At 45.0% G+C, this 70823-nt stretch overlaps 4 protein-coding genes and 1 long non-coding RNA gene across 7 annotated transcripts; 4 read left to right on the forward strand and 1 right to left on the reverse strand.

Moving 5' to 3' along the window:
* Positions 1 to 4446: 4446 nt before the first annotated feature.
* Positions 4447 to 5926, forward strand: LOC311323000. The gene is made up of 3 exons (XR_014630942.1): positions 4447 to 4579; positions 4997 to 5088; positions 5596 to 5926. It is a non-coding gene; the product is annotated as an uncharacterized lncRNA (long non-coding RNA).
* Positions 5927 to 5984: 58 nt separating this feature from the next.
* On the reverse strand, positions 5985 to 9785 carry pex11b (peroxisomal biogenesis factor 11 beta). The gene is made up of 4 exons (XM_084455691.1): positions 9520 to 9785; positions 8887 to 9002; positions 8580 to 8781; positions 5985 to 6768 (listed from the first exon to the last, which is right to left on the reverse strand). The coding sequence occupies exons 1-4, from the start codon at positions 9573 to 9575 to the stop codon at positions 6348 to 6350; spliced, it is 795 nt and encodes a 264-aa protein (XP_084311817.1). The 5' UTR covers positions 9576 to 9785; the 3' UTR covers positions 5985 to 6347.
* Positions 9786 to 14181: 4396 nt separating this feature from the next.
* Positions 14182 to 22501, forward strand: dus3l (dihydrouridine synthase 3-like). Of its 2 annotated transcripts, none has more exons than XM_084455145.1 (16): positions 14182 to 14254; positions 14852 to 14939; positions 15204 to 15456; positions 16682 to 17054; positions 17921 to 18003; positions 18810 to 18899; positions 19118 to 19159; positions 19239 to 19391; positions 19820 to 19936; positions 20362 to 20427; positions 20770 to 20880; positions 21104 to 21200; positions 21448 to 21523; positions 21620 to 21808; positions 21936 to 22064; positions 22230 to 22501. In XM_084455145.1, the coding sequence occupies exons 2-16, from the start codon at positions 14860 to 14862 to the stop codon at positions 22300 to 22302; spliced, it is 1932 nt and encodes a 643-aa protein (XP_084311271.1). In that variant the 5' UTR covers positions 14182 to 14254; positions 14852 to 14859; the 3' UTR covers positions 22303 to 22501. The 2 variants fall into 2 exon arrangements, with proteins under 2 accessions (XP_084311271.1, XP_084311272.1); XM_084455146.1 differs by lacking the exon at positions 14182 to 14254 and adding an exon at positions 14327 to 14533.
* Positions 22502 to 25047: 2546 nt separating this feature from the next.
* On the forward strand, positions 25048 to 29473 carry LOC311323386 (zona pellucida sperm-binding protein 4; the record flags this gene model as incomplete). The annotated part of the gene is made up of 7 exons (XM_084455589.1): positions 25048 to 25144; positions 25384 to 25556; positions 25891 to 25988; positions 26121 to 26272; positions 26508 to 26685; positions 29060 to 29195; positions 29393 to 29473. The coding sequence occupies 7 exons, from the start codon at positions 25048 to 25050 to the stop codon at positions 29471 to 29473; spliced, it is 915 nt and encodes a 304-aa protein (XP_084311715.1).
* A 3758-nt stretch (positions 29474 to 33231) lies between these two features.
* cndp2 (carnosine dipeptidase 2) lies at positions 33232 to 45237 on the forward strand. 2 transcript variants are annotated; one of them, XM_084454843.1, is made up of 11 exons: positions 33232 to 33275; positions 34783 to 34875; positions 35647 to 35953; positions 37210 to 37298; positions 40319 to 40519; positions 40998 to 41082; positions 41712 to 41872; positions 42095 to 42259; positions 42502 to 42643; positions 43057 to 43204; positions 44035 to 45237. In XM_084454843.1, the coding sequence occupies exons 2-11, from the start codon at positions 34816 to 34818 to the stop codon at positions 44099 to 44101; spliced, it is 1425 nt and encodes a 474-aa protein (XP_084310969.1). In that variant the 5' UTR covers positions 33232 to 33275; positions 34783 to 34815; the 3' UTR covers positions 44102 to 45237. The 2 variants fall into 2 exon arrangements, with proteins under 2 accessions (XP_084310969.1, XP_084310968.1); XM_084454842.1 differs by having other exon boundaries at positions 33233 to 33296.
* Positions 45238 to 70823: the final 25586 nt, after the last annotated feature.

Below are 70823 nucleotides of genomic sequence, written 5' to 3' on the forward strand. Positions count from 1 at the left end.
GTCACCCTCATCTGAATCGAGGGTCTGGGCAGAAGAGGTCATCCTCATCAGAATACTCCACTGTGGTCAGGGCTGGAGCTGCGGTCAGGGGCTGGGCTGGGGAGGTCAGCTGGGCTGGAGCAGATGCCTAAGGACCGAAATGGCTGTAAACGCAAGTCGCATACGTTCATTGGAAGCATGCCATGTCACTGGATACGAGAAAATTAACTGACTGACATCACATACCTTTTTGCATCGAGCAGGGGCATGTTTCAGCGTCTCCTGCAGCTGGGCAGACACCTCCGTCACAGTGGTACTTGGCTTACAGGCCATAACTGCACCTTTTAACCAAAAAGGGAATGGTTTCAATGCACATGGCATGAAGCAAAGACAATGTATTATTTTGCGAAAATATGAACAATCCCTTACGTATATGACATTGTAGAGGGTCATATTCTTTAGAGGCTTCTTCCCCCTCTTCCCATGGACGCTGTAGACACACCACACTCTGTGTATGGCAATGGCTGACAGCACCCGCCGGACCACATCTGGCAGATCTTTGCCGCCAATGGAACTCAGATATCGTGTCTGCAAAACATAAAGACAATCATTTACTTTTACACTTCCTTAACACTTCCCTGCACAAATAAGGAACATAGTTCTGCCCTGAAGTTACTCACCATCTTCCTTTGATGCTCCTTATCCTTCAGCTGCTCCTCCAAGACCTCCTCCGTTTTTGCAGGATCCAGAGCATCCAATACTGCTCCCCGTGCAACCCCATCAGACTCCCCGGATAGTCTCTGCGCTAGCTCCCTCAGACTCTGCATGACCTCACCGAGCATGCTGGTCAAGCTGGACAACTGCTGATACACCATCCTCTGGCAATCTGGATATTAACACAGATGTAGCTATAAGTAATTGTACTGTCACATAATGGAAATTTAACTCAAAGTATATCCCTGCATGCAACATGAAGTAGTTCACAAAATTCTGCATACCAGCACATGCAGAGCTTGATGGCAGAGGGGTAAGCGGGGGGCTCCGGAAAGACATGGAGGGCAATACTGCTGGAGCTGTTGGTCTCACGGGCGATGGCATCACAGACTAACTGAAAACCAAAAAGGATAAAGGGATTAGCAGGAAACTAGGTGCTGGCGGCGTACGGCTTCTGGCATAAGGGGAAGAATCAACTAGTCATGAAACAGGTAGACATGTCAGACCCTTACCTGGTCTGGCCGGGGTGCTAATCTCCGATGGATGCTGCTTGTGCCTGGAGGTCAGACAGGCTGAAGGGCCTGGCTCACTGCGCCTTAGCTCTAAGGGCCTGGGTGATGAACATCTACTGCTGAGTAAAGTGAGATGAGTAAATTAGTGAGATTAGTAAATTAGTCTTCAAAAAGTCCTGAGTTAACTGTCAGTTTGCAAATATGCATAGGCTACTTCATAATGCTCTGTGTGTTCCTCAGCAGAGACAGAGGTTGTCATGGCTCCTCTTGATGTGCTTGTGGAGGTAGATCTGGGAGGTGTAGGAGAATGGGCACTCAGAGCAGGAGAACACCCAAGTCTTGCACAACTCTAACATCACAGCTAGGAGAGCGAATGAGAGAGACCATTAAAAATGATTATCTCACCTGTAGTACAAGTTCAAATATAGAGTGATTATACGTCATTGTAAATGAGAGCTTACTCTCAATTGATTCACGAGGTTAAATAAAGATTGAATGAATATGTAGCTAGTGGGGGGTAACAACCACATAACTGTGGAGAGAGAATGAGACACTTGGTTCCCTCCTCTACTGGTGTTCATGGCCATGGCCACACACCTGGAATACTCTAACCCTGATTTAAAGGCATAAAAGTGGGGAACACATTCTTGAGACGGTTCCTAAAACTGGAGGAAAAAAAAATGGGAAAATGATCTTCCTCTTCCCTCTCCTCATCACTCACTTCTGCATGGGGCTGAGCTCTACCCTGTCAGCAGTGGCAATACATGGGATAGCGGCTCAGCACACAGGAGAACTGCACAGAGGAAGGAGGAGAGAGAAAACCAACAACAAAAAAGGCAAGAAGGGTTAATAACTGAGCGAATCTTGCAAGTTTGCACTACAGGGAAGCAATTGCTCAATTTCCCTGATATTGTGGCGTCAGTGAGGTGTCTTATGAATCTCACATGTCTACCGCTAACATTAACTCAATATCAATATTCCCATTTGTTTATCCCGTCTATGGAAACGTATGTGCATTTGTACTTACGTGTGCCTGCCTATATTGATGATCAGGTGTTTCTACACCTAAGGGTATATGGCCAATAGGCCATGATGTACAGAAAAAGGCTAATCACGTTAGCTGGCTAGCTAGTTAGCTAACATTGGAAAGAGAGCATCTGCATATAGATAATCATTACAAAAGGGTAGCTTGTACATAACGTTGGTATTTTATCTGGGACGATACCAAAATACATAGCTAGCTATGTATACATTGAAATTGAGATACTTACAGGATCTGTGATAAAGACTAGATCTGGGATAAAGACTGGCGTGTTGGTCTTTCTCAATCGTTTCTGTTTCAAACAGAACGGAAGTATACCCCGTCGTCGTCGTCTTCTTCTTCTTCGCTGGGTTTAGTGGCGGATCGCAAACAACTTTAATGTGCATACAGCCACCTACTGTACCAGAGTGTGTAACTTGTTTGTCTAGTTCTTCAATTGTGTCACCTAAGAAAGTAGTACAATGACTTGCATTCTTTGTTTTACGTTCACTGCTCAGCGTTCATTGCTCACATTTAGGTTGCAAAATTAGGACTTTATTCATAGGCATATTTTTTATCATTATTTTTATTAGGCCTAGACTGCAAATCTTTAGTGTTAATATTAACTGTAAATGAGAAATTACACACAAAACAGACATGCAGGATTTCTCCTCATTATTACAATTCTGTAACTGTATGACTTCAAAATTTATTTTAAAACCTAAGTAATTTACAAATGTTCTGACCCACTGTGACACATTTCCAATAAAGTCAGGGTGGGACTGTAATGTAACAGCATTGTCACGTCATTTAATTACATCGTAGTTACGGATTTAAGCAGCAGTGACGGCTACGTTCCCTTACAGTCTCCTTGAGGTCGGTTATTTTGGTATTAACACTTTGTATTCTGTGTATTAACGCATCGGGATGTGTGACCATAGGATTTTGTGACCGGTGGTCACACATTTCGGTGATCACAGATGTCGGTGTATTAACATGCGGAAATCAGTGACCACCGGATCTGGTCACTGATGGTCACAGAATTCCGCATAACACCTGGTTGAATCAGGGCGACGCGAAACCTCCGGTTGAAAATACGTCGGTTGCTCGGGGAATTGGTGCCAGCAGCTGATGACACAGTGGAAGTTTGAAGTGCTAACAGTAACTAGCCTATAGTAACAGTACTCCTATATGCTAACATGGATATCTTATCTTATCTTATCTTATCACTATAGCTTACAATTAGAATCAGAATCAGTTTTTATTATAAAAAAAAAATGTTTATTTAGTTTTTATAATTTGCCACCACCACCGCCTCCTCCTCCGAGCCAGGGAAGAGGAGAGAGAGAGAAGAGGACATCTCTCTCTCTCTCCCTGACTCTCTCTCAGTGGTCCAGAGAGAGAGAGAGAGGAGAAGGAGATACCATCTTGACATTGACCGAGTCTACAGACAAAACCGTTTCGTTAATCACCAAAGTAAACACATCGTTGGAAAGATGAAAGCCTTTTCTCCGAGGTCGCTACAGTTTGTAGTCCCCCACCTTTCAAATAAAAGGCAAATTTGTACACTTAAATGGCTTATATAGCCTACACAACGCATCGACTGTCTTCTTCTACCGGCGATTCTGCGCTCTCTGCTTTGTTTAGCCTACTCACTGCTGCCGCCTATGTTGGGGATGATGCATTGCATTACATTACATTACATTACATTACATTATTTACATGTTTTATTTACATGTTTTAAATTTTAACATTTGCCATAGTTAATAATTCAGCGTAAATGTTCTCCTGCTAATCAGATACCTCAACGCGAGTCTCTCAACACCATTTAAGATGTAATGCAGGTCTAGGCTCCCCAGAACTCCTGCCCTTTTCTTTTTTAAATAATATTCTCTATTCTCTATTCAATAATCTAATTCTGTCAAAATGTTCCAATATACATTTAGGTTGCAAAATTAGGACTTTATTCGTAGGCATATTTTTGTCATTATTTTTATTAGGCCTACACTGCAAATCTTGTCAATCACAATCAATTATATCAGTAATGTTTCAGCGCTCCAGCGGGTGCGTAGTGATATTGGCTGCTCTAAATTATTTTTGCCAGCAGGTGTCAGTAGTGTACAAAGCATTTAATGAGGCTTCGAGTAATTCATCTTTTTGTAATACAATGTGCCTAAAAGGCTGGTGTTTCAGAAAGCCTTGTTTCATCATCACTAATAATTTGTTTATCCCCATTGACTAATGGACTTTTTTTTTCCAAATTAAGGTCCCATGTACGGCACTCTATACATCAAATGGATAGGTCTGACCTCTACTGTCCATGTTGGGGACTGCATAAAGTAGATCCTTGGTGGTAATTGATATTTTATTCCTGTGTTCATTAGTGTGATTATCTTACTAAGAGTCCATGTGAAAATACCCATGGACTTTCTTTTTTGGGCAGGAGGTGCCATCTGGTTTTGTGATCTTGCGTCGGCCTCCCAAAAAGCGGCTATATTTTAGAGTACATTGCAATGTAATTATTGATAAATATTCTGTAAAAATGCATTATATTGGTTAAACCTGGTAACTTTTATAGATCCAATTGCAGTAAGTCTATCATGATTCAAAAAGAGCCTTTGACATTTCAAGGATCCACTTTCCAGAAGACAATACAGAGTCTGTGAAAGCTAGTCACCAGGGACAGCTCCACAAGATGGCTCTTAGCCCCTGGAACTACACCTCCCATGACGCCTCAGGACTGGGTGTTGAGATGTGCTTTGGGTCACAGGTGGACTATTAAAACCAGGCCAGAAGCACTCTGGGAGAAGACACAGCCAGGGGGGCTTCCATGTGCCTCATATCAATGATTCATTTAAAAAGGTGATTTCTGGATAAGATAGCTTTTTCAGTTGTAATTTTGAGAAGCAGTGTTATCTGATCAATGACCTTCCCCAACGCTGCCTCCTGGTTTCTGTCCACGCCTCTGCCCTTCAAAAGGTCGTAGCTGGCATCACCTTCCACTGGTGATGCTACATGGTCACAACGCCAGAATGTTCTGACGGGCCCGGATCAAATCAGCATACCATTACCATAGATGCATAACAATAGCAATGACTTATTTTTAGTGACACATTTTATTTTAAAACATTCTACCACTTGAACCAGATACTGGAACATACTTGCAGACTAACAAAATGAAAGTCAAGACATCCTGTATCTTCTGAAAGTTATATTTATACAGACAAGCCTGTTATCAATTAGCATCATATGTAACAATCCACTCCATGTTGCCAACAGTTAAAATATTATTTCAGAATTATTTACATAATTTCACATTACATCATGTATAATTCTCTGAGTCATTGATTATGAATCATTGTCTTTCAGGACAGGAAAAAGTACACGAAGCAACAAGTGAATCATCCATCTTGAACTGCACCAACCAACAAGAAAAAAAAACCCTCTTCACTTCAAAATTGATATTCACATACATTATGAAAATAAAAATACATTAAAAGTCAGGTTTTAATTCTTGATATTCCACATACCTGAATGAGCTTGGTAACATTGATATAACACAGAACATTGTGAAATATCTACATGTCCAGTATACACAAGCTTTATCCAAGTCTGATATGGTGCTGGTCACATTTGTCACAAGAATCAGAGCAGCTCAGGAAACAACAGTTGAACGTTAGTATAGGTGGATCAACTTGCCCTTTTATCTGGATTAAAATTAATCCAGATCCCGCCCCCCCCCCCCTCCCCGAGGTCCACACAGCTCACACAGTGAGTATCAACCACACTACATAACACTTCACACACACAAGCTATTGTAGCTTTGTGCTGCATGTGGCTTCAAGAACGTGTAAAGTCTGGCAACTCTCATATACCCAGAAATCAATCTCACCCTCTTAAATTGAAGGATTTGGGGCCTTGAGATTGATACAAGACACTACCTTCAAACTACTAGCATGAACGTTTCACCTCTGTAATAGAAATACTGTTTTGAGTACAATGAGTGAAACTTTGTAGGTCAAATGAGCCCCCCCCCCCCCCCATCATTCCCATCCCAGAGTTTCATCCTCTGATGCGTTGATCCCATCTGCACCAGGGGCTCTGGAGACGCCCTGCCTCTCTCAGGGTTTGAGCTTGAGCCAGGGATGGAAGACAGTGAGGATGGAGAGGACCGAAGAGGTCAGGCCGCAGGCCCCAACGAAGCCGGGTCCCGTGGGGTAGATCCCCAGACGGTCCAGGGGGATGAACACGTCGCAGGCGTTCTTCAGTAGGTCCAGCAGCAGCGGCGGGTTGCTGCGCAGCACGGCCACCAGCAGACGGAGCCGACGGCGCAGAAGTTTGGAAAGTACGGGGAACCGCGCAGTGGGGAGGCTAGCGATGGGGGCGGGGGAGACGGGGGACGGGGAGAGGACGCTGCAGTTCTCCGGGGCGAGGAGGGGAGAGGAGGATCCGGCGTTGAGAGAGCGTGCCTCACGCTCCATGAGGAGGTGAATCTCGTAGGCATCACGGGTAAGGTTCAGGATAAGGGCAAAGAGGTAGTACCTGCAGAGAGAGAAAGAAAAAGAGAGAGGGGGGGAGAGGAAGCACACAAGAGAGTGAAAACAAACTTTAGGCAATCAAACATAGTCGAGTAGACCAGGGCTAGGGCTGCCGTACGTAATGTTCTTGCGCTGGCGCCCCAGCCTGATCGGATCAGTCGCCTTATCAATGCCACACGAGCTGTTAACTTCTTGCGCAGTGACTCGAGGTGTCGGCGGAACGTGAGCGACCTGTCCAATGTCACGCCGAGATAGGTTGGTTTGCTTGGCTTTGCTTTTGGCTTCCTTATTGTTAAGGTGGAAGGCAGCCGACACCGTCTTTGCCTCGCCGAGCTTCAATCTCCACTTCCGGAGGTATGCCCCTAGTGTCTGCATGTCCTGGCTCAGGGTCTCACCTGGAGATTGGGCCTCATTCACCAATTTCTTAGGAAGCATTTCTTCTTAAACGTCACTTACACCCAGGGGTGAAAATTAACTTTTTGGCTCATGGTGAGTCACCTGCCAAGGGGACTGTAGATTAAAAAATCTACCGGCCAAGTATATATTTTCAGATAGCCTTCCGAAATCTAGTTGCCAATTGGAAATTTTACCTACATTTGGCCGGTGGCAGGTGTTCATTTTCAGCCCTGCTAACACCGTTTCAAAGAAGATTCTGGCATTCGCCAATGTTCTCACATGTGGGAACTAAGAACAGAATCTACGAATTCAGTCTTAAGTAGGCTACGGACTATTCGTGCGAAAGCCATGTTCGTTTAAAATGATTTGCGATTGCGTTTACTTCAAATCTACAGTAGTATAACATTATAGGATTGCAATACTATAATATTTGTATCATTTATCTTATGATAATGGTTTTCATTATTTTACAAAGCGAGAGTGCCGTCTGTCCAATAATATCGCTGATGCGCCAGGTCCAACTGTGTGCCCTTCTCCATTAACTGAATGAGTAGGCTAATATCATCCCATGCATTTTACTGAAACTGCTTTTGATCTGAACCATTGTATATGATCATAAGTAACCTTAAAACAGGGCTAAACATGCATTTTCCCTTTACTACTCCTACTAAGGGAAAATGCATGTTTAGCCCTGTTTTAAGGTTACTTATCATATACAATGGTTCAGATCAAAATGTTGACAAAACTAGCACTTTTGAGAAAGTCTGATAATTGCTCTACCACCGTTTTGGTCATACAATTGATGTGGGTGGGCACCTTGAAAAATCGTGTTAAACTCTCGATTTCAAAGACAAGACGCTCACCGAGGGGGTAATTGGTGTCCGTTGGTGTTCTGACATCAAATTCGCCGCAAAGTATGAATCCTGTAGGGTTTTATTGATCATTTTATGAAATCCATTGACTTGTTTTGAAGCGACCGTTGTAGATGTGTAGATCAATCCGCATAGGGGATTCAGGAAGCGGAACTACTTACGGTAGCTATTATTAATGTTTATGTTGCTAGGCTACCTAGTTTGCGTAAGTTTACACACGTATGTGCTGCGACTAAATAGTTATATGCTAAATATTTAAAAAAGCCTTTCCAGATTAACTAGAATCTTACTTTATGGCGAATTATATGTCAGTACGCCAACTAACACCTCAGTAATTTCTTGTCTTTGAAATTGAGAGTTTAACATGTTTTTTGAATGATTTTTCACGGCGCCCACCCACATCCATTGTATGACCAAAATGGTGGTAGAGCAATTATCAGACTTTCTCAAAAGTGCTAGTTTTTTCAATGTTTTGATCATAAGTAACCTTAAAACAGGGCTAAACATGCATTTTCCCTTTACTACTCCTTTAACACATTGGTCTCACCTGAAGGATCGCTGGCTCCACTTATTCTGGTCCAGTTCTGGTAGGAGGCTCATCTTACCAGCCCACAGAACGTTGTCACAGGCGAAGTACATTGCCCTGTTTAGGTGGGCTACAGTCAGGCACAGACGCAGCACACTATCGGAGAGGTGGACCGTTCGTTTCGCTGCCTCCAGGGCCTCTGCAGAGTTCCCCAAACGCATCACTGGAGGAAGCAGGGAAAGAGAGGTTAGCTGACCGGCACAGAGAGATTGGGAAGGACAATAGCTACATCAGTGTCAAAAGTTACATAAAACTCAGGTTCACTTACATTTTCTCGTTAGGCTCATGTGGGCCTCTAGCCGTTTGACGGTGGTAAGGAGCTCCACACCTGCCCCACCCTTCTGAAGAGTATAGCCTAGTAACGTGCAAGCATACTGTGCAGCCCTGTTTGACAGAATGCAGATCATGGCTTTACGTTCGCCTAATTTCACGTCACAACAACAAATCCATTTATTTTAAAATAAGCTAGCTAGATAGCACATGTCACAATTCCATTTTAAGGTAGACCCTATCATAGCAAGTATAGGGTTATCTAGGCTAGCTGTGGGCTACCAAAACAAGAGGAAACTGACCAAGTTAGCTAGTCCAGTAGCTAACGAGCCCAACAATTCTGGCATAACATAACCATGCAGACATAGCTGAAGTTATCTAGCCAAATGTAGTCTTAGCCCAAGTTTGAACGTGTCAGTCTAACGTTCGTTTAGTTAGCTGATGTTAACTTATTCAGCTTACACTAACCTAGTTGCATAGTTACACTATGTAACTTGCTACGCCAGCTAGACAATTTAAACTAGCTAACAGTGCTAATAACTTAGCTATATCATACGTTAGCCAACTGCTAACATTGGCAACACAGCGTGAAAATAGCAGACTAGGAAGAAGGAGGCTTGTTTTAGCTTACCTGAAAACTCGCTCCTTGGCTTGGCTCTGGGCGCTGAACCGAACCCAGGAATCCATGCTGCTCGCGAGTTGCGACAGCGTTTGATTTCACTTGCAAGTTACCGTCAGAAACAAAGGCCTTTGCACCAGCTAGCTAGCAGCTGCCAGCTATCTGGAACTTCCGTGTTGTGACTGCTTCCTACAATACGGTCCGATCTGTGGAGTTCAAACAGCCCGGAATGTCTCACGAAATCGGTCACTCTTCTAACACTAGGCCACTCTGCAAACTTGAATGGTTAAGGTCAGTTTCTTGCTTTGGTAACAGCGATCAGCTTCTACTTCTTCTTCTGTGGGGCTTAACGGCGGTTGGCATCCTAAAAGTTGCATTACCGCCATCTACTGGAGCTAACAGCGATCAGCTTCCTCCTCTTCTTCTTTTATTTTCCGGGATGGGCGCGGGTGGCGCATCCAATAGTATCTGGCGGCGGACTGGAGACACATGGGTCTGTCCCAATCATGGATGTATTAATAGAACTGGATACAGCCACTCCATTCACTGACCGCTATCAACAATGAAGCCCTATTGAACCGCGCCATCTTGGCAAATTTGTAGTCATTTGACTATTTCCGGTGACTTTTGTACTTGCGCAGTTGTGCTTTTCTGGCCTTCCGGTGACTTTTGTACTTGCGCAGTTGAGCTTTTCTGTCCGACGCGCGTCCACGAAAAAGTTCACCTTTATATGAAATGTAGACGCACGTTCCCGGCTCTCTCGGCTCTCCCCGCTTTGATTTAGCAATGAAAACCGGCTTGCATATTAACCTGTTTTTGTCTAATATATCCATTGGAGAAATTATTTTTTCATCCAGGCATTTTAGTTTTAACAGGTTAAATATAACTGAACATGTTTGTTTGCTAGTGGATGGTATTCATTCCATTCGCGATAACGTTATTGCAGCCAGGCTACATATAACATATCATTTTAACATGTTTTTTGAATGATTTTTCACGGTGCCCACCCACATCCATTGTATGACCAAAACGGTGGTAGAGCAATTATCAGACTTTCTCAAAAGTGCTAGTTTTGTCAACTTTTTGATCTGAACCATTGTATATGATCATAAGTAACCTTAAAACCTTTCCTGGAAAGTGACGTTTCTGCTGGCTGTTACCTCCACTAAGAGGGGCAGTGAGCTTACGAACATATAAGCCGACCTTTGCACCTGTCTGCCTTCACCCCTGCCATGAGTGAAAAGCAGGTCCGTGATTTTTGTGCGTGTCTGTAAGCCAGCGCACCTAGAATAACAAATGTCCAGTAGTCGTCAGTTCTATGTTGCTACCACAAGAGCATTTACCGTTTTCGGCCACAGGAGGGCAGCAACAGGCTTAGCTAGACAGTGGTTCCAGAACATGCAGTTCTATGTTGCTACCACATGAGCATTTACCGTTTTCGGCCACAGGAGGGCAGCAACAGGCTTAGATAGACTGTGTTCCTTGTTCAGTGGGCAGCAACAGGCTTAGACTGTTCCTTGTTCAGTTTCAGCAATTCAATGAGTATTTGAGTTAGGCTATTTAGTTTTTATGTAAGTATTTCTGTTAGTTAAACATTATATTTATTTATTATTTCAGAGACCACACACTGTTTATGTAAGTGAAGAGAATTGAAAGGTCAAATAATGTGTATAAAGGGCTTATAGAGGGGTCCACAGCCCCCGACCCAATCTAGGGACCCCTCGACTAAGTCCAAGTGAGAAATTGTGCCAACCCCAAATCGTGAACAGGACGGCAGGACTACATCAGTATTTTTCTAGTGCTCCTTTGTTTCTTAGATTTTGAAGATACTCACCCAATTTTATGTGTTTGTTTCATTTTAGATACGGTCCATGGCAACTATTGGGGGACATGACGTGAAACGTGTGACATGGAACATCCTGTCCCGCATGTTCCACGATGATGTTGTGAGGAAGATTAATTGGAAAGGACTGAATGGCAAATAAACATTTAGCCAGATGTCTGCCAAGTCATTCCTTCTGCGTAAGTGACTAATAACAATTTTGAAGTAGGGCTGTCGTGGTTACCGGTTGACCACAACCCCCGTCCTGTGAAGCAAACCGCACTTCACAAACGACCACATCTACCGTGGTCACTATGGATTTTCCTTTTATTAGGCCTCTGTTCCACAGGGCTTTTTCCAGGGCTGTCAAATAAATATTCAACGTAGACTGCGAAAAAAAGTCTAGCCTAATCACTGAAGGAACGCAGTGTGCAGAGCAGAATGAGAATGATGTTCGAAATAAGTTAAGCAATTTCAAAAGCATTTATTTCCATTAGCCTAGTAAAAATCACATTTGCAACTTTGCATTTAAATATTAACATTGGCATTCAGCTGTATAGACAGCCTATATGGTCCGTTTCATTTGGCAATGTCCAAAATCATATAGCCTATTGTCTGCCGCTTTTGTGTTTTGTTTTAAGACTAACGTTAGCCTACTTGCTTAGCTAATCTAATTCATGGATGTGGTATGCATATGCAACACATTTTACACTGACTGTTGAGTTTAGGAACACCTTATACACAATTGCAATTGAAATTCCTGCATGCTGCAGTGCACACAGCACGGCCCCGCGTTTGGAGAATAGGAGTATTCTGATCAAACGCTCCGAATACTTATCCTGCTGTAACTCCATCAAACAAAGCTGAAATTGTGTAGGCTAGTTGGGTTCTCTCGCTATTCCGTTCGCTACACATGCGGCGTGCCTAGTTCCCTGTTTCCGCATGAAGGTTCATTCATTCGTTCATTCATTAGTGGAAAATGCTCTAGCGAAGCGGGTCATTGTGACGTTGAGTAGCAGACCGCGGTTGAAAGCCACCCTTTTGAACCGCTCAGGAACAGCCCTAATTTGAAGTCACATACTGTAGCTGTGTAATGGGTCACATAGCTATTCAGTATCGCTTGAAACAAAAACTGGTGCATGCAAAGGGGGGTGTTATGTCATATGTTCATGTGTGATTACAGATCCGTGCGAAGTGCCACGTCTCCCGTTCCGCCTCCAATATGGAGATTCAGGGGCATGCAATCAGGTGGTTCAACCTTGCAGCTGACAGAGGGACTTCAAGGAAGCGTGCCACTGTCGGTACCACTATCTAACCTGGTTAAATAAAGGTTAAATAAAATCTTAAATTGTCCATTGTCTTTTTTATGCCATTATTATGGCTTTTAACTGTTCTCTGAGATGTTGTCTTATAGAAACATTTATTTTATAGAAAAAGAATGTTGTCTTTTATAGACAAACGTTTTATATCCACCTTCTGCTTCTACTCTACCACGATAAGTACCGTATCGTAATAAAGTTACAGTTAAAGTCTGGCATGGTAGGTTATGTATTTTACTTTAACAGTTTATTCATCAACCGTGATTCTATTGGACACATCAGACACCAGCAGCGCGCACACACACACACACTGAAACCCCATATTTGTCTAAGAATGTCAAGTAACAGTGGAGCTATAATTTTAGATGCTGTGTTTTAGACCTTTTCATTGAATATTATTCAAAGTGCATTTTTAAGGTTTTTCATATCACTTAGGCTATATGCTTAGCCTATATTTTGATAGTATGCAGGGTTGCATTATTTTTTCACTAACACCTGTAGGTTATAGTCTGTAATGATATCCCTTGTAAGGCGTTTACAGGAAACTGCATTTACAGTATATGTGTAGTTTAATCTCACATATTTTGCTGATAGCTGGCATATGGTTGTCTTAAAAGTATTGATTAAATGTAATCTTAATTGAGATAGGCAAGTTATACGAAGTAGTGAAGCTTTTACAGAAAAAAATGAGCCTGACAAGATATTTGAGACACTTAAAAACAGATTCTAATCTGATCTGGGTCAGATGAGCTACTTCATGAGCGGATCCAAAACGGATCGGTGCCGGATAATGAGCGGATCCAAAACGGATCTGTGCCGGATGCGCTATAAATCAGCGGATCCAAAACAGATCCGGGCCGGACGCAGTGTTAAATGAGCGGGTCCAGATAGGATCTGGACCAGAGCTGATCCGGATCCGCGATCCTTATCCATTCCGGATCCACCGCGGTGTGCAAGTGGACTCTGATCTGGACCCGTTTCCCGGATCCATTCCGGAGGTTGTGATACCTCCGCGGCGGATCCGGCGCGGACTCAGTTTGCTATCTGGGTCAAGACGTGACAGACGGACTGTGAAGTAATAAGGAAGACATAAAGGAAATAAATAAAGTAATAAAGAAGGAAATGTAGAAATTAAAGACTAAATTGTATTTCTGTTTTTATTTATTTCCATATATAGCCTATCTGTTTCTCTATTGCATTTCTCTGTTTCTGTATTTCCCTATGTATTTATTTGTTTGTTTATTTCTGTATTTCTTCCCTCATATGTAAATGAGGGGGCGTGTCTCGACTGTTCAGGCATTAGCAATCAAATTTGTCGCAGGAACTGTCCGAAATAGTCAATGGTGCGTCTACCTATATATGTCTATGGTGAAATCCGTGTGATCAAAAAAGCGACAAAAGGTTATACGTTAGGATATCGTTTTGTTTAATTTTTGTTTGAATTGTTTGTTTTTTCTATAACTGAAACGAAAGATAATCTGCGGTGCTGACTAGCGGAACTAAATTGTTCAGTAAAATAAGTTACACGAACATTCAGAACGGTGCAACGGTGCAACGGTGCACACTTCTCATGTGGCAACGTTAGCTCGCCTGAGCTAGTTTATAGGTACGTTGGGCCACTGTTTTGTGCCATTTAGTTTTTTTACGAGCCTAACACTGCCATATGGACAGACTATACAGTTATAACTAAGTTCTACCCATATGTGACAAATATAGCTACATAATGCGTTTGTTGCTAGATAGATAGCCAGATGTATGTGAAGTTGTAACCAGCTAACCTAGCCATAGCTAGCTAGGTAGTCAGCCATGTCTTGATTTGGTCAAAACTGAGTTGGGAGACAGCAAAGCTATATTTACTCTATCTGGTTGCTGGTCGCTAACTAACGTGAGTTGCCTGATCCCGTAAACACATCTGGCAATTTGTCTGCTTGCTAACGTGAACGAGATAAGCTAACGTTATTAAATGATAAGAGTAGGCAGTATTTTGTTGCTGCCATAGTGTATGCTCCATCACTGTTACACACCACCCTTGAAACCATTTACCATTACTTTAGCTATCTTGCTCGAGGGGACAGTTGCAGTGCTTCTGTATTTAGATAGGATAAATCTTATTTGGGGGACCCTTTCATATATGAATTGTTGTATGTTGTTTGGCAATGTGAATAAACTACTACTACAGGTCTAATACTAGCCTGTCTTTCAGACGGCGTAATGGAGACGACCTCGGATGAACCAAAGGACAGCCAAGAGGTTAACGGACCTGTAAAAGGAACAGCAGCAATTAAATCACAGTGAGTAAATGCTGGAGTGAGCAGTAGGCTAGTTTTGACCAGAGTGAGCAGTAGGCTAGTTTTGACCAGAGTGAGCAGTAGGCTAGTTTTGTCCAGAGTGAGCAGTAGGCTAGTTTTGTCCAGAGTGAGCAGTAGGCTAGTTTTGTCCAGAGTGAGCAGTAGGCTAGTTTTGTCCAGAGTGAGCAGTAGACTAGTTTTGTCCAGAGTGAGCAGTTGGCTAGTAGTAGGTGAGTTTCTGATGGAGTGGCCTCTCTGTCGCTGCAGATTCCTTGCAACCAAAGATCAATTCCACCAGTTCCTCGACTCGAAGGGTCCCAAACATGAAAAGGTCAGCGATGACGGAGCCGTTGAAGAAACGGCACAGGAGCCTCAAGAGAAGAAAATCAAACTGGACATGGTTGAGAAGGAAAAACCAGGAAAGCAAGACGGCAAGCGAATGCGAGGACAGAACAAGTCGAGACCACACATGAAACCCACCAGCTATGATGATAGAAGATTGTGCCCCTCCATCATTCAGGTGCAGTTATCTGGTTTTCCCACTAGTCTTCTGTTGCCATAATTCCATATCTCATTGTCACCTGACTTCTGGAACAAGGAGACCTAGTGAGACCTAGGAGCCCTAGAGGAGCAGGGAGCGACAAGTAGGGCTACCCTGATAACGGAGAGCAATCACTGATCGTCTATGAGCCATATGATCATCTATCAGACTTATCTGCCCATACGTTGACGATACAGATCTTTTGTTTTGTTATAGCAGCTGGTATAGCAGTATTATAATAGGTATAACAGTTTCCATTTACATACATTTCATTCATCAGATTTAGTCCAAAGTAGGCCTATCCACATTTTATCTTTTTCCACCTCAATATTTATTTGATCATTATGCAAACAATACCATATGCGTGCGTTCTAGGTTGCACAACATGATTTAGCGAGATAACTGGAGTAGTGACCACATTCTACACTAGTTGAGTCAGAGAAGTGAGTTAAATTCTACTGATTCTCCTCCAGAGGTGCCAGTCAACGAACGTAGGCTACATAGCGTGCTGCAGCCTGACTTAACGTTAGTTGTAAGTGATTTGAAATCCCCATCTGGGAACAGATTTCCCCCAGTCCAGCATCTGCTCTTGATCACCACAAACTCAAACTCATCACAAACCTTTTCAGACTGTTTGCATATGTTTGCAAAAGTTTGCAAATGTTATGTGTCCTGCCCCAGCAATTGCATGTGAAAGAACGGAGCTACGCGCACGCACGCGCTGCTACAAGAGAGAGGGAGTGTGGAAGAGACTGTGCGTTGTGTTGAAACTGTTTGACCTTGTTTCCCCCAGAGCGAGGCAGTTTTGCCCTGGCAGACATTGCAGAGGGCATGTGTTCTATCTGTCTCTCTCACACTGTAGTAGTTCCACAGCGCTAACATGTTTTAGGTGAATTGGCTCTCGTTGTTTAGGTTAATACGCATTTCACAATGAGTTGGTTGTCATTGATGGGTTGTCGTGATCGGTGACTAGAAAGCATTATCGATATTCACCGATCTCATTTTTACTGAATATCGGACGATTCCAATTGCTGGCCGATCTATCTGGGCACCCCTACCTACAAGCATAAGGAACCATGTTAGCCAGCAGGATTTGACTAGCTCTCAATTTGCTTGTTCATTAAATAAATATAATTATGACTCTGAGTGGATAAGGCCACATAAATGTCCTCGTCCGTTCAATTCAATCTCTCCTCCTCTCCAGGAGCGTGAGACGAAATGTGTGTACGGCGACAAGTGCAAATTCTTCCACGATGTGGCGGTGTATCTGGCTGGCAAGCCCGCGGACCTCGGGGAGCGCTGCCACCTCTACGACACGTTTGGGAAGTGCCATTACGGCCTGAGCTGCCGCTTCGCCACGGCCCACACAGGAGCGGACATGAAGAACCTGGTGGACCAGGATCGCCTCACAGCCATGGCGGGGAGGCTGTGGGTGAAGAACAGCTTGGACAAGGACCTGCAGTGGCGCCTGCGAAAGAGGACGGTGTCCTTCAAGATGTCCGCCGAGTACCTGAGAACCATTTCCAAGGGTGGAAACGGTGGGAAGAAGTCCCCCGCTGAGAAGGGAGGGGGAACCGGTAAGGTTGGGAGGCTGGGTGAAGGGAGGGGAACCGGTAAGGTTGGGAGGCTGGGTGAAGGGAGGGGAACCGGTAAGGTTGGGAGGCTGGGTGAAGGGAGGGGAACCGGTAAGGTTGGGAGGCTGGGTGAAGGGAGGGGAACCGGTAAGGTTGGGAGGCTGGGTGAAGGGAGGGGAACCGGTAAGGTTGGGAGGCTGGGTGAAGGGAGGGGAACCGGTAAGGTTGGGAGGCTGGGTGAAGGGAGGGGAACCGGTAAGGTTGGGTGGCTGAATGAAGACCGCTGCTATCTGGAGTTTGGAACTCAAGCTCAGTAGTTTGGGGGTAATAGTTTGATTGGGATAGTTGTACTACTAGTGATTGAGTGATTGATGTTTATAACACACTGAAGGGCTCTTCTATGTCGATAATAACCGACTGGCCATACGTTGTCCTGCTTATTACACGGCTACTCACCAACCACATTACCTAGCCTACTAATAAGACTACGCTTTTTATTTTTCCAGCAAAAGGTTTCTGTGTGCGTGGGCAATGAGTGTTTTCAGAGATTGAACATACTGTAGGCTACAGCAGCCACACCGTTATTGTTTAGAATGTTCACTTTCAGACAACTTTCAACTGTTGGCTATTGACATAATGTGTTGCCCTTAGCAGCGATGAATATTGCTCTTTGCCGGTGAATTATCGAGAAACAATTCAATGGTAGAATGCACGATTGTCCAATCAGAATGGAGTATTTCAGAGAGCCGTGTAATAATATGTTTTAGATTGAATTACATTACTTCCATGCTGATAACCTAGTTTATATGTACTGTGTATGTGACTACATGTACTGTGTATGGGACTGCACCCTTCTTGTCAACATGTAGGGAATCGTTGCTGTGCAGCTGAGGCCTCAACTCAGTGTCCTGCAGGAGAGGAACCACCAACCACCGCCACCCAGGAAGCACAGGTAACTGCTTTATCCCTAACATCACATGGCAACATTTTAGTGCTCTGAACTAAGGTTACAAAATCCCAGGAATATTAACAAACTTCCCCAAATTCCCGTTGGGAATGCAGGGTTTTCCTGCATAGAGAATTACGAGGCGGCTGCCTCCATCAAATTTTGTGCCGCCTCCAGCTCTCGACAAGATTTGTTTTGATGCCCAAAATGGCCTGGGGAGGACCTGAAGGTGTCACCTCCACCTCATTTTGAGCCAGGAAAAATCTTGGAATGTATGGGAATTAATGGGAGTTAATGGGAATTAACTAGACATTTATGGGAATTAACTGGAATAAATTCTGTTTTCCAGTTTATTCCCATTAATTACCCATAAATTCCTGTTAAGTCCCATGGGAAGTTTGTGAATATTCACAGAATTTTGCAGCCCTACTCTGAACAACAGTGAAAGAAGAGTCAGTGGTCTCTCTCTCTGTCCCCCGGGTCTGTGTCCCCCCGGGTCTGTGTCCCCCCGGGTCTGTGTCCCCCCGGGTCTGTGTCCCCCCGGGTCCGTGTCCCCCCGGGTCCGTGTCCCCCCGGGTCCGTGTCCCCCCGGGTCCGTGTCCCCCCGGGTCCGTGTCCCCCCGGGTCTTTGTCCCCCCCGTCCGTGTCCCCCCGGGTCTGTGTCCCCCGGGTCTGTGTCCCCCGGTCTGTGTCCCCCGGGTCTCGAGCTGGTGAGGGCTGAAATTAAAATTCTCTGGCCTGCAATAACACTTGTGCAGAATCATATTTTCACAGAGTAATGTACTTTTTAGTCTGGTTGTTTTTGTCTTTAGGCTAGCTCCGAGACACTGTCTCCGGTGAAGACTATTGGGCCACTGACTGATGCTGATGTCATAAAGCTGCGACCTTCTGAAAAGAAGCAGGTATGTTTGCTTCTCAATTCTGGGGTTTAAGAGTCTTTTTTGTATGTTGTTGTTTGTATGTTATCAGCCTATTTCACATTTATATTTATGTATTTTCTTAGAAAATGATTTTATACTAAATATTAATTCATCAAATCTCTGCTTGATCAATGCTTCAGTAATATGTAGTAAGTGAAGATGTTGATAATAGTTTTATTTTTTTCATCTGTCCTTTTAAGGTGGATTTCAGAGATAAACTGTATCTTGCTCCCTTAACAACGGTAAGTCATGTCTGAATTTGATTCAGGATATGTTCAGAACATAGAGTACTCTTAACAATATTCCCATTACTCCTAACAGTGTGGAAACCTACCTTTCCGTCGCATATGCAAGCGATTGGGTGCTGACATCACGTGTGGAGAGATGGCCATGTGCACCAACCTGCTCCAGGGCCAGTCGTCAGAGTGGGCCCTCCTGAAGAGGCACGAGAGTGAAGACCTCTTTGGAGTTCAGGTTTGACTTCTTAAAGCCACTATTTCACCATCACACAAAGGTAGTGTAGGTATTGTGACATGATATACTACTTTTTGCTTATGATTTAAACAGCATCCAATGCTATGAAAATGAAAACTATGTAGCTCATATTACCTGGCCTTAGAATAAAGCTTGTGATCAAGTGAAGAGACCCGTTCAGATTTTATTTGGCCAAGTAGGCTTGTACCTGTGAGAACATGCAAAATACATAAATACATTGATCAATGGATGATTGGGGAGATGGTGAGTTTCCATTCTCCATATAACATTATTTTACATCAGTTAGAGGCAACAACTTGCGCAGGAGGCAGGCTGTGGAAATCTCTAGACCGTTATGCAGTACTGAATACTGATATGATCTGACAGTTCAAGCCTTCTGTCTGGGATAAAACACATTCTGTTTCCAGCTGGAGGGCTGTTTTCCAGACACCATGACCAGATGCGCAGAGCTACTCAACAACAACATCGACGTGGACTTTGTGGACATCAACTCGGGGTGTCCCATTGACCTTGTGTACAAAAAGGTTATATTCTTCATCCATATGTCCATTTGCTTAGTCCAAGAAGAATAGGTTATATTCTTAATCCATTTGACCATTTGCTTAGTCCAAGAAGAAAAGGTTATATTCTTAATCCATTTGTCCATTTGCTTCGTCCAAGAAGGGAAGAACTTGTAGTGCCTTGCCCTTGTTTGCATATTTAAAGGAATTTAATAGAAATAAACAAGATGGTTGATGTCTTGATAAGCCAGAGGAACGATCACCATTTTGCTCAAACCTATCCACTATTGGAACTGCAAACATGACACTGGTATGGTCTTTGGCAAAGGGCTGTTCTCAGGATGAGACCTCAGTGTTGTTGTAAACGGGTGCTTTTCTTTGATGATTCATTGTGTCTCTCTCCCTCCTCTCCCTCTCTCCCTCCTCTCTCCTCTCCCTTCTGTCTCTAGGGAGGAGGCTGTGGACTGATGACACGCACAAACAAGTTTGAGCAAATCATTAGAGGGATGAACTATGTAAGTCTTTTCTTTGCTATAATATTATTGATATTGTGTAATTTATTTAGTAGCCATTTTGAAAACCCAATCTAGATTCATTCTGCCGCAAATGTAGTGACCAGTGAGACAGACATATACTTGTAACTCTTCGGTGCTTTTTCACAGAACATTGTAAATGTTGTTCTCTCCTTGGTTACAATGCTTTGAAGCTTAACACACCTTGAAACACAAGTAACACAGAATTTAAGGGAGCTACTACTGTTCAAGGTTTGCATGTGATGCACTGCAATTAGCTTAGCATTTAGCTGACCACAACAGCTAAAAGTTTGCTGATGGGGCCGTTGGGTGGTGTGTGGTCAGGTTCTAGATGTACCTCTGACAGTGAAGATCCGCACCGGCGTCCATGAGAAGGCCAGCATCGCGCACAAACTCATCCCTGAGATGAAGACTTGGGGCGTGTCTATGATCACAGTAAGCCAGCAAATGTGGGAGGAGCCACGGAAAAGGACAATGAATGATGTTTGATTGAAAGTAATTTGGAAAAGAAACTGCCAAATTAGGTAGAATGATGAGATATGATTGGTTTGCTTATTTCTTCACTAAAGTTTCTTTTTCTAGTCAGTCATGATGATAATCATAATACTGTACACTTTGAACCAGAGGCATGTATGAGAATAAGTTTGTGTTTTGACAGTTGCATGGCAGATCAAGGGAACAGCGCTATACCAAGATAGCGGACTGGGACTACATCGATACCTGCGCCAAACTCGCCAGCCCTATCCCTCTCTTTGGTTTGCGCTTTATTGTATTCTACTATATTTTACTCTGTTAAATGCACATGGACAAGTATGTGATGTATGTGTTCTCAAGTCTCTGAATGCATCATTGAAGTACATCATTGTTTACAGGGATCTGAGACTCGTGTCTTTGAGTCTGTCGTTGGTTTCAAGAAGTCGATCCTGTAGTAAAGTAAACAAGGATTAAGGAGTAGGTTCTGAGGTCTTTTAATAACTTATCCTTATCCCTTCCTCTGAGCAGGCAATGGAGACATTTTATCTTATGATGATGCCATGAGAGCCAGAGAGACTGGGGTGTCTGGTGTTATGTTGGCCAGGTTAGTACCACATCTCTGCTTCATCCTCCCCTAGAAGGTGCTGATGCTTTTTGAAGTGGTTGATGCTTCATGAATAAGTTCCCTCCTGCTCCACAGGGGTGCCCTCATCAAGCCCTGGATCTTCACAGAGGTCAAGGAGCAGCGGGACTGGGACATCTCGTCCAGCGAGAGGCTGGACCTGCTCAGGGACTTCTCCCACTACGGGCTGGAACACTGGGGTTCGGACACCCAGGGCTTGGAGAAGACCAGGAACTTCATGCTCGAGTGGCTGTCCTTCTTGTGCAGGTGGGACTTCTGGGAATATTCGGTTTATTTCTGGTCTAAAGTGCTTGTCTGATATGTCTGAAGCAGAGTAACCACCATTAATGATGAGAAACATCAATGCCCCCCCCCCTCCCTCTCTCTAATGTAGATACATACCCGTAGGACTGCTGGAGCGGGTGCCACAGAAGATTAACGAGCGGCCTCCGTACTACATGGGCCGGGATTACCTGGAGTCTCTGATGGCCAGCCAACACGTCGGGGACTGGATTAAGATCAGGTGAGGATCACCCAAGACCCACACTAGTAGTACTGTGGACATTTCACAGTGATAAAAAGTGATCTGCACAGATGCGTCTGCAACAAAGACAGGAACTGATCTGACTGTCATGATGATGTCAATCCTTTCATCTTAATCACCATATCTCCTTTTTTCTCTTTACAGTGAACTGCTGCTTGGACCAGTACCCAAAAACTTCAACTTCTTGCCCAAACACAAGGCCAATGCTTACAAATGAATTTGTGCATGATTGGCCAAAAAGTCATGTTGGCTTAGACTAAGTTCCATTTCCAGTCAGCAGTCCTGAATGTGTCAGGTGTAAAAGCACACATTTCCAGATTACATAACTGTTCAATTATAGTTTAGTTATGTCTTATTTAGTGAGACGTGTACTTGGAGGTGTATTTTTGCACTAATGTACACAAAATAAAATAATTTGTCACCATGATATTTGTCCTTTTGTGAGTGATATCTGAACAGTTATTGAATACAAAATAAGTAACAAGTAACTTGTAAATATGAGCGCCTCTCATAACTAGGCCGACACCGATTTATTTTGACGGCAAAGTGAATGGACCAGCAAAGGACTGTTGTCTGGCAGGAGTGAGCGGAATGCGACAACGCGACTGAGAAGGGCTACATTTCAACCAGACATTCCAGTGAAACCAGGTAGTCAAAATAACTTACCTGATATAAAATGGGCACCGCAAACGCGGGCATTTCTGATGATGTCCTCAGTCCAGTCCGTACACGTAATAATGGCGATTTCATCTGTCTTCCTCTGCTACTGTTTCAAGAATGCGCGCGCATACTTGTGTATGACCAACACTCGTTACATAACTTCTATAACATCCAGTGACAAAATATGTCATGGTACCTTGGTATGTCCACACCAGGGATTAAACTCACAACCTTCACGATGATAGGCAGCGCACTACCACTGCACAGACCAGCACAGCACAGACCACTGCCTCTTGTGGTAGCAACATAGAACTGCAGGTCAACAACGACAACAGGGAGGGAGCGACAAATAGGATTCCCTCTTCATGGTGTGTCGGCTACAGCCAACACACAATAATGTTAGTCATTCCTTGCAACACGATTTTACATGCTTTTTTTGGGGGGTAATGTTTTAATATCTGCTTTTTGAATGCTAATTATGAATTAGATAAGCAATGCCGTCACCAGACCCTCTGGTTATTGCTGGTTGCATTTCGTAAAACCCTCAGATTGACTAAAGGGTCTGTTAGTTCCAGATGTGGCATAGACCCTCCACTGTCATTCCATGTTTGAACACTTAGAAGTATTTCACTGTTTTTTTTCTCAAAACAAAAACAACATTGTAATTGCAAGAAAACCTGAATCAAAATTAGAATATAGGGAATGGGAATTTATCGACCGCTTGGCGTTTGGCATCGTTGGCTCACGGATGCACCTTTAAAGTTCAGACGAAGCAAATTAGACAGGTGATTTGCATTCCCCACGTGAGAATTTCTAATCGGTGTTTTTAATTGGCAGTCAACCAATCCCGACGAACCCCCGTTCCTTTATAGCCATACCCTGGAGAAATGAACGCTTAGCAGAGTCCCCGCGACAACTCATGGATTGGGAACAGACCGCGGTGCTTTTAGTCCTGTCTTTGACTCTTGCGGCAAGTGAAGGATGGGAACTCAGGTCCCGGGGAACGAATGAGTCTTCCCATCCAGATCCTGGGGACAACGACGATTACTCAGAAGGCCAGGCTGTGGTGCAGGTTGTAGACCGCGACACCGAAGACAAAGATGTTCTGCGGTTTCGAGAATCCCCATATTTCAGTCCTTACGAAGACAGTGGATTCAAGGTGCAGTTCGTGGACGTAACAAACAAGAACCGGGCAGCCGTTATAAAGCCAGCACGCTTTCAAAAGCCTGCACTCGTTACAAAGGCTGCACCCCTTACAGCACCTGTTACAACGCCATCACCAGACGGTTTAGCGTTTCTGTGTCTTGAAAATGGATTTAATGTTACGCTGCCACCTGGTCCATCGAGTGAAGTCAGGATTTTAGGTGAATAGGCCTACATTTTATTTTTACAGTCCCATTGTAGGTGGGGACATCCTTCCATGCGTTAATTACATTTTTGCCCCACAGGTTCCAAAAGTGTGTTGCCAGCTTTTGATGCTCCAAAGTCATGTGGTTACGTTTTAACTGAAGGACCCGACCAGAACACCCTGTCTGTCCCCTTTTCAGGTTGCCATGTCAGCCAGGAGGTAGGCTACATCCCAAGTACTATACTTTTGTATTCTAGGCTAGAAGTGAAGCTATTCCTTACAATCATAAATGGGTTACACATGTTGCAATTAACCACTCAAACTCTTTTCTTGGCAGGCCGGGCATCACATTTTGCAGGTGCTATATGTCAGTGAAGCTGGTAAAAGGGGCTTTGTCACGGTATCTTGTGAGGCTAGTCCTGAATCCTCAAAACGACCAACCATGAAACTGGCCCACTCCGATACTGCTGAAGTCCGTAGTGTCTCCCCGTGCGCCCAAATGCATGAAGCGGCCCCGCAGCACACTCAGCCTTCGCAGCGCACTCATCCCCCACAGCACACTCATCCCAGGCCGCGCACTCATCCCAGGCAGCACTCTCATCCCCCACGGCACTCTCATCCCCCGCAGCACACTCAGCACTCTCATCCCCCTCATCCCCCGCAGCACTCTCATCCCCCGCAGCACTCTCATCCCCCGCAGCACTCTCATCAACAGCTGACAAGTTTTGGGGCCTACATCCCATCAGGAGGTGACGTGAAAGCAGGTGATGTGAAATGTTGACTTGACCGGTGCCTAGTCTGGGGGTGTTTCTTGACCGGTGCCTAATCAGGGGGTGTTCCCTGCAGCCTACTGTCATTGCTGTCAGGAACTATTGCATATTTCTGTAGCTGCATGTTTTGATGGCAAAATTGCACCCTTCTTACCCAGGTTGCAGTATCCTTAGGGCCCATCAGATGGCGTGTGGCTTTGGGTTTGTGTCCTCCTCTCAGTGTGTGCTAATGGGCTGCTGTGTGGATTTCGCCACGTCTGCCTGCTACTACCCTATGGATGGTAATCACTCGCTCCACCTCTCCATCAGTAACCTTGCAGAGGAGTGCATGTGTGCCTGGGGACACTAGGGGATAGTGTGGGTTTGCTGCATAGACCTATATATCATATCTTATACCAGAATAACTTTCTGAATTGGTGAAAAGTTTTAGTCTGAGGCAGAAGGCTAGTTATTTGAAATTCAGGAAGTCCTTCAGTTTGTAGAATGCATGAGTATTGATCATATTGTTTTGTCTTCCCAGAGTGCACTGCGGACAAGCAGTTTGTCTTTGCGGTCCCCAGTGACATCGCTGCTGTCCCCGTGGACCCCACCAGACTTGTAATTCCAGGCAAACCTGACTGCAAACCTGTCCTAGCCGATGAGAAGGTCGCCATATTCAAGTTCAAAGTCGACGACTGTAGCACTCGTTTATATGTGAGTTTCTCTTCTCTTGTTTCAGAGTAACTGCATGTTGAGCTAACCAAGCACCTGGATAAAAAAACCAAGCACCTGGATAAAAAACCATGTCAACTGCTGTGCTGGGTATCAAGGCTCATTTGAATACTGCCATGACTTCATGGTTTTTGAATGCCACTGAACTAATTGACGAGTAATGGTACACTAACTACCTCTGTTAAATGCAGTTATTGTAAGTCGCTTTGGATAAGTGTCTGCTAAATGGCGAGTAATTAATAAACAACTTCATGCTATGCACTGAATGGCAATCACTCAGATCTTTGCTAACTTGACGAGTTATGAATGCCCATAGCAAGTTGGAGAGACGTTGATCTACATGGTGGAGGTTCAGAGTGCTATCCGAGCCCTCAACCTGAAGTATGGGATCATCACCAGAGATAACCCAATAAGGTGAGCTCAACTCCACATGGGAACAGGTTTGCGCTTGCATTCAGTGGGAGACCTACTCTTAAACACCAGTGCCTCATCAGCCTTCACTAAAGCCTGGTCTTTAAGTGTTGATTCAAGGTTTGACGTTTCTAGGCTCATGGTCGAGTGTCGCTATCTTAAAACGGATTCTGATGATTCACCCTCGGTGGCCACTGTGGGATTCCTGGTCATGAGCTCCACTCTCAGCCTGCCCTCAGTGTTGAAATATGACGGGCTGTTTGGAGTAGAGCTGAGGATTGCTAAAGGTATGAATCATTTGATTAACTGCGCTTAACTTGCTGTTTCAATGTGCCCTGTAGTTTGAAGAATGTTGTTGCTGTAGTGCTTAATATTTCTTTGATTTCCCTGTGGCCAAATTTGCCCCCAGCCTCTGACTTGATATGTAAACTTATTTCCCCCATCATAAATTAGATTTCAGTTCTTGACTGCGGAACACAACGTTGGCTTGCAGTAAAGCTCATCTCGTTCCCTTCCCACCAGATGAAAAGTACACGACGTACTTCGCTCATCACCACCAGCCCCTGAAAGTCCTCCTGGGCAAACCGGTCTATCTGGAAGTTCGTCTGAAGTCCCCCAAACCACAGGCTGTAGTCCTGGTCAACTACTGCCTGGCTTACCCCCGCTCTGCCACCAATGCCCTGGTGCTCGTTTATGAGGGGTAAGGACGCTCCAAGGCTGTGTCCACCAACGAGCTGTATGTAGCTGAACAGCGGCAAGCTTACAGCTGCGTAGAGTGCACTAGAGCTGGACTTTAGATGTTTTAGTTGGCAACGAGTGTCGTGTTTTTGCAGACTGCAGATTAAAGGAGTAGTAAAGGGAAAATGCATGTTTAGCCCCGGTTTAAGTTTACTTATGATCATATACAATGGTTCAGATCAAAACGGTGACAAAACTAGCACTTTTGAGAGTCTGATAATTGCTCTACCACCGTTTTGGTCATACAATGGATGTGGGTGGGCACCTTGAAAAATCATTCAAAAACATGTTAAACTCTCAATTTCAAAGACAAACTCACCGAGGTTAGTTGGCGTTCTGACATTCGCCATAAAGTAAGATTCTAGTTCATCTGAAAAGGCTTAAAATATTTGGCATGGAACTATTTAAGCCTAATTTATACTTTGAGCCGTGAGCCACATTTTTTGGCTTATGGCTCACGGCTCATAGCTCTGCATTTATACTCAATGAGCCATGCCCTACTGTGTCCATGTGATGCTATGTTACCAAACAAGAACAAGTTTGTCCTCTCCTAGCAACACGCAACGCTTCGTCTCTCCAGGCCAGTCAACCAATCAAATGTGTGACAAATAATGACGCGGTGTGAGCCGCTAGAAATTTGAGGTGGTACGAGCCAAGCGGCTCACAGCCTGCGAAACGTTCCAAATGCTGTCAATGAGCCAAAAATGTGGCTCACGGCTCACAAAGTATAAATTGGGCTTTAGTCGAAGCACATGCGTGTGTAAACGTCTGCAAACTAGGTAGGCTAGCAACATGAACAATAACAATAGCTACCATAAGTAGTTCCGCTTCCTGAATCCCCTCTGCGGATTGATCTACACATCTACAACGGTCGCTTCAATACAACAGTGGATTTCATAAAATGATGATAAACCCTACAGGATTCATACTTTGGGGCGAATTTGATGTCAGAACACCAACTAACACCAATTATCCCCTCGGTGAGCTTCTTGTCTTTGAAATCGAGAGTTTAACATGTTTTTAAAATTTAAGATGCCCACCCACATCCATTGTATGACCAAAACGGTGGTAGAGCAATTCAGACTTTCTCAAAAGTGCTAGCTTTGTATCATAAGTAACCAGGAGTAGTAAAGGGAAAATGCATGTTTAGCCCTGTTTTAAGGTTATTTATGATCATATACAATGGTTCAGATCAAAACGTTAACTCAGACTTTTGAGAGTCTGACTAATTGCTCTACCACGTTTAGGTCATACAATGGATGTGGGTGGGCACTTTGAAAAATCATTCAAAACTCTAGATTTCAAAGACAAGGTCACCGAGGGGGTAATTGGTGTGCGTTGGTGTTCTGACATCAAATTCTGAAATTCAATAATTTCAGAATTTGAAATTTAAAAAAATTATGAAAATTTTTTCATAATTTTATGAAATCCATTGACTTGTATTAAAGCGACCGTTATGTGTAGCTCAATCCGCAGAGGGGATAGAGGAAGCGGAACTACTTACGGTAGCTATTGTTTGTTGCTAGACTACTTAGTTTGCAGAAGTTTACACACATGTGCTGCGACTAAATAGTTCTATGCTAAATATTTTAAAAAGCCTTTTCAGAAACTAGAATCTTTATGGCGAATTATATCAGAACGCCAACTAACGCCTCATTGAGTTTCTTGTCTTTTTGAATTTGAGTTTAACATGTTTTTTGAAGGTGACCACCCACATCCATTGTATGACCAAAACGGTGGTAGAGCAATTATCAGACTCTCAAAAGTGCTAGTTTTGTCAACGATTTGATCAACCATTGTATATGATCATAAGTAACCTTAAAACAGGGCTAAACATGCATTTTCGCTTTACTACTCTTTTAACTAGCCAAGCTAAGATGGCTAGCTAATGTTGGCTAGTGCTAACGTTCGCTGTCTCTGCGGTTTTGCCAAAAATTGACCGTTGTCATTGTCAGAACAGCCGTTTACAGCCTGCGCTCTAGCCCAAAATAACTTTTTTCAACTGCAAAAAAAGCCTAGAGCTCATGGCGCTGTAGCGCTTGGAACACAGCTCTCGTCTCTATAGCGCCCTAGAGCTCATTACCCATTGTAAACAACGAGAAAACAGCGCCAGCTCTAAAATACAGCTCCCCGGTGGCCCCTAAGGCTTCAAAATGAGCTCATCCCCAGGCATTCTGTACCTCCAGGGTGCTAATGCCCCATCTCCAGGCATACTGTACCTCCAGGGTGCTAATGCCCCATCCCCAGGCATACTGTACCTTCAGGGTGCTAATGCCCCACGTCACCAGCTGGCTGCCCCCCACCAAGTCGCTTGTTATGTCTTCCTACTGCTTCAGGTGCGCCAACCCCCTGGATCCCAACGTGTCTATCCTGAAAGTGGACGAGCTGCCCCAGAACCGGCACCAGAGGCGCTTTGTGGTCACTGCCTTCCAGTTCATGGACCGTCTGACCAACACGTATCTGGATGAGGAGGTGGGTCGGCAGGACGGAGCGCCTTCACAAACACGCGTCCCATCTCATTCACATGCCTGTAGTCGCACCCTCCTCGGTCCCTACAGTGCATTCATTCCACTGCTTTTCAGTGTTGGAGCTCTGCTCTGTAAAAAGTCACTGTTGTCTTAAAACGATTAATGGATGTGTTTTAAAGATGACCGCCAATGTGTCTTTAGATCTACTTCATGTGCTCCACTGAAGTGTGCCTTCCGACGGAGAAGGCCTGTGAGGAGCGCTGCTTTGATGGGAGGAGGTGAAAGGTGTGTTCATGATTTCTCTGCAGCAAGCTTGTCTTGTACCATTATAATCTGTAACAGTTCAGTTTTCCTTGTCTTCCAGCCCTCCATGAGATCCCAGTGTCTGGAGGCTGTGGTTGGATCATCTGCTTGTTGTTGAAATAAAGATGGGTCATTTCATTTTATCTTGGCTGCCATTAATTTCTGGGGTGTCAGATTTCTCCTGTGCTATACAGAAGTGAGATTACTGAAGGTGAAACTGCTTGGGAATAGTTATTCAGAATCTGTTTATTGTCCATGTGTCTAGTTTACACACATTAGGGTAAAGGCATACCCTGATAAACGACATGGGACAGGGCGAAGGCATGACGGTGCAAATACAATATCTTATAAAGACGGGCATAATACAGACGTGTGCCGTTGAGGGATATGTGGAACAATCGGAAGTAGAGCACGTGCTGCAAAATGTAGTCGGGGGGGGGGGGGGGGGGGGGGGGGGGGGAGAGGTGGTGTCCTGGAAGGCGTTGTGGCCACGGGTGTCATTCAGAGTGATCGGGGTGGGGCGGGCGGGCTTCTCTCTAGTCTACAATAATCTCCACCGTTGAGTCTTGAGCTCCAGGTGATTTTGGCTGCATGCTAGATTGGTTTCTATGAATGGTGCAATGGGAATAAAATTACCTCTCCCACCTGTAGGTGGACTTGCCTTGGAGATGAGTCCAATGAGGGTGGTGTTGTCAGGAGCTTGACAGACTGGTGGCTGGAGGTGCAGCTGAAGTGTACTGGGAGAAGAGTAGAGGAGAAAGAACACAGCCTTGGGGGGCGCCTGTGCTGATGGTCCTGGAGTCAGACTTGCTTGCCCAGTTGAAGGGAGGGCTTGGATACAGCCACACTGCACAACTTTAGTCATGGTACCACCAGGGGTTAAATTGGGATTTATGTGGGGTGGCCCTGTGTTAGCGGAGTTGGCAAGGGTGCGCATGGGTGCGGGCAGTGGCAGAAGTGATGGTGGCGCTTAATACTGTTCATACTGTTGAGGAAATATCAAGCCTTTAAAGGAAAATGCTCGTTTTTGACAACCTGGACCTTATTTACGACATATTATAAGAAGTTTGACTCACCCAGATCACTTTTGTGTTGTTCGGAGGCCTGTAGAAGAAATTTAAAATCCAGCGCGAGCCAGTATATCCATGTAATGGCGGCGCACGGGGCAAAGGGAATGCAGCTTCTCAAAATCCATTTTCGGCCGCTAAACGGTTGTTTTCATCAATCACATTGCATGAATCGACAGTTGATATTCCTCTACGCGAGCCATTCTTTCGGTTTTCAAATACGTGGTCTGTAGCCACTGTAATATGATCTTTACACTGGCTATGCTCCCTCACATTCTCTGCGCTACGATCGGATTGTTGCTGACGAATGACGACGACAATATTCTCGGCACCAACTACGATCGTAGCGCAGAGAATGTGAGCCGGAGAATAGCAGGCTGCGCGCTGGCCTGTGCGCATGCGTGCTGGAGCAAGTGGGGGAGAGGCTTGTAAAGATCATATTACAGTGGCTACAGACCACGTATTTGAAAACCGAAAGAATGGCTCGCGTAGAGGAATATCAACTGTCGATTCATGCAATGTGATTGATGAAAACAACCGTTTAGCGGCCGAAAATGGATTTTTAGAAGCTGCATTCCCTATGCCCCGTGCGCCGCCATTACATGGATATACTGGCTCGCGCTGGATTTTAAATTTCTTCTACAGGCCTCCGAACAACACAAAAGTGATCTGGGTGAGTCAAACTTCTTATAATATGTCGTAAATAAGGTCCAGGTTGTCAAAAACAAGCATTTTCCTTTAATGGTCCATCTTTGAAATTAAAGTTCTTGATTAAATACAATACCCACACGTTTTGGCTTGTGAGCTATTTTTACAATGACCAGCTCAAGATCTACTGACTGCCTTCCCCCGGTGGAAAAAGTTGTCCTTCCTCCTCAGGATGACCTACCACCCATTATATTATGTTTAATTCATGGGTAGCGCATCCTGTCAGGTAGGGAATGTCTATCAGAATGTCCTATGACTCATATTTGGTTTGGATGATTGAACTCTCCATCAGTAACGAGGGACAAGACATATTGGGAATTTTTATTTTATATGATTTTATTTTATTCGTTAAACAAGTCAGGAGCCTCAGTAGCGGGTGGAAGAACCATACGCAGCAACAGCCAGGCAGGTCACCAGCCTGGTCACACGTGTGATAGCCCTGGCTCAGCGATAACCCTGGTTCTGATAACCCTGGCTCAGCGATAACCCTGGTTCTGATAACCCTGGCTCAGCGCTAACCCTGGTTCTGATAACCCTGGCTCAGCGATAACCCTGGTTCTGATAACCCTGGCTCTGTGATAACCCTGGCTCTGTGTGGTGAGCGAGGTCATCTTGGAGGATTGGGGTTAGGTCCCAGATTGCGGAGACGTGGGATCACCACTGGCTGCAGAATCTTGTACTGATGTCATACAATGTTGAGATAGCCATCAATGGTGACGAGCCTTGTTTTGCCAGTGACAGAGATGCTTCCTCACACCATGATACTGTCACCACCAAAAGCTGTTACTCCACCAATGCAACAATCTGCATTGCGTTCTCCACATCGTCTTTGACCCTGCCTTCCAACATCCTCAGACAAAAAACTCAAACCAATAGAGTCCATACCAACAAGAGAATAAACTGGCAGGGAAAATTGGCACATTTCACTTAGAAGAAGAATTCTTTATTTGTCATGCGGCATAAACAAGAGACTCAAAACACACGTGGTAATGGGTGACAAACACATGAATCAGGGTCATCGATGAAATGCTTCTCCTGCTCTTCACTCATCCCTTTCACCAAGTGCATGGGCCTCGCCCAGGGACCAACCAGGGCCTCGCCCAGGGACCAACCAGGGCCTCTTCCAGGGACCAACCAGGGCCTCGCCCAGGGACCAACCAGGCACTCCTGTCCGTCATCATGAGGGACCGACAGCGTTAGCAATCTGTTCTTCTGCATGTTTTTCGTATTGGGTTCTTTTTGCGAGGAAACCCTTGCGAACATGGAGAGAACATGCAAACTCTGCACAGAAAGGCCTGGATACCTTCTCGCTGTGGGCCGACAGTACTATAGGTACTAGGTACTGCACCACTGTGCCGTATGTGAGCGATTCTGGGGTTTAGTGTCTGGCTCAAGGACACTTCGGCAACCACACCCACATATCAGCTGCTGCTCATCTCACAAATGCCGACCCTTACAAATGGGACAACATTGTAAAGGTAAATGAACAGGCTTTCCAAAGATAAGATACAATGCTAATAATACAGTGGCAACAGAGATATATAAACCTGTCAAAAAAGTCAGGATATATATATATATATATTTACTTGCTATAGGCATAGTCCAATACCACAATAGATTGAATTAGGATAAACCTGCTTTACCAGCAGTATTACAGGGAAGTCCAGCAGTTACAAGGGAATGACAGTACAGACAAGACTGTTGCAAGCTGTTGGTGTGCCATGCAGTCCTTGTTTAGAATGAGCGTTGTATGCGTTATATTATGGTAACATTTATACCTGTGGCGTTTGATAGAAATGTCGGAACAAATAGCTAAAAGAGTTGTAGTTGAGTTCACTTAGTCACAAGTACCCCCCCCATTATGATAATTGTACACACCACAGAGAGAGAGAGAGAAAGAGAGAGAGAGCGCTCGTGGAAGTTAAAGGGCCGATGATTGGTCGAACACATTGCCGACCAGGAAGTACACTCTCCAGTCCGTGGAATGTGGATTCAAAGCGTCAACAGTGAGTTGACGAAACTTTGAGGTGAAAGCTATGTACTAAACTATTGCTACTTAGCCTACTCTGATTGTCCGGGCATTTCTCGGAATCCCTCTACTTAGTACTAGATTATTTTGTATATAGCTATATATATATATATATATATATATTGTTATCTGACTGATATTTTGAATGCTAACTAGGCTAGCTTTGCCACTGGCTGTTCATGATTATCGAGTCATTCATTGTGCTGCACTGACTAACGTGAACGCGAGCTAGTTAGCCTAGTTACTACCTAGCTACGTTATCCCACACTGGAGAACACCTAAACCCTAAAGACCTTTGGGCTTTGACCTAAAATGCTTTAAACTGTAAACGCTATGGCTATTGTAGTACTAATAAGCACGTACGTAGCTAGATTGAGTTTCTAGCTAGCTAGCGAACGCCCTGTTACCGTCAATGTAATGTACCTATGAATGCGCTTCCTCGGCCCGTTCGTCCGAGTCTACAGACTCTTCTCCCCGAGGAGAGACTGACTCTTCTCCCCGAGGAGAGACTGACTCTTCTCCCCGAGGAGAGACTGACCGAGACTGGTGACGCGAGGCTACTCGGACGAGCGGGCCGAGGAAGCGCATTCATAGGTAAATGGTAAATGGACCGCACTTATATAGCGCTTTTCCACCTTAGCGGCACTCAAAGCTTAAATTGCATTGACAGTAACAGGGCGGTAAGATATCGCCCTGGACCAGGTCTACATTAAGATATGATGCTGACGCTGATTTGAAGGAGTGAACAAAATAAATGTATTGTTGTTATTATTATTATTAAAATAAATACAGTGTTGCTCACGTAGACTATTGCAACAAGTGGTGTGTATAGTGGCTACTGTAGTATATTTTAATAATCGCTCTAATAGTTTAAGGCAGCTGTGCTTAGATTGGTTAGTCTACTTTGGGGTAAACATGTCTCGAAGTGTCTAATATCACTTTAATAGGAATGTGTTAGAAATATCCTTACTTTGGGGGAAACATTTGAGAGGCTCAAACTGTCTATTCTCAGGAAGTGGCTTAGGTTTCTCAAGTAAACTATTAAATGTGGAGACTAGTTATGCCCATATGAATGAGGAGAGACATATGAAGTGTGACCATATTGGACTAACCAATATGATTCGAGCTGGTATGGGGTATAAACCATTGTGTGATTGAATTGTAAGCCAGAGTCTTATCCTGATCTGGCCTGGCCTGGGAATGATCCATCTGTCTGCAGCAGAATAATATCGATGTGTTTTGATTAATAAAACAATATTAAGCTAACTCATCTGGCCCTCTGCAAACCTTTCTTTACTCCATCTAAGCTTGAATTAATTAACTACACTACATAGTTGCTCAACTTATTGCAGTTTGACATCAGATAGTGTCACACGTCGGTCGACTTGGGAGGAGCTTATGTAGGTCCTTTGACTCGTGACTGTGGAAAATCCACTGCTTCCTCTCTGTTCATCACCCTCTCTCTGCATTGTCTATCCCTTTAGCTCTCCAGCTGGATTTGGTAACTGCAGGAAAAGATGGCTCATCTTCCAGCGCTTTTTAAGCATGTTGATGAGCACCAGGAGCTCTACATCGAGGTGAGACTATCCGGCCAGAGTTATTCTTTGGCTACTTTTACTGACTTTGTAATGCACTTTGGTTAGGCTGATATTGGTCTACCGCACCTCATGTTAAGCTCGAACACTTTCTTATCTTTTTAACCTTGTCATCGTTCCTCCATTACTTTGTAAGGGCATTGCTAGCTACATAATCTCAACCTGTCTGCTTTCACCTGCCTCAAATTCAGCATTGGATTAGTAATCATATGATTATCTTAATACATTATTTTATAGACCTGTGTGGTTCAGAAACAACAACAATAACAACAATTCAATAACACGCCTCGTTTTGTGTGAGCGGTTTTGTTTTTTGCTGCTTGACTGGACAAGCATGGCCCAAGTGTTGCGTTAGTGTTGCGTAAGAAAGGACACCATGAAGCAGGCCTGGTCTCGTCCACTTGGCTGACTTCTCTGAACCCAATGTATAAATATGCTAATCTGTAGATGGAATAAGACGACACAGGATTTCAAATCAAACTTTGTGTATAGCGCATTTAATACACAGAGGCCCCACCCCTACATATTCCAGAGGGAAGAAAAATAAACAGTTCACCCAGGGGCCAGAAAGGTGAGCTGTAAAAATTCTTCCCTGATCTCTCTCAACGAGACGAAGACGAGAGAAAATAGAATAACCCTCAATAACAAAATTCAAAGAGTTTTATTCAGGTTTCCAAGTGCTAGTTTCACTAGTGTTGCAGTGGTGTCAGTCTGAGCGTGTGGTGCTTGATCTCCTCGTCTTTCTCCCACCAGCGTCTAGCTCAGTGGGTAGCGGTGCAGAGTGTGTCCGCTTGGCCAGAGAAGCGTGGCGAGATCAAGACGATGATGGAGATGGCGGCCAAGGACATCGAGAGGCTGGGGGGCACAGTAGAGATGGTGGACATCGGCAAACAGAAGCTTCCCTCCGGGGAGGAGATCCCTCTGCCCCCCATCGTCCTGGGCCGCCTGGGCTCCGACCCAGGGAAGAAGACGGTCTGCATCTATGGTCACCTGGACGTCCAGCCGGCCCACAAGGACGATGGCTGGGATACAGAGCCTTTCACTCTGGTGGAGAAGGATGGTGAGTGTGTTCTGCGTTCAGACTCCCTCTGAGAAGTTGCTGGGAAATGTTTCCTACTTAGGAGTTAAACCGACCAAGCCGTCTCTGGTACCCTGGGCACCCACAGCCCGATCGCTGTTCAAGTTCCATCCCAACGCGCCTGCTAGACGCATGTGAAACTACAGGTAGCCAAATCACAGGAGGTAGCATCCTGACATTGTCTTTCAAAGCCTCTAAATCTGTGTCCTATGGTCTATGATGGAAGGGTTCAATTACTAGGCGCCCTATTGCAGACCTTAATTATCTGCTGCATGGCCACGTAATCATGGATACAACAGTCACAGCATCTTCCAGCCACTGGTCCATTACAGAATTAGAGCATCTTTCATCATGTATAAATGCTATAAAGTTGTCTTGGTTTGCACATAATTGACTAGCCTACGTGTGGTGTGATGTGTGGTACCGTAGCCAAAAGTCAAACACAGGCATATCTCAGTTTATTGCATGCAAATGTCCAAAGTTCACCGCAATTGACCCAAAGACTTTACAGAGTATTTATGTGTTCAGAGTCAGCAAAATAGGTTTGTTCAAGTACTATACGTTTTCAATTTGTGTAAAATTCCCCTCACTGAATGGTCAAGTCGTAGGTAGTCCTAACCCTACCTCCTGATGGCATATTAATCCTGTTTCTCACATAGCCTACATGTCTGAAACATCCAGATCACTGAAAACCAAACAATGAGATTCTTAGTTGGTGGGAGTTGCATAAAATTCTCTTTTTTTGTGGACCTGCGACATGCTGGCATCACTCACTAAAAGGTTATTAAAGACTAATTATTATGTTCAAATGATAAGAAGATATACATTGATTAGAGTGAGACTTGCAGTCTCAAGCATTTTCAGTGTCAGTGTGTCAAAAGGGGACTTTAATTCAACTGTGTGTGAAGGGAAATAAGCACTTCCTGATATAAAGGTTGCCACATGTGTTGTCCCGTGACTGTCAGCTGACTGATGTCATGCTCACAACTGAGGAACAGAATCCTGTCCCTTTTTGATGACAGTATCCTGTCCCTTTTGATGACAGAATCCTGTCCCTTTTTTTGGCCGGAGTGGCACGACAGGAAAAGTAGTGGTTACAGAGAAAATACAATAGGCAATGCTCTAACTCACTCACACAGGCATACACCAATTCAAGTCTCTAATTACATTCCAAATATAAAACCTTGGCACCCAAGTCTTATTGTTATCACCATGATTCATCCTCTGTGTTCTTGTAGGGAAGCTGTATGGCCGAGGCTCCACAGATGACAAGGGACCAGTGTTGGGTTGGTTCAACATTATTGATGCCCATCAGAAGATTAAACAGGTACAGCACCTCAAACTGTTCTTTATTTGAGTCTGTCTGGAGTTTTGATACCATGATTTCTGACCTGGACGGACATCTGGGCGCCCCAAGTCATTCCTGACCTTGTAAGCTGCTGGTTGTCACCAGTCCTATAATGATAGTGTTAAGAGACTTAATCACACATAGGGCTGGGTATCGATTCGAATTTCAAGAATCGTTTCGATTCCGATTCACAAGGTTCAGAATCAATTATCACGATTCGATTCAATATCGATTTGGTTAGTGTTACTAAAACCTGTTTTTTTCTTTTAGCTGTGACCTTAATTACATGACTGCCAAGTTATGCAACACATCAATACTACGGCTGGGTATCGATGCTGATTTCCAAAAATGAATGAATGAATCATTGAATGAATTAATGAACTGTTCATTCCTTAATTTATTCATTCATTCATTAAATAAAATATTGATTTTGGGATTCATGAATCGATTAATCGATTTTTCTTTTTAACCCAGCCCTATATACAAGACGTACAATATTGATTATACTGTTAACCTAATCAGACTACACAAGACACATAACACAATATTGATTAACCATTGTATTGAGATTCTGGATAACTTCACACACTAAAGGTGTTCCCAAAAACTGGGTTGTATTTTCTGACGTTTGCCTTGGGTCACCTGACCTGCTAGTCGGGCTTTAGAAGGCTCCCTGACAAGGATGGATGTAAGGCCTTTGTATTCTGATAAGGATGTGAAGGTGGTGGGGGCAACAAATGTATTTCTAACAATTATATTGTTGCTGTATAGAATTGATAGAGGCCCATGGGGCTATTAAATATTAATTGTGTGCGTGCACGTGTGTGTGTGTGTCTACAGGTGCAAGCAGTGAAAGATCACACACAGTACAAAATAGGACTAAGCAATAGAATAGGATTAGGGAAGATGTCATTTGAGTACCCAGAAGAGGGAAGATGTAGCAGACAGGAGTCAATGTCCGAGTTGGGAGCGGAGTACCGCAGACACGTTTAACGAGCAGAAGGGCACAACTGGTAGAACGCCCAGAATTATATTGAGCCACTTATTCACCAAGATAAGACATGAGCTCACACCTTGTTTATTTGCTACTATAAAGGAAACTGTCTCTGAATGTATCTTTGTATTTTGATCCTCAACTCGCTGGGGGCTAGACTACCTGCAAGCTTGCAATAAATCTGATTACCTGCAAGCTTGCAATAAATCTGATCAAAGGTGCATTGGTCTCCAGGACGTTTTTGTCACAGACTAGACTCTCACCCATCAAACCTTGACGAACATTTTGAGGTCCAGAATGTACACTATGTAGACAAAAGTATTTGGACACACCTCTTAATCATTTAATTTAGGTGTTTCATTGCCACAGGTGTATACAATCAAGCACCTAGCCATGCACTCTGCTTCTACAAACATTTGTAAAAGAATGGTCGGTTCTAAAGAGCTCACTGAATTCCAGTATGGTACTGTAATAGGATGCCACTGTTGCAACAATCAGTCACGTCAGTTCGTGAAATCTCTTCCATCCTTTTTGCAAAGTTTGAAAATTGCAAAGTGGAAGCGTTTAGTAACCACAGCAGCTCAGCCACGAAGTGTCAGACCAGGTAAAGTTACAGAGCGGGGTGGCCGAGTGGTGAGGCGCATGGTGTGTAAAAATCACCAACGCTCTGACGCCAATGAACTGCAGAGCTCCAAACCTCCTCTGGCATTAACATCAGCATTAACATCAGCACAATAACTGCACCAGGAGCTTAATGACACAGTTTTCCATGGCCGAGCAACTGCATGCAAGCCTTACATCACCAAGCGCAATGCCAAGCGTTGGATGGAGTGGTGTAAAGCACACCGCCACTGGACTCTGGAGCAGTGGAAACGTGTTCTGTGCAGTGATGAATCACAATTCTCTATCTGGCAGTCTGATGGATGAGTCTGGGTTTGGCGAATGCCAGGAGAACATTACCTGCCTGACTGCATTGTGCCAACTGTAAAGTTTGATGGAGGAGGGATAATGGTCTGGGGTTGTTTTTCTGGGGATGGCCTATGCCCAGGGCTGAAAATAATAATACCCCAGAGCACAAAGCAAGGTCCATAAAGGCATGGTTGGGTGAGGTTGTTGAGGAAGAACCTGACTGGCCCACACAGAGCCCTGACCTCAACCCCATCGAACACCTTTGGGATGAACTAGAACGGAGATTGTCAGCTAAGCCTTCTCGTCCAACGTCTGACCTCAAATACTCTGGATAAATGGGCAAAAATTCCCACAGACACACTCAAATCTTGTAGAAAGTCTTCCCACAAACACACTCAAATCTTGTAGAAATCTTTCCCAGAAGAGTGGAAGCTGTTGTAGCTGAACAGGGGGGACCAGCTCCATATTAATGCCTATGAATTTAGAATGGGATGTCATGAAAGCTCCTGTAGGTGTAATGTGTAGGTGACCCAATACCTTTGTCCATATAGTGTATCATCTTGTCAGTGCCAAGGTAAAAACTCCGCCACCATGAAGTTTGGTTATGGTGATTGATTACTCTGTTCACATCGGTGTTGTCAGCAACATCGCTGGACAAAGGTCCTCAAGAAATCTGTCCATTTTAGCCAGTTCTTATCAATACTTTGTGTTTAATGATTAAACTGACCTCTGTCTAACTACTGCAGTAGCACTTTGACATGATGGAAATCATGGAGTGTAATTTTAATCGAAGCAAACTCAGTGGACAAACAACATTAGAGTTTATGAATAAGTAGACCAAAATGATTAGTGCATTACAAAAGGATTCACTCTTCTGCTCTCTTCAGATTTTAAAATTGTGATTTATTCAATGACACCTTATTGATTAGGAATCATCAAGTAGGACATCTACAGAAATTATGAGGACCAGAGAATATTGATTGGTTACTGGTTCTGTACCTGTACCATTGTCAATATTATATCGGAATGAAACTTCTCTATACTGTATCCCCAATACCCTCTGAACTCCCAAGCAATTTCATTTCCATTTGAACAGGAACTTCCCATCAACATCAAGTTCTGTTTTGAGGGCATGGAGGAGTCTGGGTCAGAGGGCTTGGATGAACTGGTCTTCTCCCGCAAAGACACCTTCCTGAAAGACGTAGACTACGTCTGCATCTCCGACAACTACTGGCTGGGCAAGACCAAACCCTGCATCACCTACGGCTTGAGAGGAATCTGCTACTTCTTCATTGAGGTGAGGGCTGGGACCCATATAGTAAAGGCATTTACAGTATATATCATTGGTATTGTTGCAGGGTAGAGTACAGAGTTGCACATATGTTGCGTATTTACGATTGTCGTTTGAACATTGTTCGTAACAGAAGGCGTCATTGTTCCTTCTCTGGTGTAAGTCTCTGAATTAGACTAGATGTTAAAATGGTCTTACCAGCTCAGTGGCCTTGTGGTTAGGGTGTCCGCCCTGAGATTGGGAGGTTGGGGGTTCGATACCCGGCTGAGTCTAAAAATGGTACCCAATGCCTCCCTGCTTGGCACTCAGCATCAAGGGTTGGACTGGGGGAAGTCCCTGCGTCATGTCCAGGGGGTGGACTTGATCATCAAGCTGCCTCATGCTAAGGATCAGGAGATAGTCTCCTGCCCTATGGGCCACCAGACTCGAGAGCCATTGGTTCTCAAGGCTACGTCTTCTTCTCTTAAAATGCTCTTGGTCACAGATGGAGTGCTGCGATAAGGACCTTCACTCTGGCGTGTTTGGCGGCTCCGTGCACGAAGCCATGACCGACCTCATCGCTCTTATGGGTGAGCTTAAGTTTCGTGGTGGAAGCTTAGTGGTTGTTGTTGTTGTTGTGTTGTTTGTTGTGTGTGTGTGCGTGCACATGATAGTCTGGAATCCTTTTCCTGAATTCACAATCCGTCTGGGATCTTGCTATCACAGCAGTTCATAGAACACTACTGTTACTGGGGATCAGGAGTTCATAGAACACTACTGTTACTGGGGATCAGGACTTCATAGAACACTACTGTTACTGGGGATCAGGAGTTCATAGCACACTACTGTTACTGGGGATCAGGAGTTCATAGAACACTACTGTTACTGGGGATCAGGAGTTCATAGAACACTACTGTTACTGGGGATCAGGACTTCATAGAACACTACTGTTACTGGGGATCAGGAGTTCATAGCACACTACTGTTACTGGGGATCAGGAGTTCATAGAACACTACTGTTACTGGGGATCAGGAGTTCATAGAACACTACTGTTACTGGGGATCAGGAGTTCATAGCACACTACTGTTACTGGGGATCAGGAGTTCATAGAACACTACTGTTACTGGGGATCAGGAGTTCATAGAACACTACTGTTGTAGCTTCCTAGAGAGGAATGACAGCAGGTTTACTGTGCTCTGCCACTGCCCCCCTCTCTTAGGCTCCCTGGTGGACAAGAAGGGGAAGATCCTGGTTCCGGGCATGTACCAGGACGTGGACCCCGTCACGGACGAGGAGAAGCAGCTCTACGAGAAGATTGAATTTGACTTGGAGGAGTACTGTAGAGACGTGGGTGCCTGCAAGCTGCTGCATGACACCAAGGTCAGTGCAGCACACTGGACGTTTGGACATCTGCTCTTCGTGTATTACACATAAAACGTACTGGACTGCCAACAGTGAGGCTGGTTAAAGAGCTTATCGTCTGAATATACCACATAGACTATGAAACAAGATGTTGGTGTGCAACAGTGATTATGGTCTTATAACAAACGGCTTTACATAACTTGATGTCAAGATGTGACCCGGTTACTTCCTGTTCCCTAGGAGGGAATCTTGATGCACCGCTGGAGGTACCCCTCCCTCTCCCTTCACGGCATCGAGGGGGCGTTCTCCGACGGGGGCGCCAAGACGGTCATCCCCCGCAAGGTCACTGGCAAGTTCTCCATCCGCCTGGTCCCCGACATGGACCCCAAAGTGGTGGAGAAACAGGTACCGTAGGAGCTGAAGGCTCAGGGAGAAAAGAATATGAAAAGGAAAAGGCGAGAGTACATATTACATCAAGAAATTCAGTCACTGTGTTATACCTTTTATTTGTAAGACACCGTGTCTCCAGCGTGTAAAAATATATTTACGGAGTGACCAAAATCTTCACTGTCGCTGTCTAGTGAACAATTTATATTTCACAACTTGCTCACTTGATTCACTAACTTCCTTAATCCAACCCCATCAAGGTCATCAGCCACCTAGAGAAGACGTTTGCCGGGCTGGAGAGCCCCAACAAGCTGAAGGTGTACATGGGCCATGGGGCCAAGGCCTGGGTGTCCGACTTCAACCACCCCCACTACATGGCTGGTCGAAAAGCTATGAAGACCGGTAGGACACAGTCCCACTCACACACAGAGAATCTGTTCAGAATGCAGCCTAGATTTCCACAATGGAAACCAACACAAACATTACACTGGAAATCACTCAGCTCAGTCAGTCTAGCTGAATCTTTGCGGTGTTATAATGAACTAGGTGTTGTTTTCTGGTGATCGCTTGAATATCTTATGGGCACAGTTAATAGTCTTACACGTCAGGGAATAACTGAGCAAGTGGGCTTTTGTGTAAGATTGCAGGTTTGAATCCATGGTGTTAACGCCACTTATCCCCTCTCTCTCTCTCTCTCTCTCTCTCTCTCTCTCTCTCTCTCTCTCTCTCTCTCTCTCTCTCTCTCTCGTATCTTTCTTCTTTTTACCCTCTTCTCTGGTTTTCCTCCCTTGCTCTTCGCCCCCGGCCCGTGGCAGTGTTCGGCGTGGAGCCCGACCTGACCCGTGAGGGAGGCAGCATCCCCGTCACCCTGACCTTCCAGGAGGCCACCGGCCGCAACGTCATGCTGCTCCCCATGGGCTCGTCTGACGATGGAGCGCACTCGCAGAACGAGAAGCTCAACCGGTAGGAGCCCCCCTGTCAGCGGACATGATGCTGGCAGGACCAAGGTTGCCAGATTGGTTTGATGTTTTTACGGCCCAATAAGTGCTCAAATTCCACCCTAATTGATAAAAAAAACGCCCAGTTATTACATCTACAGTCTGATCCGACTTCTCACTCAATATAGAACTTAGGGCAGGTGAATTGGCAACACGTTTGAACTATGTACATTCAGTGAACTTGCTCATACATGAAGGAGTCCCAACGTCCATCAGGGACAGTGGAACGTTGCAGACGTCTTGCAAACGCTGCCTAGACCTTGGTACAGCAAGCGGGCAATCTGCCAGTGCAGCCAGCCAGGCGCTAGGTGACATTTTGGTAGCGCGTGTGTGGGTGGCCGTGGTAATAATGGTAGCTCTCCTCCAGTTGTGTTGAAATAATAATATATAAATCCGCCCAACTCATGGGAACCAGCCCAAATTCTGTCCATCCGCCCAAGCCTGTTTTTCCCTGCACAATGTAACCCAACCAGTCCAACTATTGCGGGAAACCGCCCAGTCTGGCAACACTGGACAGGACAGACGGTATCATGATGAGGAATGATCCCTACTCTGATGAGCCGTCCCTGGAGGTGGAGATTAAAGAATGTTGTAGTGTGTCTTGATGAATCCATGGGAGCATATGTGTAGTATGTACAGTGTGAACACTGTCTTTTGGATGTCTAATTTGAGATTGGTAAATCTGAACTTTTTAGCCTGTGGCCTGTCAAGGCTGAGGAGTCATCTTCATCTCCAGAATAAGAGTTTGTGTGACTGTGCACTCTTTCACTTTCTATTGTGTTCATTCATTTCCAGATCCAACTACATCCAGGGTACCAAGATGCTAGGCGCATACTTCCATGAAGTGTCCCAGTTGGAGTAAACGGACTGATTCCACCAAGATATATACAGATATATACAGCACCTCCATCTCTGAATCTGTGGAGCCAGCTGGTTAATTTAGCTACAAATGATATTAGTAACTGTGACAATGTGTTTTGAACAGGGGGTGCCGAAGGCCAGGGACTTCACTGGGCGGCTGGGGGTGGGACTTAAGTTAGCAACTGAATGTGCATATAGACGCTTAACTAACAACATTGATTATGTTAACCGACAACATTGATCATGTGAAATGACAAGATTGATCATGTGAAATGACAAGATTGATGCTGTTAAATGACAAGATTGATACTGTTAAATGACAAGATTGATACTGTTAAATGACAACATTGATACTGTTAAATGACAACATTAATCATGTTAACTAGCAACATTGACAATGTTAACTAGCAACTTTGATAATGTTAAGGAACATTGATGATGTTAATTAGCAGCATTGATCATATTAAATTATATTGATAATGTTAACTAGCGACATTGACTATGCGATTGGTAGGTATCATCCTCTTCCTGCAGAGCCAGTGTAGCATGTCAGTATGGGGTATTTCAGTGCCTATACACAAATACAGACTAATTTGCTCCATTTGGAGAATATTCTTTATGCACCCAAATATCGGACCTAAGGGCTTTGAGGTTTTATATTTGATTCTTTTTGTATCTTAACTAAGTTATCTGCCCAGTTGGGACACTGCTAAAATGGCCAGTGTCTTAAAACCAGCATTTAAGTGTTAAAATGTTTTCAGCCATGCCATCACCTGCCAACAGTGGGTGCATGTTGAAGTATTCAAAGAGTATATGTAATTATTCACAGGTTCTGCCTTAAGTATAACCCAATTTATACTGTACCATCAGTTCATAGCTGAAATATGCAAGGTTTTATTTGATCTGGATAATTGAAAAGAAAAGAGCTTGAACATCCACTATGCAGACCAGGTGCAGGACAAACCAGAGGAGTGAATGAGAACAAAAATATTCTGATGAAGATCGCTATGATCGAAACGTTAAAATAAACAGTCCATCATCTCTATGCTCCAGTGTGACGGTACTCTTTATTTGAGCTGGAACGTCACTTAACGTTGACGTGCATCTTTGTCTCTGTTCACTGTGAAATGAATAACATCCAAGCCAGTATCCAATAAAACAAGTAAAATCAGTGTTGATGTTGGTGTTTTGAAACTTTCATACAGGAGGTGTGGGAGATGTCAGTCAAAGGATGCTTCCTTAACTTCAAGTGAGGTTTATATCTGTAATTGTCTAAATTTAAAACATTTTCTACATTTAAATTTGACCTTGATCTTAAGGGGAATCCAGCAGTGACTGGGGGGGAGTTGGGAGGGGTTTTGGATTAAGCTCAAAAGTGACTTAATTGGGTTGATATTCCAGCTTAGGTCATACTTCAGTTTTTTGCCCCAGCAGGGGTATCCTTGTGTGGACAGGTGGTCATAACAGCCCCATGCTGAAACCTTACTGCAAGACAAGTTGGTCAAATTAGAATGGGACATCCTGTTTCCTGATACTCTGAATAAACTGATGTGTCATTCCTGAGCAAGACCATTTCCAAAACCTACACGGTCCAATCATGACCGTCACTTGGTATGAGTATGAGTCACTTGGTGATCATTTTGCAGAGGACCTGTCTGTCTGCAGGCGTCCTCCAGTCATCCTCCCCCAACATCAGTACAGTAGACAGGAAGTCATCACACGGAGGCCACAGCCCAGCATCAGTAGACAGGAAGTCATCACACGGAGGCCACAGCCCAGCATCAGTAGACAGGAAGTCATCACACGGAGGTCACAGCCCAGCATCAGTAGACAAGAAAAGGTAGGTTGCTTGTCCAGTCTGGTTACTTTTCTTCGCCCGGTGAATGAAGTGGGAGTGGATGGTCAGGACAGGAAGTAAGTCACGTTTACATAAAGCACCTTTAACAGAGCAGGGTGATTGAAGTGTTTCATGTACTAAATGGTTTAAGAAGTTAGCCGCCTGAGGATGGGGTAAGACGGTAGGGTTAGGGTGTTAGTGTTAGGGTGTTTGTGGTAGGGTTAGGGTGTTTGTGGTAGGGTTAGGGTGTTTGTGGTAGGGGTAGGGTTAGGGTGTTAGTGTTAGGGTGTTTGGGGTAGGGTGTTTGTGGTAGGGTTAGGGGTAGGGTGTTTGTGGTAGGGTTAGGGTGTTAGTGTTAGGGTGTTTGTGGTAGGGTTAGGGGTAGGGTGTTTGTGGTAGGGTAAGGGTGTTAGGGTTAGGGTGTTTGTGGTAGGGTTAGGGTGTTTGTGGTAGGGTAAGGGTGTTAGGGTTAGGGTGTTTGTGGTAGGGTTAGGGTGTTAGTGTTAGGGTGTTTTTGGTAGGGTTAGGGTGTTAGTGGTAGGGTTAGGGTGTTAGTGTTAGGGTGTTTGTGGTAGGGTTAGGGTGTTAGGGTTAGGGTGTTTGTGGTAGGGTTAGGGTGTTTGTGGTAGGGTTAGGGTGTTAGGGTTAGGGTGTTTGTGGTAGGGTTAGGGTGTTTGTGGTAGGGTTAGGGTGTTAGGGGTAGGGTGTTTGTGGTAGGGTTAGGGTGTTAGGGTTAGGGTGTTTGTGGTAGGGTTAGGGGTAGGGTGTTTGTGGTAGGGTTAGGGTGTTAGGGTTAGGGGTAGGGTTAGGGTGTTAGGGTTAGGGTGTTTGTGGGGATCACTCCCATCTGAGGTCAGACATTGTAGGCCTACAGTAAGTTGGGGTTAGGGTGAAATCAGAAATGTGTTTCATGAGGAATGCTGTCTTTCTTGATAGGGAGCTACAGTAACATATTATGGACAGAAGAGGGCAGCAAGAAACCAGATAGCCAGAACCACCAAGCCCTCCAGGGCTCCCGAGCAGGGTCAGAACGAGAGAGAGAGAGAGAGCAGGGTCAGAACGAGAGAGAGAGAGAGCAGGGTCAGAACGAGAGAGAGAGAGAGAGAGAGAGAGACCAGGGTCAGAACGAGAGAGAGCGAGCAGGGTCAGAACGAGAGAGAGAGAGCAGGGTCAGAACGAGAGAGAGAGAGAGAGCGAGCAGGGTCAGAACGAGAGAGAGAGAGCGAGCAGGGTCAGAACGAGAGAGAGAGAGAGAGAGAGAGAGAGAGAGAGAGAGAGAGAGAGAGAGAGAGAGAGACAGAGCAGGGTCAGAACGTGTCACGGAGAGAGAGAGAAAGCATGAAAAAAAACACCACATAACTGAAGCTGTTAGTTTGAATCTGTTTCACTTGGTTTGTTCCGAAGGTGATGCAAGGGAACACGCTGAGGGAACACGCTGGTCAACATTTAAATCTCAGCTTTCAAACTAATGGTTGTGGGACTGAGAACCCCCCTAAGTAATGTCTAGTCAAGACATGCAACTTGTAATTGATGTGTCCATTACTTGAAGAATCCTTCTCTAATTACAGTCAATAAGTCATGTAAATGGCTTGAAGCTCACTAAAAGCACCAAATCCAAAGAAGAGAGCAGCTAATAATTCAAAATAATCAATGCAGATGGTGAAGCAATTAATAGTCTGTGTGTGCGCACATTTGTGTGCGTTGCGTGTGTGTGTGTGCGCACGTGTGTGTGTGTGTGCCCACGTGTGTGTGCGTGTGTGCAAGTGTGTGTGCGTGTGTGTGTGTGCGCGCACGTGTGTGTGTTTGTTTGAGATATGGGAGTATGAATGATTCTTCCCCTAGCATAGGAGTTGTGAGATCTAATACAAAATAGGTTTGCACCAATTAAAGATGCTACTCAAGACACCTGCACAGGCTAAATGTCCAAGAAACACACCATGATTCTTCCTCTGATAGTAAAATCTCACATCCTCATGCCTAGTTTGGACATGGGCCTGCAGATGCACTGAAGTCTGTTCATATTCATTCTCTGAGGGATGCATTACTCCTCCCTCCAGGACTATGGGATCTCCCAGCGTTACTCAATCATACACGCTAGAACAAGCCTGCTAGAACAAGCCTGCTGTATCAGTATGCTAGAACAAGCCTGCTAGAACAAGCCTGCTGTGTCAGTATGCTAGAACAAGCCTGCTAGAACAAGCCTGCTGTGTCAGTATGCTAGAACAACCCTGCTAGAACAAGCCTGCTGTGTCAGTATGCTAGAACAAGCCTGCTAGAACAAACCTGCTGTATCAGTATGCTAGAACAAGCCTGCTAGAACAAACCTGCTGTGTCAGTATGCTAGAACAAGCCTGCTAGAACAAGCCTGCTGTGTCAGTCCTGTTTTTGATTTCCAGGGTGCGTATGTTTCATGCATTCAATTGAGTTGTCTTCTTTTAAGGAGCTACAGAAACATTACAAAGGGCCGTCTTTGTTCAGCTTCTGGCGTGCTGATGTGGCCCTGGGGTTGAAGAACCATCAGGAAAACATAGACTCCGTTCTAAAGAGGAAAACATAGACTCCGTTCTAAAGAGGAAAACATAGACTCCGTTCTAAAGAGGAAAACATAGACTCCGTTCTAAAGAGGAAGTACTCTGTACGTCCCCGGTATCAGTCTGTGAGGGGTGAAGCACCGGCAGGGTTATATTTAATGGAGATGACATCAGGAGGGATTTGAGACGATGAATAAGTCATTCTTGGTCTCATTTCATACGTGAAAGATTCATACCACCAATTTAGATGACAGTATTAATTTAACATGACACTGCATTAATGGTCGATTTCAGTTCCAAGGAACTCATTTAAGTGGAATGGACTCCTTTAATCTGATGAGATGTGATGGCTGAAAGCCGTAATGTCTCTCTCCCTCTCTGGCTTATTTAATGCACGCAGACGCTGTTGAAAAGGACGTAATGCACTGTGTGCTGAAGACTAGGCCCTCTAGCTGTGTGTGTGTGTGTGTGTGTGCACGTGTGTGTGTGTGAGTGTGTCTGTGTGTGCAGTGAGTGAGACATTGGTATCCCAATGCTCAACTATAAAACACACACCCCTTATTCTTATTCTTCTTCGTGTGGGTTTCGATGTTCCTCTCCCCACAGGCTCGGGGCCGAGGCGCTTTCCTTTTACCCCCCAGGCTCGGGGCTATCCTTTTACCCCCCAGGGTCGGGGCCGAGGCGCTATCCTTTTACCCCCCAGGCTCGGGGCTATCCTTTTACCCCCCTGAGCCTGGGTGATGGGTCACCCGGGCTTATTCGAAACCATCTTGGCAACAGTTGTCTGTCACTCTGCCGTGGGGCCTGGGGCCCCGGCATGCCACCGTCCAGATGCACTGAGTGGATGAGATGTGTGAGATGTGTCGGTCATAGACAAGGTCCTTCCTTGGACAGAATCACTGAGCACATGAAACAGAAACACCATCGAGATGACAAAGGTCACAGGTGGAACAGACACGATCCTGCCAGGATGCCATGGATGGTGTAGCAGTACAGGTTTGGTATAAGCTTGTTCAGCACATGTCCTTAAAGCAACTATGAGGAGTTTTTGACTGGTTATGGTCTCATTTTAATAGAGATGCCTCTACATTACCTACATTAGCAAACATGGCCATCAGCGAGAAGACTGACTGTTTCTGTTATTCTATAGATCTCTGCTCTGCTGGTCGGATCGTCCAGAAAGGACTAAACTATTTATTTACCTAGTCGCTAGCTATCCTGACAAGTAGCGTGGTTTTGCTGGCTTCCAAAAGGAATGCTGGGCTAGGCAAGAGATCTTTAGGACGGGAAGCGGTGGTGCTCATGGGAAATGCAGTCGTCTTTCCCGGAAAACACTGCTGCTTTTGTCCACAGGTGCCGCTAAAATCAACACAAACTGAAAAACTCCTTGTAGCTGCTTTAAATAAAATGTAAAAAATATTCAATGTACTTTATCAAAAATATAATCAATCAATCAAAAAATATTCAGTATACTATCCCTTTTTTGTTTTATTTTGCACTAGCATTTTGTACTTGCCCTTTGCACTGTCATGTCTTTATACTGTCCTGTCTCGTCGTCTTTGCACCCTGTCCAATGTTGTCTCAATGTTATGCACCACGTCCAAATGCAAATTCCTAGTATGTTGAAAAACTACAACGGCAATAAATGGATTGTGATTCTGATGTGTCTTAGACACTATAAAGAAATGCTAAGTTCCACTTCACAACACCAGCGTTGATAATGACAGGGCCCAGCTTGCCTGAGGTGTGCTCCGGACTGCACCACAGTCTGGATTCCAGTCGGGTCTTGGGTCTCCTACCACTGAACTAGATTTAACTCATTTAAAATATTTTAACTTGTTTTGAGTGTTTTTTAATGTTGTGACATGAATGGGATGAAAGGGATCCGAAGTTCGGCACAGTTGTGATCAATAGAGTCTGCAGCCAGTGGTGGAGACCAGCCAGGCCGCACATACTGAGTACCCAGTCCTTTTTACTGAACAGGGGAAAATATATCCATATTATTTCTCTTCCTCTCCTCTGTTGTGTAAAGAGTTTGACCTGTGCTCGAAAGCTGTGTCCTGTGAAACTTTGGTTTAATGCAAATACATCCCTAGGAAACCACTGCCATCATGCCTTTTTAGATTGGCTGAAGTTCAAGGCTCCCAAATCAACCCTGGAATTTCACACCAAGCTGTCAGAATGTAGGCCTCGGACAACAGGTTTTGTTTCTTTTCTTAATCTGATACCTCATCAAGCAATGGTCTTAAAATGATTGGAGGCAGGATCTAAGAAGGGAGCTATTCATCACCAGCTTGTATTTTGTCTTTATCTGCAGTGTTCGGATTAAGTTATCCATTTAGCTCTGTCTTTAGAGTGTGTGTGTGTGTGTGTGTGTGTGTGTGTGTGTGTGTGTGTGAGAGAGACTGTGTGACTGTGTGAGAGGAAACCTTCTCCAGTATAGTATAGTCTCTCGGTATCCCAGAGTCGCCACTTAATCAGCCTATATTGTTCGGCGTCGCTCTTGTGCTGTGAGATTCTATAATCCTCAGCTGCAGCACCAACTCTTTCCTTCCCACAGTAGCCTGTGGTAGATGAGAGGGACTCTCCACGTAGATGATTATAATGTCACTCCCATGTTCCTCTGTGCCTGAGTAATTGTAAATCATTGCCTCATGACGTGTCAAAGGAAGTCGGTAGCAGGCAATTAAATGGCAGAATATAATAGGCCAAATTATTGCCTGTCAGATTTCAAACAACACATTCGGTATTGGAATTACACTTAATCATTACGTACATTAGGAAGATCACTTCCTAATGTGGAATCCTGCTTAAGGATGAAGATGAAACGTGGCATTATTCAAACCTCTAATTGTGCTGGTCATTTATTTGTGGGTTACAGTACAACAAGCATATTTCATAGACCATAGACTGACTGCTCTGAGGGACAACTGTAAGTCAAAGTAATTGCAAAATGATAGAAATACACAAATTGACAGTTTTATTTATTCACATGTAGGCCACAAGAAGCCTCAATCTCCAAACCATTGAAGATGTTTCAGTCACCATACTGTACAGTATTAGTAGTGATTATCAGCATGCTGACCACAGGTTCTTTCCTCAAGTGATGCAGTAAAGGAAAAAACACTATTTTTGCTAATGCCTTAATGTTCCTAGAACGCTAAACTTGAGTAGAAGGTTGTAGAAGGTTGTAGAAGGCTGTAGAAGGTTGTAGAAGGTTGTAGAAGTCTGTAGAAGACTGTAGAAGGTTGTAGAAGGCTGTAGAAGGCTGTAGAAGGTTGTAGAAGGCTGTAGAGGTTGTAGAAGGCTGTAGAAGGTTGTAGAAGGCTGTATAAGGTTTTAGAAGGCTGTAGAAGGTTGTAGAAGGCTGTAGAAGGTTGTAGAGGTTGTAGAGGTTGTAGAAGGTTGTAGAAGGCTGTATAAGGTTGTAGAAGGCTGTAGAGGTTGTAGAAGGCTGTAGAAGGCTGTAGAAGATTGTAGAAGGCTGTAAAAGTGTCAGCACTGCGCCGTAGTGTCCCAAGATGTCCAGCAGATGGCGGCAGTAGTGTCCCAAGATGTCCAGCAGATGGCGGCAGAGTGCACCGTACTTGGATTTTGTGGACTGATTCGGGCTTGGCTCACCCTAAGTGGGTTCACCTGTTTGGTTGCTAATTACATGCACCTGTATTTAAGACGTGTCTGTGTTTTGCCATGCATTCGAGCCTCATATGTTTCTAGGAGACTCCTGTACCTTTGTTACCCTTTGTGGGACCTTCTTTTGGATTAAAGCAAGTTTGTTTTTGGCTCCTATGCTCAGCGTCCTGTACTTAAACTCAGTACTCTTAAGTTAGCATCGTGACAGTAGGCTCGAATCATCAACATGAGTTTAACAGGCGCTGAAGGAGCGGACATCAGCCTATCCCAAGTGCTCGGAGCTTTGAAAACCCAAGGATCCTCAATCCAGCAGATCCAGACCTGGATAACACAGCAAATGCATCAACAGAACCCCCCAGGCGGCAAGACATTCCTTCAGAAACCGGAGCGGTATGATGGCATCCCAGAGACCTGTCAGGGATTTTTGACTCAATGTGACCTGTTTTTTGTTATGCAGCCAGATCAGTTCCCCTCAGAAAGAGCTAAGGTCGCTTTTATGATTTCTCTGCTCTCAGGTAAAGCTCTAGTGTGGGCTACTGCCCTGTGGGAGGCTAGTTCCCCACTTTGTGCTAATGCAGCAGAGTTCTCTAAAGCACTACGCCAGGTTTTCAACCATCCTGTGAGTGGCAGAGAAGCAGCACGCCGCATCAGCACGCTCCGCCAAGGGGCCAGAGCCGTTTCTGAGTATGCTATAGAATTCCGCACCTTGGCAGCTGAGAGTAAATGGAACAATGAAGCACTTTTGACCACTTTTTATAACGGCCTGTCTGAGGCGGTCAAAGATGATTTGGCTAGTCGGGAGTGGGGTGCCACTTTAGATGAGCTCATTACCACCTCTATCTGCCTCGATCAGCGCATACGCGAAAGGAGGCGTGAGCGCAGGCTTCCCAACTCCGCACAGCCCCAAGTGTGTTCGCCACAGAGCGCGTCAGCTCCCGCTGCTCAGCCCACTCAAGCGGAGGCTATGGAGATAGGCAGGTACCGCATCACACCTGCTGAAAGAGAGCGTCGCCGCAGAGAGAGATGCTGTCTTTACTGCGGTGAGGCTGGTCATTACAGAGACCGATGCCCCCAGCTGCAGGGAAACGAAAACGCTCATTAGGGGAAGGGGACAGCTTAGTGAGCAGTTTGGTCCGATCTCAGTCCCCCAACCCAGCTAAGCGCCTATCCCTGAGTGCTCAACTCACCTGGACCCCAGAGAACCCTGAGAACATCCCAATCACTGTGCTGATCGATTCCGGTGCAGAGGAGAATCTGATGAACTCTGCTCTGGTCACACGCCTCGGTCTACCGGTCATGGCTCTTCCCAATCCTGTGAGAATACAGGCACTCGACGGACGACCCCTAGGCTCCGGTAAGATCAACTACATGACGCGCCCCTTATCGCTACAGATTGGTTCACATAAAGAGACTATCTCTTTGGCTTTAGTCGAATCCCACCATGACATGGTGGTACTAGGGTTTCCCTGGCTCCAGAAGCACAACCCCCTAATCAATTGGTCCACTGGGGCAATTTTGTCATGGAGCTCAGAGTGTGTTTCAGCCAATCATTTTACACCTGTGATGGAGTGTTCCGCTGCCTGTTCATCTCCTGAGCTCACTTCAGTCCCTGCCGAGTATCATGACTTAGCTGAAGTGTTTAGTAAGACTAGAGCTACAGAACTACCCCCTCACAGATCTTATGACTGTGCCATTGACCTGTTGCCTAACACTATTCCCCCCCGGGGACGACTGTACCCTCTCTCCGTCCCAGAGACTCAGGCCATGGAGGATTACATTAGTGAGTCCCTTACCAATGGGCTTATTAAGCCCTCGACCTCACCCGTGTCAGCAGGATTCTTCTTTGTACCCAAGAAAGATGGTGGTCTACGACCATGCATAGACTACCGAGCACTGAACAACATCACAGTGAAAAACAAATATCCGTTGCCACTCATGTCTTCTGCTTTTGACCTCCTTGGAGGAGCTACAGTGTTCACCAAACTAGACCTGCGGAACGCTTACCATTTGGTCCGCATCAGAGAGAATGATGAGTGGAAGACTGCATTTAGCACCCCTAGTGGACATTATGAATACTATGTGATGCCGTTTGGTCTGACTAATGCACCCGCTGTGTTCCAAGCCTTTTTAAACGACGTGCTCAGAGACTTCCTCAACCGCAGTGTGTTTGTTTACCTCGATGATGTGCTCATCTTCTCCAAGTCCCTTACAGAACATCGTCAGCACGTCCGGCAGGTCCTACAGCGGTTACTGGACAATCAGCTGTTTGTCAAACTAGAGAAGTGTGAGTTCCATGTTACACGCACCTCCTTTTTGGGGTATGTCATCTCCCCTGACGGTGTGATCATGGACCAATCCAGGGTGCAAGCAGTACTGGACTGGCCGGTTCCTACCACTCTCAAACAGGTACAACGTTTTGTGGGATTTGCTAACTTCTATCGTCGTTTCATCCGAGGTTTCAGCTCCATTGTAGCACCCATCACAGCAGTGACCCGTGGAGCACCGACCAAACTCAGATGGACCCCAGAGGCACAAGCGGCATTCGAGCACCTCAAGGCTCAGTTCACGTCGGCTCCCCTGCTGAGGCATCCTGACCCTACCCTACCGTTTGTATTGGAGGTGGACGCGTCCGGTTCTGGAGTTGGAGCCGTGCTTTCCCAGAAGTCAGGTATGGACAATAAGACTCACCCGTGTGCCTTTTTCTCTCGCAAGCTCAGTGACGCTGAAAGGAACTACGACGCCGGTGACAGGGAGCTGTTGGCCATCCTACGGGCGCTTGAGGAATGGAGACACTGGCTAGAAGGAGCACGCCACCCATTCACTGTCATCACGGATCATAAAAACCTCCAGTACATCCGTGGAGCCAAACGCCTGAACCCCCGACAAGCCAGGTGGGCTCTGTTTTTCACCCGATTCAGGTTTATCATCACGTTTCGCCCCGGAACCAAGAACGCCAAGGCTGATGCCTTATCACGACAGTATGACATTGATGTTACTGACCCTGTCCCCGAGTGCATCATTCCCCCCAGCTGTGTGGTGGGACAGGTGACGCTTGCCCTGGAGGACGCCATCCGGCGTGCGCAAGAGGAGGATCCGGGTCCTGGTGGAGTACCCCTGGGCCATCTGTATGTCCCACTCAACGCCCGCTCTGCTGTTCTACAGTGGGGGCATGACTCACCAGTGACGGGGCATCCGGGGACTGCCCGCACGGTAGAGCTAGTTAGCCGCCACTTTTGGTGGCCGCGCATGAGAAGCGACATTGAGGAATATGTCCACGCATGTACAGTCTGTGCTACACAGAAGTCAGGGAACCAAGCCCCGGCAGGCCTGCTTCACCCCCTGCCGGTCCCATATCGACCATGGTCCCACATTTCGATGGATTTCATCACAGGCCTACCACCTTCTGATGGCAACACTGTGATTTTTGTAATCGTTGACCGGTTCTCTAAAGCTGCCCACTTTGTCCCTTTACCTAAGCTGCCGTCAGCGAAGGAAACCGCCGATGTGGTGGTCCGGGAGGTGGTGCGTTACCATGGCATCCCCAGTGACATTGTCTCTGATAGAGGCCCCCAATTCATGTCCAAGTATTGGTGTGCATTTTGGTCCTTGTTTGAAACATCTGTCAGTCTTTCTTCAGGCTATCATCCCGAGAGTAATGGACAGACGGAACGTGTGAACCAGGAACTGGAGAAATACTTGCGCTGTATGGTCTCATCCAATCCGGGTGCCTGGAGTCGGAAGCTGGTGTGGGCTGAAATCGCCCACAACCAACTGAGTGGGTCATCCACCGGTATGTCCCCTTTTGAGGCTCAGTATGGATTTGTCCCACCGTTTTTTCCCTCTCAACAGTCCGAGTCAGCGGTCCCCTCTGCGGATGCTGCTGTGGCCAGGTGCCGCCAGGCCTGGAAAAAGGCCCGTGCTGCGCTTACGCGCACCACCGAACGCCATCGAATCCAGGCCAATCGCAGGAGACGGCCTACCCCGACGTTCCGCCCTGGACAGAAAGTGTGGCTCTCCACCAAGAACCTGCCTCTGCGCACAGACACCAAGTTCACTCCCCGGTTCATCGGCCCGTTTCCTGTGGAGAGAAGGGTTAACCCGGTGGCTTACAAACTCAGACTTCCTAGGACTCTCCGGGTGAGACCGGTGTTCCATGTCTCCTTATTGAAACCTCTATTCTCCTCACCCTTGTCCAGGCCTGCCCCGCTGCCGCCCCCTCCGCGGGTCATCGCTGGTGGCCCGGTCTACACCGTCCGGAGGCTGCTGGATTCCCGGCGGTGGGGGCGGGGCCTCCAGTACCTAATAGACTGGGAGGGCTACGGCCCGGAGGAGCGCTCATGGGTGCCCTCCCGGCACGTCCTGGATCCTGGCCTCATCCGCGCCTTTCACCGCGCCCACCCTCTCAAACCTGGCCCACCTGGAGGTGGTCGTCGGGAGGGGGGCACTGTCAGCACTGCGCCGTAGTGTCCCAAGATGTCCAGCAGATGGCGGCAGTAGTGTCCCAAGATGTCCAGCAGATGGCGGCAGAGTGCACCGTACTTGGATTTTGTGGACTGATTCGGGCTTGGCTCACCCTAAGTGGGTTCACCTGTTTGGTTGCTAATTACATGCACCTGTATTTAAGACGTGTCTGTGTTTTGCCATGCATTCGAGCCTCATATGTTTCTAGGAGACTCCTGTACCTTTGTTACCCTTTGTGGGACCTTCTTTTGGATTAAAGCAAGTTTGTTTTTGGCTCCTATGCTCAGCGTCCTGTACTTAAACTCAGTACTCTTAAGTTAGCATCGTGACAAAAAGGTTGTAGAAGGTGTAGGAGGCTGTAGAAGTTTGTAGAAGGTGGTAGAAGGCTGTAGAAAGTTGTAGAAGGTTGTAAAAGACTGTAGAAGGTTGTAGAAGGTTCCCTCTCCCTCACCCAGATTGATTTTACCTCCCAATGCTTGAGCAGCCGTTAACATAACCTTGGCATCACTCATGTGGCAATCCCCGCCTCCTCTAACCCCCCTACAGACACGCCATCAGCCCGAGAAAGGCCTCTGACAGGGGACACACACTAGGGGCTGCTAGCTACTGTTGTCTGATTGTAATTTGCACATTAGTGGTGTAAGTGGGGATACACATGAGATGACAAAGGGCAGTGAAGAAAGTTTTTATTTAAAGACGTAAAAAAAAATAATGAACAAAGGCAACAAAACGTTCAATATGTCTACCATAAAACAGCTTTTGTGTGTCTAGTCTAGATGGGTTAATTCCCATCAGCGATTAAGAATTCATATGTGGCCCTGTACTTGCTTGACAACAATAGAAGGGTTTGTAATGCATGCATACAGACACATTCTACCACTTTTGCATACCTATCAGACCATCAAACATAATACACATTTAATGAGTGTTCACTGTTGCCCTCTGTTTTTGTATCCTGAAAAGGTCACCTAACTTCCAAGCAGATGTAGATTATGAAAAGCTGCAGAGCGTCAACCTGCTTCATGCTTGAAATTACCCCATACATCACAGGTTCAGATGGGGTGAGTGTGCCTCTTAGGAGGGAGGACTTTCTCCTAGCACACTTTGCTGAGGTTAGCTGAAACCTCTGGTTTTAGCAGTTGACAACTGGGGGATAGTCTACATAGCCAGTCTACATAGCCAGTCTACATAGCCAGACCTACTGCATCCCCACACTGGGTTTACTGTTCACTGGAGAAATGTCTGGCTGGACTCATTTCCATTCAGGGATGGGGGATGGGGGATGGGGTCGACACCACTGATTGGACAGTAATAACGAATGGCAAGGCTTATCCCCAAAACCTCCATCCGTTGAATCAGACTAACTGGGGGATAATGCGTTTGCTATAGTTTAATCCCTGGCCGTGTCTTATCACTCATGCTAAGACCTGTTTTTGTGTATGCAAGGTTAAACGTGTTGTGGCATGTCACTTTCCACTTTAGACCAGGATGTCACAACAGGTGATTGCTTTAAGAAAAGGATGGAGATGGAATGGAGAATGCACAAGAAGTGAGTTGGCCAGGAGCAGGCTTTTGAGATGCTTTTTTATTTATTTATCTTATTTATAATTGAGAAGTAAATTTCAAAATACACTAGGCATGTGTATCTTCAGACATTGACTTTGAAACCATGTAGGCAAGAATAATTAATACACTCCAAATAACTTTTTCTAAAAAATTGGAAAGCATTTTGTTTTTGATCTTTTTCCTTTAACAGGTTTAGGATTTGCCACTTTTCTTTGTCAGTTGTTCTTAAAGGTGCTATAGATAGCATTTTTATGTAGACAAATCATTAAAGCAATGAGGTTTGTGTCTGAAATTATAAATTCATAATCTTTTTTTTCTTCTTCTTTTTTTCCTTTTATTCTGCACCTTTCTAAAAGCTCTGTAGATTTTTATTCATAAAAAAAGATTTGTCTACATAAAAATGTTATCTGATAGCATCTTTAACATTGTAGGCCAGATAAAATTATTCTAGCTTACGGAAGTCAAGACCAAATCAAATCAAGACCAAATCAAGACCTGGAGCGGTGGGGCCTAGTAGGCTAGTAGCCTAAACACTGATTAGTGAAGTCGGGGAGTAGGCTATTGAGTGCTGTGCCCTAAGGGGGTGTATTTTATCGTCCTGTCATTCTCTTCGTGGTGCTTGGCCATTGTTTTCATATAATGGCTCTGTAGTTTATTTAGTGTGTCCCTAAAAGCTTGGTTGTTTCGGCCTAAATATTGCCCTCTTATTCGCTCGCTCTGAAATTATTGGCCTTTGTTGATGTGTTTTAAAAAAACATCAGTAGCCTAGTAGTTTTCCTGTATGTTTTTACGTATAAATGCCAATGCTCAGCGCCCTTCTGGTGTTGTGAAACCCATCAGGGCATGCTTTGACCCAGCGCACCCCCCAAAAAATCGTATGTGCTGCGCGTGCGTGGGGGGGGGGGGGGGGGGGTTGGGGGGCATTGGGAGTAATAACAATGTCGGAGAAGACCCTGTGCAAGACCCCACAGTACGCTACTGCATTATAGACAGACAGTCCTCATTACAATAGGAGTAGGACACTTCAAATCCTAGTAATTCATTGTATGGGATGTGATGCACCAGTCGCTCTACGCCTACATGTGGTTTATTTTCAGTGATTCGACTGACTGTTGACTGGCACAGCTTTAGGTGGTGATGGAGAAATGAGCTTAATGTATTGATGCTTTTTTGTGCGTGGCTGTAAGCCAGCACACCTAATATAGCGTTCGTCCGGTTATCACTCCATCCCTCCGTTACTGCGGACAATGTTGGCCTGCATTTCTCTGTTGGCACCACAAGAGGCAGTAGTAGCACACCAAAATCAAGAAGGACACCAAAATCAACCCGCCGATCTCCACTGCACAAGTAGAGTAGTGGTGAGAGCATTGGACTCTCACCCTGGAGACTGGGGTTGAAGACCCGGTGGGGATGACTTTATGGGACTATACCCCAAACCTCCACATGTTCATCCTTTCACTCCAACCTTTACCCCTTGCCTTATAGATCAGATCCTGTCCCAACCCCAACCCATATTCTAACCCCAACCCACACTAGGGACTGGAAGAAGGACACCAAAACCCACCCGCCGATCTCCACTGCACAAGTAGAGTAGTGGTGAGAGCATTGGACTCCCACCCAGGAGACCGGGGTTCCCGGTGGGGATGACTTTATGTTATCATCAGTGTAACTGCTTTAGCCACTGACCGCTACCATTAATGTTATGGAAGCTGCTGCTAGTTGTTGAGCCCATGAGCTAACTGGTTATCCCGCTCTTATTGTGCTGGATTAGCATTGGAACTGATGTGTCCAGGTGACAAGACCCATCTTTATTTATCAGACATTACCGTCCTACCAATCCCGCACAGAAACAAGCCAGCCAACACACATAAGCCAGGCTGGACCTGGCCTGGTTTTGCAGTGTTCTCGAGAAACGCTGATACTGTACAAACAAGTTCACTTGGACAAGGTACTTCCTCTGGTCCTGAGCAGCGCACCAGCCGAATATCAGCCTCATGCTGTGCTGGGTTCTCAAGATAACTGATACAAACAGAGAGACTGAGCAGAATTATACTGAAATAGCCCTTACTGTGATACAAACAGACAGACCGAGCAGAATTATACTGAAATAGCCCTTACTGTACTTATCAGCCTGACCGCCTCAGACCAGGAGGATGTTTGTGGTTTGATTGATGACCATTAGAGATCCAGCCCAATCATAATGTTTTAGCACGTGTTCTACCAGCCTTGTCTTAAGACAGTAATACAAGAACATCTGTGTCTATTGTGCATGTGGGTTGCTAAAAACAAACAAAATGTCTGCTGCGGATGCATCTTCACTCATATCAAGTTCCCTTGCCCCCAGGAACAGGCTGGAATTATGTAGGGCAGATGGGAGGGGAAAAACAGCCGCCTATAATGTACCTCAATCACCATTGTTTGAAATCAGTCAGCGCTAATGTTGGCCTAGCATCCAACACAATGACTGCACCGCAAATCCACGGCACGCTGCCTCGAATAACTTTCCATCTTGATAGATTGGAGATGGATAATTTAAATGAAAGTTATGATTAAAACACTGTTACTGTCAACCCCTCTGAGAACAAATAACAAATACCCTGTTTGGAAAAAAAGAAACCATGACAGTCTTAAAAATATCTGAAATTACATGGTTGGGCCGTGAAGAGCGATGGAATTTATTGAGCTGAAATGTGTTGTGGCGAGATTTAGGAAGCGAACCCGGCAGGGGGTGGAAGAAGTTAATGACTGATTAACAACAGCAATTAAAAGATGAGGAGAAGGTATGTAATTAAAATTGTAACGCTCGCCTGTCAAGCGCGCGTGTCAGCCCATTGTGCCGCTTGTTAAAAAGCGCAGGAAAAAGAAACCGCCACTTAATTCCGGGGCTCTTCTGACGGGGACCGGCGGGGCGGGACGCCTTTACCGGAGACGAGCAGCTCTTGAAGGCTGTAACTCAGCGGTTCTAAGTGAGACCCGTGTCATTAGGAGTTCACCCCCATGCGTTGCTGTGTTGACAGTCATCGGCACAGAGTATTTGGCAGCCGGGGTTGATTGAACTTAATTAATGGGATGAAGGGAATAAACCATTCAAGCCCAGCAAAGTGGAAAAAAGGAAAGATTAGTGGGAGGAGAAAGGTGGTGGGACATCATTTGTGCGTTCACATCTCCACTATAGACACAGAGAAAAGGGAGTAAGAGAGAGAGAGAGAGAGAGATGATGGTGAGACCTCAAGAAAGATCAGATATGGAGCGATGCGACGAACGGGGGAAAGGTTCTAATGTCTTTTTGGTGACATGAAGCGGCGTTGATTGTAATATGCTTCCTCTTAACAAAGCCAACCATCCGTTAGACAGCTCCTGATTTTAATTGAAGTCTGGGAGAATGCAGCCGCCAGTAGAAGGAGAAACATAGGCTACAGTACTTTGCAATCTTATAGCGATGCACGGCAAGTGCTGTGGGCCTCTTAACAATTCACAGCGGCCTTTTAAGAAGAATCACTACAGCAGGGGTACCAGGCAGCAAGCACGCAGACGCAGGCAAAGAAGCTGTCAGCTGCTCCTAATACCTCCTGGCACCTTATAATAGACTTCCTGAAGGCAGACAGGATTTCCTGGTGGCTTTGCAGGAGAGGATGATGGGATATCGTGGAGTGATTTCAGGAGAACAATGCCAGATGTGAGAGCATTACTCCATCTCTATATTTTTTTTTTTTTTTTTTTTTAACCTTTATTTATACAGGTAAAAAAAACACATTGAGTTCAGAAGACTCATTTACAAGTGTGACCTGTTCACAATCATTCAACACTCGTTACACTAAAATATGTGATTTCACTGTACACACACACACACACACACACACACACACACACACACACACACAAAGTCAGTATGTTCAGCGTAATATTGGAATTAGCTTAGTTAATTAGGAACAAGGTTCTAGAAAATATTGTATCACACACTATGACCGCACAGTGTTCTCTCAGACACTGGGGATGTTTTCAGATCACATCCCCTCCTTTTTTCTCACTCTCTTCTCTCAAGCCTTCTGTTTCACTGGAAAGTGTGCATGAGTGCTTGAACCAGCTTGTCATCTGCCATCGGCGATAACCTCTTTTGGGTCACATTTGCATTTGATGAGAAAACAAACATAAGCATGTTTAATGCTGTACACACACAGCAATAGTCTAGTAGCCTGGAGTCCATGGTGCTTTCATTTGACCTTCTGAGCAACCAAGGTCATGGGGAGCCTTGGGGGGTCAGATAGGCCTGTTGACGACAGGGACAGTGTTGTCACCACTCAGCACGGTGGCAGAATTTGAATGTGTTAAAAAGGTTGAACGGTCACATTACGTCACCATAGGACATCAAGCACACAGATGCAGAGGAACACTGTCAGGACATGACAAGGATGTGAAGTATTTCATAAATGTCTGCCAACGGATGCTTCCAACTTCCACATGCCAAACTATATATTTTTGAGCAGTTTTTAATTAGAAATGAGAAAAGACCTCCTTGAGGATCCTTAGTAACATTTTTTTTTTTTTTGCCTCCACAAACCTTTATATATCATTATGCTATATTTCCACTCTACTCTTAAAGGCAATATGATGTTGTACTTGAGTCTAATGACTATCCAATTAGAAAACGGCATTTCCTCATGATCATTTCATGATGTTACTAGCGCTCTCACAGCATCTCAGTTTGAGCACTGTGGAAGCGGAAACGCTAACATGCTACAGTAAATGTTTCCCCATACATGCCCTCTCCTCATTGTTCACCAGAATGCTTGGATTCTAATGCTAGCTAGCGCACCTCATTCATTGATTATCATTGATTGTCATTGATTATTACTGCCCTCTGCTGGTCTTCAGTTAGCTGAGGCGCTAACATGTCCCAACACGTCCCCAGAGAAACATGGTGCCCAGAACCCAAGAGACTCTCAATGAGCTAATTGGTCAAGGCTGTCGTGCAGCTGTTAATTGAAGCTCAGCAATTACATGAATGTACTTTGGCTCAGGAAAAGAACATCTTTCAAGAGTTAGCTCATTTAAGTTTCTCTCTCTTTTTTCTCTGAGAAAAAAGAAGTGAAATAAATGATTTGGAATGAGACCGAGATCCCTTTGTAGGATTTGTAATTATTTTCCAGTGAAGGAAAGTTATGGTTTGGTTAAGGTACTGGGTTTGATTCCATGTGGAGAAATGTCCTCAGTAGATGGCGCCAGTTGACCTTTGAAGTAGCAGGAGACTCAGCGGCAGGAGATTCAGACAGAACTGTGTGCTACAATTCCTCTGTCTTCCAGCTATGGCTGATTAAGATTTATAAAACAGTTATCAAAGAGAAAATTCAAAATTGTCACAAAATTAAAATTCAGAAAAACATGCTTGGATTAATAGTATCATGCCTTGTTAATCGTTGTTGGTTTTATTTGTATTTCTGTGCAGCTAATTTGAGTTTGACTGTTCTTACTTGCTGCTAAATGCTGTACCACCCTCATCAATCTGACAGTGTTCATATCAATTGATTGATTAATATTACATTTCTGAATGACAGAAATACAAATCCTATTCATTGAGAAATATCATTTCACTTTAAGATGAATATAAAAAGGCTAACCTTCCAACCAATTGGATTTTATGCGCTTAGAAAAAAAAAGGACAGAATTAAATTAATATCCACAATTAAAACCTATTTAAGCAGCACCTGCATAACCCCTCCTCCAGCTGGCCCTCTCCCCTCACTGCTTGGATGAACCAGAGAGAAGCAAGACCAGCAGAGAGATGTAGAACCAGCAGAGAGAAGCAAGACCAGCAGAGAGAAGTAGAACCAGCAGAGAGAAGCAAGACCAGCAGAGAGAAGTAGAACCAGCAGAGAGAAGCAAGACCAGCAGAGAGAAGTAGAACCAGCAGTGAGAAGCAAGACCAGCAGAGAGAAGTAGAACCAGCAGAGAGAAGCAAGACCAGCAGAGAGAAGCAACCTCACAGCAGGCTTCCTGAGCTGGGCTGGGCTGGGGGCCGGGGGCCGGGGGCCGGTCATGCTCCGGGTCTCCCCTGAGTTCTCCCCTGGTCCAGCCGGGGTACCCGCCCGTCAGAGAGGAAGAGAGGGAGAGAGAGAGAGAGTGTGCAGAGAGGGCAATTACAACAAGGACAACGACCAGGCCCTAATAAGGCCCCCCACCAGGCTAAAGGGGGGATGGGGGGGGGGGGGGGGGAGTGTATTATTAGCTCCGCTGATAATGAGGACCTGGGGTGTGTGTGTGTGTGACAGAGTTTCATGATACACTGGTACACAGCATCCCCACACACTTCACTCACATATCTAGTGTATCACGGGTGGTTACGGGCTCCGGTGAATGGGAACAGCTCTGTATATGTCTGTGTGAAATATATACAATCAAACACAGCAGATATGGGCCGTGACGAATATCCCCGTTCTCCATGTCTGCATGTTCCCCCCATGTCTCTCTGCTGCGATCGGAAAGAACGACCCAGGCTTGATTTCACAATGTTCCTGCTATCTCCCCCCGGAACCTGGAATCTCTCTCTCCCTCTCTCTCTCTACCTCTCTCTCCCTCTCTCTCTCTCTCTCTCTCTCTCTCCGACTCTCACTTCTGGGTGGAGATGTATCCTGGGTGATAGCGACTGTGTGTACACACACACACACACACACACACACACACACACACACACACTGGCCAGATCCGATAAGGGACACACACGCACTCACACACACACACGCACACACACACACACACACACACACACACACACACACACACACACACACACACACACACACACACACACACACACACACACACACACACCAGGTAAACATTAAACACTGATAGCCCAGCAGAAAAGTGATCCTTGGGGATCCAATATTTTAGTAGAAAGTAGAAAGAAACTATACAAAAATAACACACATTAACACATTGAACACCATTTTGTATTTTGTATCTTTGCACTGTCCTGTCTTTTCTCTGTCCTGTCTGGTCCTGCACCCTGTCTAAGGTTATCTGCCCTTCAGTGTTGTGCACCAACTGACCAGAACACATTCCTAGTATAAGTAAAAAGCTACCTGGCAATAAAACTGCTTCTGATTATGAAAATGTCACATTATTTTATGACACATAATATATATATATATATATATATATATATACAACTTCAAAGAAATGAGAATGCATAGTACATTTCTGTCAAATCTGTCTTCGGCAACAACATTGATTAAAATATTAGCAATGTTATCATGAAAGTTTTCACATTCACCCTTCTTCAAAAATCTAAATTGCGCTTTAGTCATTTACAGAATTACAGCAGTGAAAACCTCATTAATTATTCCTCCACAATCACAGAGCTTACCTTGAGAAAATATAGTTTCTGTCCGAGAGAGAGAGAGAAAGAGAGAGAGCTTCTCACCGTCTTTCACTCTTTCACCCAGATCTGTTTGGGTTCAGGGCAGATTACAGGTTAACCCTTTGGGAGACTTTATTAGAATGAATTAGATGAGTGAATGAGCATCAGACTAGTGGTTTGTACTGGCCTTATAAATTATGGATATACCACAGATATTAACCTCGCTTGATTATCTTTTTAGAGGTTGAATTCAGAAAGGGGAAAATTACTAATTGCCCTCATTGTCTAGTAGCATGTTTGATGTTTGACGCGTTATGTCATGTGATGTGTTGAATGGCATTTATCTAATGAGAGAAGTTATGAAATGAAAGGTACAGAAACATGTCCTGCAGTCCAATGTGTGTGTGTGTGCGAGTGTGTGTGTGTGTGTTTGTGTGTGTGTTTGTGTGTGTGCGAGCTATGTGTGTGTGTGTGTTTGTGTGTGTGTGTGTGTGAGGGTGTGTGTGTGTGTGTTTGTGTGTGCGTGTGAGCGTTTGATAATCCCTTTCTGAATGACTAAAGACGAGCCGTGGATGGTGGGGACCGAGACACAGCTCTGTTCCTGTAGTGTTTATCTGATGTTGGTGTTTGTATTTGTTGTTCATCTCGTTGAGCAGCATGTTTGGATATCTGAGGTGTTCACAGCCCTCTGGAGAAGGGAAGCAGTAGAGGACAAGATTGTTGAATAACGTGGGCTGTAGTTTATTTATCACACACTCTTGATTAAAGCCTGTGATTGGATTTCTCATTAAGATGTTTAAAGTGTCAGTGGATTTAACGTTCTTGTAATATTACAACGGTTCTGCGAGCATCACTACTATTGTTAGAGAATATCTAGACTGCACTCTCTCTCTCTCTCTATCTCTCTCTCTCTCACACACACACACACACACACACATGCACACACACACACACACACACACACACACACACACACACACACACACACACACACACACACACACACACACACTTTTCATGTTTAGGAGGTCTGGATGCTCTGGCAGAATAATGTTGTTTTGAGTACACAGTTAAGCATTTCATTCAAAGAGTATACCGGCACATATCAGAATTATTGCCATCATTAAAATCGTACAAATATGGAAATACGATGGCCAAGAGCGCATAAATCACTGATCTGTATGCCCCACGAATACGATAAATATGGGTCTTGAAATACTTATAAATGCAAATTGCATGCAGGGATTTGCATATGGCAGTATTTAAAAGCCATGTCCTTGCCTAAAGAGCCTTTGTGGGAGACAAAGGAGAGGGTTGTGGGTAGACACCCTCTCATGTTCTAGAAAAACCCAGCACTGGTCCAGTTAACCGTCTCATGTTCTGGTAAACCCACTGGTCCAGTTAAAGGAGTACAGTAGTAAAGGGAAATGTTTAGCCCTGTTTTAAGGTTACTTATGATCATATAGCTACAATGGTTCAGATCAAAAAGTTGACAAAACTAGCACTTTTGAAAAAGTTGATAATTGCTCTACCGCCGTTTAGGTCATACAATGGATGTGGGTGGGCACCGTAAAAAATCATTCAAAAACATGTTAAATTCTCTAAATTACTTAGGTGGTGCTTGTGACCATGAGACCATGAGTAATACTCAGGAAGTCACATTGTGTTTCATTATGTTTCATAATGAATTGCCTGGAACTCACTTCCTATAAGAATGGCTATAGCAATTACATCCAAGGCGCTGGCCTCCATGCTAAATAAAAGGTATATTTGTGTGAACATTTTTGCCTTGAGACAGATTGTCTACAGCACATGGATCATACTGTAGCCTAGAAACAATGACCCTGCCCCCCCTTCACGCCACCTTTACACGGTGGCGTCCCGGGGTTTTGTTGCCATGGCGCCTGAGAGTATTGACCTGGACAGAGAGCTGCTGGTCAGAGGAAGAGGGCGAGGTCTCGTCCTGTAAGAGGGCGTGGTCTCGTCCTGTAAGAGGGCGTGGTCTCGTCCTGTAAGAGGGCCTTCAGGGAGAGGGCGTGGTCTCGTCCTGTAAGAGGGCCTTCAGGGAGAGGGCGTGGTCTCGTCCTGTAAGAGGGCCTTCAGGGAGAGGGCGTGGTCTCGTCCTGTAAGAGGGCCTTCAGGGAGAGGGCGTGGTCTCGTCCTGTAAGAGGGCTTTCAGGAAGAGGGCGTGGTCTCGTCCTGTAAGAGGGCCTTCAGGACGGTCACACATCTGCACCACGTTAGACCACATTACACACCAGTAACGAGCAACACCAAAGAGCTTTAAGTTGCTGAGAATCAGCTTCTCTCTGCCCCTCCTCTCCAGCGCGGGTCTCCCCGTCATTACATCCACACTCAACTCTGTCCTTCATGCGCACTTAAGAGACATCAAGGACACAGAGAGAATGACTTCACTGTTTTGCCGGTGTGTGTCTGTGTTTCTGGGGAAACGGCGGGTTATTGTTGCAGTAGGGGCCCAAGGTGCTGCTGGTGGTTCCAGATAATTACAATGAAACAAGTGGGGGCCTCCGGATACGGCCCCTGAGCCCCTCTCCACTCCCCCGAGCCCCGCCCGACTCCCCCAAACCCCTCCCCACTCCCCCGAGCCCCGCCCCACTCCCCCGAGCTCGATGTACTCCCAGTTGTGCTCTCTGACGTCACACAGCCCTCTAAGCAAGATGGCAGCCCCCATGGGTATGGCGACAAAGATAACTTTAGGGCAACGTAAAGTAAATTTGTACGTTATAATCAAAATAATACTAACGATTATGCACTACAATCTGCTATGTATATGTAATGATGCCCAAATATGTTGACAAGAGATAGCTATTAAGGTAAACCTGAACGTGACCATGCAAACGGAGAAAAGTCGATGTCAATAAATAAAATGTAACATACGATTTCTTAGCATAGCGAAATTAGGCATACAATGTTTAGCTTGCCAGCTCTGACAATGTACCAAATCTCAAGCTTTTACCATATCGGCCTGTTTACATTTATCCAGAATGCCACGCATTCAGACAGTTTGCCTGGAACGCTATGAAGTCGTGAGTCGTGACTTGAAGTCGTAACTTACGGGCTCAAAATCCTATCTGGAACGCGGCATTAGCGATCAGTATAAAATCAAATTAAAGTTCACATTTTCTTGAAAGGGTATTTGATGTGTTCTTTTTTGCTTTTATTTTCACTGAAATCATATATAACTGCATTCTGGTTTATACAGCTCAGAAATCACATATAACTACATTCTGGTTTATACAGCTCAGAAATCATATATAACTGCATTCTGGTTTATACAGCTCAGAAATCATATATAACTGCATTCTGGTTCATACAGCTCATAAATCCAAACCCTCTCGATGTAATCAAATATCAATGACCCAGTGTTTCCCACAGGATTTTGGGCAGCTATGGGGGGTGAACCTCCGACCCTCTAGGTAATAACATCCAGTGTCGTGCCAAGTCTTTTTTTATGAAAATACAGGTAACACCCTGACAAACAACTCAATGTGCCAAAGACCACATTTCCATCTACTGTACAAAAGGTTATTTAATGCAACATACTGCGGGACATGAACCCTTAAAAATGTCAGTTCTGAAAAAGAAAGATCTGGGAGAAAATATGCCAGTGGAAGCTGAAATGACTGCAGTGGCTAAATAGAAAAGAGCCAGCTGACCATCATCTAATAGAGACCCCTCAGAGATGGCAACCATGCAGTCTGAACGAGGCTTCCCCTCTGACACTAACAGCTGCCACACACCAGGGCAGAGGGCCTGGACATCTTACTGGTCTAATATATCTCCCACCCTCTCTCCCTCCTTCCTACTATCTAATGAGCCTCTGACACTAACAGTGTGAGTGTGTGTGTGAGAGAGAGAGAGAGAGAGAGAGAGTGCATGTGAGAGAGAGAATGATGAGTGAGGGAGCTACCTGCCCTGCTGCCTCTACATGCCCTCCTGCCATCTGAGAGTCAGAGTCAGTCCCTCTCTCTCTCTGTCCCTCTCTGAGAGACTACTGGCTGCTGGTTGAGGCTGCTGGCTGGAGAGGAAGCTCTCCTGCCTGAGAGTCAGAGTCAGTCCCTGTCTCTCTCTGTCCCTCTCCCGCCACTGGCTCTGCTGGCTGCTGGTTGAGGCTGCTGGCTGGAGAGGAGGCTCTCCTGCCTGGAGAAGCCGTCTCTCCTGTTGTAAATAAACATTTCACTGTTAGTCAATCCACTTTATTTTTTTTTACAAAAGCGTATGAATAATAATTATTCATAGGCAATATGTTTGGCTATTGACTTGGCATCTATTGCTACGTTATCCTAGCTAGCAAGCCAACGTTACCTCAGGTTCCGCAGCAGTTTCTTCATCTGCTTCTACTCTCACTTTCTTCTTGAAGAATGTATATATTGGTCTGGTACTCATGACCTGAAAGTCAAGAGTACAAACATATTAGCTAAGCTTAAGACAGTCCCGTTTTTCAATGACATTGGCCTGACTAACGTTCCATGCAAACCTATATAACTAACGTTAGCTAGTGCTAGCCTAACTTTAGCTAGGTAACGTTGCTGGTAGCTAATTAACAGTCTAGCTTGCTAGCTGGAAAATTTGCGTTACATAGACTGGAAAATGAACGTTGTTGCAGCATAGCCCAAATTATGTTTCGACAAGTAGACAACTACAGTGGATATTCAATATGGATTGTATTGTATATATTTTAAGGCTTCGTTTACACATACACGGGTATTTACATAAACATATATTTCCCCCTCTCCGTTTTAAAAAATAAAATCGTGCACACGAACCCGCATAAATATGCCGCCACCCGCACAAATACGCCACCAAGAGCACTCTACGCCTGTAGGCGGCAGTGTAACAAGAAGCACGAAGACACGTTATCATAATAAAGCAGTTGTATTTGCAAATGGAAACACACCAACAGACTTTGCACTAACATAAAACGAACATTGCTTTAGCATCCATGATTATTAGAGCACGTCAGAGGAGCAAACACACTGTAAACAAAGGTCGCACACCTGACGCAATGCATTTTCTGTCGTATACATGACGTAAATCTTCGTCTTCCTCTGTTTACATGCAAACGAAAAAACGTAGTTTTCCTAAATCTCCACTTTGGCCAGAGTTTTTAAAACATTTGTTTTCAGTGGGTTAAAACCTCCGTGTAAACGACAGGTACAAACGCAGATAAATAGCACCGTTTTCCCAGATCGCCGGCTACGTGTAAACAAGGCCTCAGTAGCTAACGTTAACTTACAAACAACCGTGTCTCAACTCTGTGTGGAATTCCAGCGTGAATCAATGCAGCTGTGTGCAATTCACACTTCCAACAAGTGTG

The sequence above is a fragment of the Borostomias antarcticus genome (assembly GCF_949987555.1).
Source record: "Borostomias antarcticus genome assembly, chromosome: 21".
In the NCBI taxonomy this organism is placed as follows: Eukaryota; Metazoa; Chordata; class Actinopteri; order Stomiiformes; family Stomiidae; genus Borostomias; species Borostomias antarcticus.

Bases quoted from the DNA above. Each gene is read 5' to 3' on its own strand.
- pex11b (XM_084455691.1), bottom strand. From the start codon at position 9,575: ATGGATTCCTGGGTTCGGTTCAGCGCCCAGAGCCAAGCCAAGGAGCGA. The intron at 8,782-8,886 runs GTAAGTGAACCT...TGCTTCCTCCAG, and splicing joins CATGAGCCTAACGAGAAAAT to TGATGCGTTTGGGGAACTCT. The intron at 6,769-8,579 runs GTGAGACCAATG...CTCTCTCTGCAG, and splicing joins TGGAGCCAGCGATCCTTCAG to GTACTACCTCTTTGCCCTTA.
- dus3l (XM_084455145.1), top strand. From the start codon at position 14,860: ATGGAGACGACCTCGGATGAACCAAAGGACAGCCAAGAGGTTAACGGA. The intron at 19,160-19,238 runs GTAAGTCATGTC...TACTCCTAACAG, and splicing joins ATCTTGCTCCCTTAACAACG to TGTGGAAACCTACCTTTCCG. The intron at 19,937-20,361 runs GTTATATTCTTC...TTCTGTCTCTAG, and splicing joins TTGACCTTGTGTACAAAAAG to GGAGGAGGCTGTGGACTGAT.
- cndp2 (XM_084454843.1), top strand. From the start codon at position 34,816: ATGGCTCATCTTCCAGCGCTTTTTAAGCATGTTGATGAGCACCAGGAG. The intron at 34,876-35,646 runs GTGAGACTATCC...TTCTCCCACCAG, and splicing joins ACCAGGAGCTCTACATCGAG to CGTCTAGCTCAGTGGGTAGC. The intron at 40,520-40,997 runs GTGAGGGCTGGG...TCTTGGTCACAG, and splicing joins TCTGCTACTTCTTCATTGAG to ATGGAGTGCTGCGATAAGGA.